The sequence below is a fragment of the Poecilia reticulata genome, chromosome 15 (genome assembly GCF_904066995.2).
Source record: "Poecilia reticulata chromosome 15, P_reticulata-male-v2, whole genome shotgun sequence".
Classification (NCBI taxonomy): Eukaryota; Metazoa; Chordata; class Actinopteri; order Cyprinodontiformes; family Poeciliidae; genus Poecilia; species Poecilia reticulata.
The window spans coordinates 30,051,988-30,114,137 of record NC_088844.1 but is presented as its reverse complement, the minus strand read 5'-3'; the positions used below and the strand labels follow the sequence as shown (position 1 = coordinate 30,114,137).

General features: G+C 43.8%; 2 protein-coding genes and 1 pseudogene across 4 annotated transcripts; all 3 read left to right on the top strand.

Annotated features, from left to right (window-relative positions):
- Positions 1-7,674: 7,674 nt before the first annotated feature.
- Positions 7,675-25,995, top strand: LOC103460772 (NLR family CARD domain-containing protein 3-like; annotated as a pseudogene). Its single transcript, XR_014091277.1, has 6 exons — positions 7,675-7,685; positions 7,918-9,765; positions 16,827-17,000; positions 24,347-24,520; positions 25,202-25,248; positions 25,365-25,995. The product of XR_014091277.1 is annotated as an NLR family CARD domain-containing protein 3-like (transcript).
- Positions 25,925-30,254, top strand: LOC145555170 (CD48 antigen-like). The gene has a single exon (XM_081616577.1). It carries the CDS (start codon positions 29,328-29,330, stop codon positions 30,108-30,110), a length of 783 nt encoding a protein of 260 aa, XP_081472703.1. The 5' UTR covers positions 25,925-29,327; the 3' UTR covers positions 30,111-30,254.
- Positions 30,255-30,773: 519 nt separating this feature from the next.
- Positions 30,774-43,779, top strand: LOC103477364 (TBC1 domain family member 12-like). Of its 2 annotated transcripts, none has more exons than XM_008430440.3 (13): positions 30,774-32,194; positions 36,346-36,475; positions 39,760-39,869; positions 39,945-40,027; positions 40,099-40,216; positions 40,282-40,388; positions 40,470-40,553; positions 40,635-40,729; positions 40,795-40,866; positions 40,966-41,094; positions 41,221-41,330; positions 41,723-41,981; positions 42,051-43,779. In XM_008430440.3, the coding sequence occupies exons 1-13, from the start codon at positions 31,215-31,217 to the stop codon at positions 42,123-42,125; spliced, it is 2,352 nt and encodes a 783-aa protein (XP_008428662.1). In that variant the 5' UTR covers positions 30,774-31,214; the 3' UTR covers positions 42,126-43,779. The 2 variants fall into 2 exon arrangements, with proteins under 2 accessions (XP_008428662.1, XP_008428661.1); XM_008430439.3 differs by having other exon boundaries at positions 30,780-32,194; positions 39,757-39,869.
- Positions 43,780-62,150: the final 18,371 nt, after the last annotated feature.

Here is a 62,150-nt window from a genome sequence, read left to right as displayed (position 1 = left end):
TATTCCTGGTTCCCCTGAAGATCATTTAGTTTTATACTTTTGATTTGAAATGATGAAATCTATCAGATGTTTCAATAATCTGTAATTTCACACAGACACATCTTCCTGCAGACTAAACATTGATTTAATAAACAGAAGAAACTCATTTCATTGTTTATTCCACCTCAGATCAAACAGAAACAGAAACTGTGACATCATTTAAAAATCTTTCATGCAGAACTAAACAGGAACTGAAAGATGTTTTATTTTAAACTTCAGTGATAAAACTATCAAAATAGGCTTTCATAGAAAAGATTAAATGTTTTATTTCACCAAATGTCAGTAGAATTAGAACCAATAAATCAAAACAAATATCTGGACTAAGAATCAAAGGATCATGAAGTTTCATGTCCAGAGTTTTCTTCAGGATCTTGTTTCAGATCCATATTCTATTTATTTTCATGTAATCAGCAACTTTAGGAGGGTCTCAGATGTTTCACTGAAGGTCAAAGGTCATCCTGACTGATGCTTGTTAGATCAGAGTCACTGAAATGACTTTCATGTTTCCTCATACACACAAAGCCAGCGCGCCAGTATCCGTGCCTTTCATACCTGGTGACAGTCACCCCCACATCGTTACACCCAAGTGTCAAAGCTGTTTGCTCCTATAACGTCAGTAATGACTTATATGGCTCTTACAAATTATTATTCATCTGATTATTAATATTGATGTAAATGTTGATCTTATTTGTGTTCCATTTCCTTATTTAGTTTATATAAGGTGTAATGTTGTGGTGCAATGTACACCATGACCTTATTTTCTGTACTTAGTTTATTTATGGGAAGAACACACACATTGCCCTCCTCAAGCCCATCCATATCCACCTGAATTAGAAATCTGTAAGCTGTTTCATTTAGTTTATAAACACAGAGCAGCCTTGAGTCTTCATCACTCTGCCTGCTGTACCCCAGCCTGAAATCCTGTCTTGAACTGAATCCTGGCATAAATGCTGTTCTGGCCGGCACTCCAAGAAATGCTGTTCTTTCCACCTTTTGTGATAAATACAAACGGTGTGAGAAATACAAAAGATAAGCTATCTTATCTACAGGCCTATCAGTTGAAAATTGAGCCTTTTAGTCTGTCTTGTTGGGACTTGTCGTTGGCAGAGGTAACACTGCATTCCTTCGGGCGTGTTCTATCCCGACTGGAATTAGTTCTTCATCTAGTATCTAGAAGAGTTTTCACCTCTCTCCACTGTCTGAAAGGGATTATTGTCAATAAAATGATGCAAACTGCAAAACAGATAAAATACTGGATTTGTCATCTGCCCCCACTCACAAGAATAATCCTCTTAAAAAGCTCTAGTGAGGGGTTTATGGGTCCATTTTTACAGATCCAGCTGAAATGGAAAAAATAAACAAAAAATAAACTTGAGAGCTATGATATTTCTCACAGTTCTTTAGGTAATGCTTTTCATTTTGTGCCTAAAACACATGCTGCTCTGATCATGTTAGGGCCATTTAAGATTCATAGTAAGTACACAAAACGCAGTTAAGTTTGTTTTTGAGGGTGACAAGGAAGGAGGAAGCACACCTGAGACAAAGGGAGAGAAAGAGGAGGAACATCTGGGGCAGATCCGGTCTGTCTTCCTTAATAACATGCATGGGCACATTTCTCCTCTTTGCACTTGTACCTGTCCATGGGAGCCAAATCTGAGTCAAAAGATCAATACAACGTTAAATCGAGACGGAATAAAAGAACATCAATAAACATCTCAAAGTAAGTGAAAATAAAATTAAGTGTTTCAGAAGGATTTGGCAATGTTCAAGTTTGTATTTCAGACAGAGGTGAAATCTTGAAGTCCTGCAGTTTGATAATCTGTACTGAGCAGACCTAATTTATAACTGATTATCTGTGACTCGTAATATAAAAATAGTCTCAGAGTGATCCCTTCCACTAAAATTTGCCCACAGAGTGGGATAGTTACTGCATTAAAGTAACTGTCCCCTTTTTACACTGGGTTACAAAAAATATATTTTTTGAAAGTTGTCTATGTTTTATCAACTGAATCAGGAATATTTAGCACCAATGAATCCAAAACTGAAATCCATTTTTCTCAATCAGGTCAGGTTTTTATTCCAATTTGATAAAGAGAAATCCGATCTTCTGATTAAATTGATGACATTTTTGTGAAATTTTCAGTTCATTTCCATTAATATTTCTCATCCAAAAAAGGTTTTAGGAAGAAAAAAAGTCTTTTAACAGAGTGTATTAGTTAAGTGTTACAAACTTGGATTTCTGTAAATTCAGTGATAAACACTTATAAGGGTAAGTACATGTAAATTGAAAATGAAGTCTTCATTGTGCAAAATTCAATGCATGAATTTCTGTTTCTTCAAAAGCCTCATATGCTCAGCAGCAGGGATATCTCTTCAGAGTCCAACAGTAATCAGCCATCATGTACTAACACGCTTAGTTCAGGAAGACGTATTAAGACTTGTATTAAGTACTTAAACTTGAAAAGACTCACAAAAGATAGACTTGTCTGCTCCAACTTCATTTGAAAGTGAATATTTAATATATTTATGGCTGGTGTATGGAGTCAAATGATCAATACAACGTTAAATCGAGACAGAATAAAAGAACATCAATAAACATCTCAAAGTAAGTGAAAATAAAATTGTTTAAAAATGTTTCAGAAGGATTTGGCAATGTTCAAGTTTGCATTTCAGACAGAGGTGAAATCTTACATTGTACTTACATTGATAAGGGCGAGTACATGTAAATTGAAAATTACATCTTCATTGTGCAAAATTCAATGCATGAATTTCTGTTTCTTCAAAAGCCTCATATGCTCAGCAGCAGGATATCTCTTCAGAGTCCAACAGTAATCAGCCATCATGTACTAACACGCTTAGTTCAGGAAGACGTATTAAGACTTGTATTAAGCATTTAAACTTGAAAAGACTCACAAAAGATAAACTGGCCTGCTCTAACTTCATTTTGAAAGTGAATATTTAATATATTTTATGGCTGGTGTATGGTGCTTACGTTGTGCTCCAGGGCGCTACATTTTGGTTTGTATGTGCTGTGTGGATTGCGTAGAATATGGCTGGCATATTCTGGTGGGTACAGTCGCTTCATCTGAGCTTGTAGTCAATTGTTATGTTGGTGTTCATCGTCAAAAGAAAGAGGAAATGGGAAGTGGAAGAAAAAAGAAGGGGAGAAAACAGAGAATGTAGAGTGATCGGTGGGGTGAGAGAGGTAGTTGAGAGGGTTGAGGAGGGGGGAGGGAAGGTTAGGTTAGGCAGAAAAAAGGGTAAGGTTAGGGTAAAGATAAAGATTTGGTGAGAGATTAAGAGGGGGGGGGAGAAAAAGATGGAAAGCGGGGGAGGAGTGATTCTGTGGGTTGTTGTTTGGATTGTTAGGGTTTTCTGTGTTCAGTTTATTTCCTCTGAGTCTCTGTCTCTGTGTCCTCCCCGTTGATTGCTTCCCTGATGTGTCTCGTTCCCTTGATTACCCCTGTGTGTATTAAGTCCACCTGTTGCCTTTGTCTCTTGTCGGATTGTTGTTGTATGTCCTTTGTCCTACTAGCTCTCTAGTCGCACTGTTTAAGTCCTGGTTAGCCTTAGCTCCCGTATTCAGTCTCCTAGTTAGTTGCTACCGGTTATTAACTGTGTGCTATTGTTCCTGCCGTGCTGCCTGACTGGACTGTTTTTCAGCTACATCCTTCATTAAATTCAACGTCATCATCTTCATCTGGGTCTCCTGCATTTATCCTCACCACCTCTCAACCACCACATATGACACTAAGTAGTGAACACGCAGTTTGCATACGAGTTGAAAAGCTTGTTTTTTTCATTGGCAGTTTGGCCTCAGGCCTTTACGAGACTGTAATTTTGTCTTCTTTATTTGATTAAAACATCAGAAGTTGGAGATGTTTATATCTTCAGTCAGGTTTTAACTGACTTCCTGATATTTACTCCCTAGAGAAATGTCTATTGGTCTACTGGCTCAAAAATCATGGTTATAGTGATCATCTTAAAGGTTTTGTCCAGGATCAGTTAAGGTGTCGGTATGTGAAAGTTCCTCAGTATTACTGTGGATTTACTTTTACTGTGAAATATTTGTTTCCAGGGAAATTAAATCTGACTGGTCTGATTTGATGGTAGACTGGGTCTTAATAAACCTCTTAAATCAACATTGTTTCTGTTGATAAAACTATTAAAACATGTGAATGAATGAGAGAATAGGCTAACTCAGTTTATTTTGTATTACTGCATTTCTGCACCTAAAACTATATATCTTCCTTCATTATACCTTAACTTTTATTTTTGATGTGCTATTCCTTTGATGTACACCTTATTTGTTTTGCATATATTTTCTTCACTGAAGCTTTTAAAAAAGCCTCTTTAGTTTCACTTTGAGCTCAGCGTGTTCAGACAGATCCCGGTGCAGTTCTGAGGAAAACACCGTTTGTACATTGGAGGTTGATGTGACCAATCATTGGCTGATCCATCTGCCAATCACAATCAAGTGCAGCCGATCAAAATAGAATAAAACCACATGAATGAGAGATCTGTTAACATCATGTAATTAAAGAAAAGACCTGAGCGTTTAACAGAGATCTGAATGTATCTCCAGTCTGAGCAGAGCAGATATGGAGATCTAAACTACTCTAGAGATCTGGAGCCGTTCAGTAAAACTTCAACCAGCTTCAAACTTTAATCTGGATCAGAAATCTCAGAGAAACTGGATAACTGATATCAATGTTGAAAGGTTTAGTGCACCTGTTTCCTAGAAACATTCCAGACTTTTCCAGGTTCAACTTTCCGGAGTTCTCAGTCCTCTTTGTTTAAAAACAAACAAAAACACGAAATAGCAGCTGATCTGCTCTAATGATGTAAAGATGATCAGAGCTGATGAATGATGTGTGTTTCCTCTGCAGGTGAAGCTAGAAAGTGTGTGGGAACTGAAGTGAATTCAGCAGCATGGATCAGTGTGAGGACAGAGAGGAGGGAGTCCCTCCCTCTACAACCACTCTGTGTGGGGAAGATGAGAGCCAGAGCAAAGGTCAGAGGTGAGGTCACCATCTCTAAGTGTCCTTTTCACACAGCGTTCACTACATCAGGCCCAAACAGACGTGGTGGTGAGGCTGCTGCTCCTCTTTGCTGCTTCATCCAGACTGAACAGAGCAGCTCAGCCTGGTTCAGTGTTTCTTCCTGACAGCAAGTCGGTGATGCAGGAGCAGCTGAGTGACAGCAGCCTGTTGGTTAGAGCTCTGGGGTCCGGGAGGACACAGATGGAGAGAATCACCAACTACCAACACATTTCCTGATCTGGATGATCAACATGATTCATCATAGAAAGGAGGCTGATCGGACACTCGATGAATCATGTTGACATTGATTTTCTGTTTAAATACGACCCAGAACAACAGAACCAGCTGCTCACTAGATGGAGGTTCTGACTGCATCTCAAGGAAACTAAAAGTTAGGAAAACTGTAACTCGCTGATGGAAATGTCAAATCACTGTGGTGAGTCCGATCAGAACCCCTAAGGAACCAGAGTCGGTTGGTTCAATCTGCACTTGCTGTTCAGTCTTTATTTCGCCGTAATGGTGTGGTTCTACAAGATATAAATAATAATACAACATCAGTGTCTGATGAATAAATGACTGAAATAACACACTTACTTAACTAACTGCACCAATAAGGTTTACACAATCATTCTAATTAAACACGACACAAAATCACGTTGTGTAGCTCAAGTGCGCATGTGAACGAAGCATGCAATCAATTAACGCTAAAACTTAAATATTCAGATACATAAACAATATTCTTAACTTCCTAACATCCCTTACTTGTATTCCACGCACACCCATCGAAGATGGAAAGGTAACAACAAACTGAACGGTAACTCAAACTACACAAATGTGATCGGTAACTCGGCTCCTTCCTTTTCTGCTCTCCCTTTTTTTCATCTGCGTGCTGATCCACAGGTGCTCTATGCTCCGCCTCCTTAAAGGGCCTCAGCACTTAGGCAGCCTTTTTCACAGAAACCATTTGTAATGTAGCAGTATTTCTTACCCATATGAGTCCCATTTTGTACACAGAGTTGTTTTGCATCAAACCTTAATAGACAATTAACATTGTGCCATTATTTAACTGGGAGATTATAACATCTAGGTCCCATTTTCAGCCCGGTTCTGGTCCAGATGGGTCCATGATGGAAATGTTGGCAGGTATGAGAACAGAACCTCAGAGAATTGGTTTTAATCATCGTGTTTCTGTCAGGATCCATCAGAGACTCAAACCAGAACCAGAACCCAGCTGTGTGTCCTTTAAGAGCGACTGATCAAAGGATCATTACATTGACTTTAAATCTCCTGGATCTCCACCATCAGAAAGGTGAGCTGTTTCTAACTGCTGTAACCATGGAAACTGAGTAAGTTTAAAATATTTATAAGTTCCTAATATATGCCATGTTTCTTCTCATAATTCATGATTAAATATAATTTTTGGTCATCAACTTTCAGTGTTTCAGATTCATTCCAATTGTCTGAGTCTATTTAAAAGTAAACATCCAGGATTTTTCCATCTAGGAATATGAAGCCCCACATTGATTGATGTTTCCAACCTTCTGTTGATCATAGTGAGACAAACTCTACTCAGGCAAACAAAGATGATTGAAAACTGGAGATACACTAAATAAACGGAGTCAAAACTGAGAACACTGAGAGTTTATGTTAAGATTTTAGTAAAATGGAGTACATCTGAGTATTTATATACTGAAATAGATGGCAAAACAGAGGTTTCAATATCTGATTTAATGTTTCCCTGAGACCCATTTAACCATTATTCGTGCAGCAATACTGCCCTCTGCTGCACAGTCACTGACACCACTAGTGAACATATATCCAGAATCAACTCACTTTTCTGCAGCTGGGTCTCAGAAGGATCAATTCAAATAGCAAACCCTCTGTTACCCATATTGGTCCTAGTTTCTACTCAATCAACATGGTGCCATTGTTTAAGTGGGAGACAATTACATCTAGGTCCCATTTTCAGCCCGGTTCTGGTCCAGATGGGTCCCTAATTTATAATGTTGGCTGGTATGTAAACAGAACCTCTCCAAATGGGTTTTAATCATCATATTTCTATCAGGATCGATTACAGACTCAAACCAGAACCAGAACCAAGCTGTGTGTCCTTTAAGAGCGACAAGAAAATAGATAATCCTGGCATACACTTAACCATTCAGTATTTGGTGCTGTTTCCAATTTAAGTATATTTACTGTGAAGCCCTTGGTGATTTAACCTATGAAAACTGCTGTATGAATATTTTCTGCCTTCCTAATTGTTCCTGGTTCCTCCACAGAGTGGACCAGCAGAGCTCAGAGGTTCCCAGTGGTCCGTCTGCCCAACAGCATCAAACCCAGCTGGACTCCATATTTATGGTCTGTACATGAACAACTACTTTTCCATGATTCTGTTCAGTCATCTCCATGCTGCACTTTATAGACCAGAGGACTGTCAGTCTCTATAACATGGATCTCATGTTTAGCTCCATAATTTCAGTCTGATGCTTCCTTCATTTATTATTCTGTTCCAGCTGCTGGAGGAAAACATTGTCACTTTTGTGAAGAACGAGCTGAAGAAGATCCAGAAGGTTTTGAGTCCAGATGACCCAGAATGCCCAGAGAGTCAGACAGATGATGAGGAGGAGTTGGAAGGTGAAGATGAAAAGCAGAAGAGGAGCAGCAGAGAGGCAGTGATGAAGATCACAATGAACTTCCTGAGGAGGATGAAGCAGGAGGAGCTGGCTGACCATCTGCAGAGCAGTAAGAGGATTTCTACAAAGATTTAACCTGATGGATAAATCGCACATTCACTGATATTCATAAAATCACAATCAATCTTCAGAAGATGATTTAGTTTCCTTCCTGATTTTACTTTCTGTGTTTATTCAGAGCATCTTGCTGTAGTTTGTCAACATCAACTTAAATCTGGTTTGAAGAAGTACCAGTCTGTGTTTGAGGGAATCGCTAAAGCAGAAAGTCCAACTCTTCTAAATAAAATCTACACCGAGCTCTACGTCACAGAGGGAGGGACTGGAGAGGTCAATGATGAACATGAGGTCATACAGATTGAAACAGCATCCAGGAAACCACACAGGTCAGAAACAACAATCAGACAAGAAGACATCTTTAAAGTCCCACTTGGAAGAGATCAACCAATCAGAACAGTGATGACAAAGGGAGTGGCTGGCATTGGGAAAACTGTCTTAACACAGAAGTTCACTCTGGACTGGGCTGAAGACAAAGCCCACCAGAACATCCACTTCATATTTCCATTCACCTTCAGAGAGCTGAATGTGCTGAAAGAGAAAAAGTTCAGCTTGGTGGAACTAATTCATCACTTCTTTACTGAAACCAAAGAAATCTGCAGCTTTGAACACTTCCAGGTTCTGTTCATCTTTGATGGCTTGGATGAGAGTAGACTTCTGCTGGACTTCCACAACAAGGAGATCCTGACTGATGCTACAGAGTCCAGCTCAGTGGATGTTCTGCTGACAAACCTCATCAGGGGGAAACTGCTTCCCTCTGCTCTCCTCTGGATAACCACACAACCTGCAGCAGCCAATCAGATCCCTCCTCAGTGTGTTGACATGGTGACAGAGGTCAGAGGGTTCAATGACCCCCAGAAGGAGGAGTACTTCAGGAAGAGATTCAGAGATAAGAAAGAGGGCAGCAGGATCATCTCCCACATGAAGACATCACGAAGCCTCCACATCATGTGCCACATCCCAGTCTTCTGCTGGATCACTGCTACAGTTCTGGAGGATGTGTTGGAGACCAGAGAGAAAGGAGAGCTGCCCAGAACCCTGACTGAGATGTACATCCACTTACTGGTGATTCAGACCAAAGTGAAGAAGGTCAAGTATGATGGAGGAGCTGAAACAGATCCACACTGGAGTCCAGAGAGCAGGAAGATGATTGAGTCTCTGGGAAAACTGGCTTTTGATCAGCTGCAGAAAGGAAACCTGATCTTCTATGAATCCGACCTGACAGAGTGTGGCATCGATATCAGAGCAGCCTCGGTGTACTCAGGAGTGTTCACACAGATCTTTAGAGAGGAGAGAGGGCTGTACCAGGACAAGGTGTTCTGCTTCGTCCATCTGAGTGTTCAGGAGTTTCTGGCTGCTCTTCATGTCCATCTGACCTTCATCAACTCTGGAGTCAACCTGATAAAAGAAACACAAAAACAATCTTCTTTTGCCTATGCATTTTTGCGTCATCACATTGTTTTGAACAACTCTGATGTAAATAATCTCCATCATAATGCTGTTGACCAGGCCTTACAGAGTCCAAATGGACACCTGGACTTGTTCCTCCGTTTCCTCCTGGGACTTTCACTGCAGACCAATCAGAGTCTCTTACAAGGTCTGCTGACACAGACAGGAAGTAGCTCACAGATCAATCAAGAAACAATTCAGTACATCAAGAAGAAGATCAGTGAGAATGTGTCTGCAGAGAAAAGCATCAATCTGTTCCACTGTCTGAATGAACTGAATGATCTTTCTCTAGTGGAGGAGATCCAACAGTCTCTGAGTTCAGGAAGTCTCTCCAGAGATAAACTGTCTCCTGCTCAGTGGTCAGCTCTGAGTTTCATCTTAGTGTCATCAGGAGAAGATCTGGATGAGTTTGACCTGAAGAAATACTGTGCTTCAGATGAGGCTCTTCTGAGGCTGCTGCCAGTGGTTAAAGCCTCCAACAAAGCTCTGTAATGGATTGTTACTGCATTCATTGTAAATAGATATCTATTAGAATTTATTGTTATGCAAATTTATAATCTGATTTGGCTATTAAAAACTATAAATAATTGCTCAGGATAATTTTAATAAAACTAGTAATTTAGAATAGAATTACAAATTTGGGGCACTACAGAAAATGTTTATCCAAATATTTCCATCTCTGTTATTTTTTAACATTTACCTGCTAAGAGTAGGTATTAAATTTAAATATTTTTTTCAAGATGATGACATTACACATGCATCGAATAAACACTGGCAATTCTATACAAGAGGTTATCAAAAATAATTAATCATTAAAATACTTTAATCAAAAATCCCGCTAAGCTAGTAACACTAAATTAAGCTTCTAAATTAAAGATGAAAAAATTATGACTTTAGTAAACTAAATGTAGTTTCCTAATATACAAACAAAAACAGAACTAATTAAAGCTGCAAGCAGTCTCGAACAGCCCTCGCTCCGGCCTATTAGCCACCACGGGGGTTCCAGCACCGCCTCCCTCCAGCCACTGCTGACACTTTCGCACGGCTCCCGCACCGGTCCCCCAGGTCAATACGCATCTATGCATTTGGCAGCCCTCCCTGATGACTCACAAAAAATCTGGTGCAGATTGGATGATTTAGCGTGGAGATACAGCTGTTTGTTTAACCTAAGGGGCAGTGGAGTCAAGTTACCATTTAATGCTATTTGGCTCTTTAGGGGTTTACCAGAGTCAATACTAAAAAGTATGGTGCAAATCGGATGATTAGAGACGATCGTAGACATATGGCGAGAATTGCTATTCGCTATTTAGCCACGCCCTCACAGTTCAGTCAGCAGACAACATTCACAGATTTCATCATCATGTCATTTTATGTCAGTAGGCACAGCATTCAACCCATTTGAATCATAAAGTAAGACATCCAGCAGAAAAAAACAGGTGACTTCCTGTTGGAGAGGGGCGGGCTTCGGTGATTTCATCAATTGACCATGTGAATGTGATCAGGGCTTATCCATAATGAGACATGGAAAGTCTGATGCAGCTTTGACCTTGTTTGTAGAAGTTATTTCACTTTCATGTTTTATGGAGAAAAGTCAAAGTTTGACACTTAGCCACGCCCGCATGCATTGATGTACGAGAATTCTTTTGATTAATTTTGACCTTCAATGTCACAAGAGTGGGCTAAGTGTGTTTGAAGTCTGTATCTCAAAAGCTGTAGGAGTAGTTCAATCAGATGTGACGTCTATAAAATAAGAGGAAATGGTGGCTTTGATCTATAATGGCCGACTTCCTGTGGTGTTTGGACCATGCCTTGAAGAGACTTTTTTGTGTATGCCGACAAGATACACATGTGTACCATGTTTCATAAAATATTAATATTTAAAATATTCTAGGGGGCAATAGGCCACGCCCACCAAGTATTGCACTGGATTCCTGTCCGGGGTTGCATCTTGATCAATCCTAGTGAGTTTGGTGCAGCTGGACTCAAAATTGTGGAATTCACAGCCAATGGTGTTACAGGTCACTTGCCACGTCGCCACGCCCACCTGCTGCATCAAAACCAGCTGGGGTTGGAAACCTGTACACTCTACACACCAAGATGTTTTCTGTCTGTGGACACAGTTTTATGTTGATTAGGTCAAAGGGGTCAGATAGCAACCTTTCAGAGTGAAACATGACACTTCCTGTTCTCAGGGGCATTGCTTAAGTGATGTCAAAATTTCACCACTGTGTCTTATAGGGCACCCAATTGTGATCAGTCACTGAAAGTTTGGTGCCTCTCTGAGTTTTTGTGTAGAAGATATAACAGTTCTGAGTTTCATGGCAAGTAGGTGAACTTTGACCCCTGGTATAACCCCTTCAGCATGCACAAAAAGTCCCCATTTGATAACTTTTAATCGGTCATACCTTATGAACTGAAATGAGGCCAATGTAGCTCCCAACAATTTCAGTTTAGTTTCAGACTAAAGTGAGAAAAATTTTATGTATTCTAAACAACCAATTCACAAAGATGAAACATTGTTTTGAGAAAGGAAGGCTTCATTAAATGGATTATAAATTAGTACACTTATGGACAATTGATTTTTAGCATATTGATCAGTCACCATGGTGATGGATCTGATATTGTAGTTTGGTGCACCAAGATGGTGGATTTAGAACAGTGTTTCTCAACCTTTTTCAGCCCAGCATCCCCCAGCCATTATCCAGGTCCCTCACCGCCCCCCACCAAAGAATTTGCAGGCTACTTTGCACTGACCATTATTTTAACATTAATATTACTATCACTATTGTAGATGTTTTGATTTTATGCTTGTTTCTGTATTTATCATCAAAAATAATTTCCCAGAGAACAAAAAAGTTATGGGAATAGAAATTATTTTCACAGGCATCTACGAAAAATGCAACAAACATTCAAGTTAAAATCAGTAGGCCTAACAGCAGCCAATCAGAGTGGAAAAAATATTATTATTCTGTGTCATTTTCTAGTTGTTAAATATTCCACAAAATGACCAGATAAAAGATGTTCAACATGCCAGTTTAAACTTTGAACTATTTGCAAACAACATTAAAACATGGACAGAACTGTAACTACATTAATCATAACTCTTCTTCTCGTCAGTGTTTCTGTTTCTGGTGGTGCAGCTCTGTGCTGCCTTCAGGAGAATGGGACATCAGAGTATCATCCATAAAATTTCACCCACATGGCATTTACTGTGCAAACCAGAGCTTTCAGAGGAAAAACAAAAGTTCCAGGTCCTTTTAATATCAGAAATATGAGACAGAAACATGGATTATATCTTTATATAGATCTGTCTATTGGTTATAGATTAATAGTTTTACTGGACAGAAATTACAAAGAACAAATCTGGTTCTTAATCAAATCCTAATGAGTCAAATTGAAAGTGTCATGGAGTCATCAGCCTCATGACATTAACACTGACATGAAAAATAATATTGAAGAAATAAATATATCAAATCGAATTGAAAACATAAATAAGTTCTTTACTGTTATGGTCTGTAAGATATATTTATTCTCAGTACTAGATATGGTCTCAACAAACCCATAACATTTCAACCTTTATTTTACCTTTTGTCTGGAAATAGTGTCTGTTTATTCTTGCCATACAGTCTCTGTATTAATTATTGCTCTAAAGGTCTTGCCATACCAGTTTATTCCTCTGTATTTACTTTAGTTTCTTAGTTTATTCTTGCATTTTGTTCTTCATTCATTTCCATTTAGTTTCCTTTGATTAGTTTTATCCTCTCTTGGCTTATTGTTATGTCCACTTTAGTTTCTGTCCTGTTGCTAGATTTATTTTATTGTTTATTGACCATCAGTAAACTTCACTCATCACCTGCTACGCCGCCTAATCGTCATGATGTGTTTCATATCATGTGTTGATTTTTCACTGTTCAGCGTCAGATTCTCCGTTTTTATGCCATAATTCACATCTAGTACGTCGTTCCGTTTTATGTCCCGCTTCTCCAGTTTTGCGCAATGTGCTCATCGTTTGTTTTTTTTAACCCCCTAAGGTGCGCAGTGTTTGGGAAATGTATCGATGGGGAAAAGTCAGACTGACATAAACCTTTTAAAACAACGGAAACAATTTTGGTATTCTGATTATTGAAATTTAAAAGTGCTGTGCTGTTCTATCACCTTCGTTTCATACCTGACCACTTACAGCTCCGTGTTAACGCTATAAACTGAATGCTCTCTATCGTGGCATCACCCATGGAGGGATTTCTTTATTTAAATTGGTTCATTTTTCAGAGGGACACAAAGTCAGGGTATCGTGATTTTAGTAATTACGTGTTTTTAAGAGTGATTTTCTGTTGTCCTTCCATGGAAGTGGGCAGCTTTCAAACGGAAATAAAACATTTTTAATATAAGTTGCTGCTTAACATGATCACAGAACTGCCGAAACATATGTACAAAAATACCAGACAAAGTGAATCACAGCAACGTCATCAGCCGGTGAAACGCTGAACTGATGCGGTGAAGCTACCAGTAGGAGCTGCGCTGTGCCAAAAAGCACAAACACTGAATAGAAGAAGAGCTGCCATCGATACAGTTGCAGCCAAGCATGATTTAATGTTACTCAATACAGTTTTACCAAGTTGCTCAAAGTCTAAACTGGCATTGTTGTGCATTTAAGGTGTAAAGTTTACCTTGACCAAACGCCCCCCAGAGGAATCCCAGCGCCACCCTTTAGTAAAAATTTCCGCCAGCGCCCCCTGCCATCCTCTGAACGCCCCCCAGGGGGCGGTACCGCCCACATTGAGAACCGCTAATTTAGAACAATTTCCTCACAAGATGGTATCTTCAATAGACATGTAAAAGCTTGTGTTGGCTTTTTAAAACCATTTCTTCTTATCTATGTACTTTAAATCTCATTAATAACATTAATTGTTTACATGTACCACCATTTCACTATAGCTGAGTGTAACATGAACAGAGGGAAACTATTTTGCAAACAGCTGAATAAGTAATAACTACTACCTTATACTACTACTAATGATCAACTTTTTGCTAAAACATTGTTAGCATGTTTTGACTGTTTTGTATTGCATAGTGGAAAGAGAGGAAAAGAAAACTGAGAAAAAACAAGAAAAGTGACTTTTTTCTGATTTAATGACTCCTAATCAATAACCCTGTATAACCTTTTCATACCACAGGCGCCGAGGGCCCATCTGTACCCAAACAGTTTGAAGGATTAAACTCCTGCAAAACTTCTACAAAACACAGTAAAATAGACAAACAATATTCAAAATGTTTATCTTATGCTAATTTATCCCTGCCCAGACTCGACCTCTTATATGAGTGGTTCTTAAAGACCAGGGAACCTTGGATGCACGAGGGAAGCCCAGCAGCATGGTCAGAGGGATTTGGTTTAAAGTTTACCATTCCTATATTTTGCATTAATTGAACTGTAAAGTATGACTCTAATTGAATAAACTGAATAGAGTTTATTCTTAACTGGATTTTTTTTGTGTAACCACTGTATAAATTGAATCTATTTGTTGTAAATAGCTCTGGTGCTCAGCTAGCAGTGGGGCCATATGTTTTAACTGACATGTGTTAGCTCAGGAGTTGTGGTGTCCTTTCCACTCCAGATTGTTCTCCAGTCCTGGGGTAAAAGTCAGCTGGGTTGATGCATGCAACCAGAGTGGGCAAAGCTGCTCTTCTATTCTCTCTCGCAACAGTAGCAGTTGTCGGTTCAATCAACGGAATGTTAGATGAATCACTGTTATTGGAATCTGTATTTCTACGATTCCCTCTTCAGAACTGGCTATTCAGAATTACGTAATAGCCAAGCTCATTCCTATGGCTGGGATGCAGACACATAGATGCACAGGGAGTCGAATATATACATATTATGAACCCAGGCCTTCTGGTAGAAGCAGGGGCGCTGCCAGGAATCTTGGGCCCCCTGAAAAAAACTTTTATTGGGGCCCCTCCCCCATGCAGCTGCTGTTACAATTTCTTCAGTCTATCTGACCCATCAAAAGCGTCACAATTTCAAAGTCTTGCAACTGCCTTGCTTTCTTTGGTCCAATACTGATAACTAGTACAATATTTACTGCTTATGAATTTAAAATGCAAGAGTAAAATTCAGTATGCATGCAGTCTGCATACAGTATGCAAGGAGGTTGCTTACATTTTTTCTTAGTTTTAGATTACTGAAATGTCTCCTGATGAGCAACAGTCATAGGCAACATGTAAAATATACATGAAGCAATCCAGACTTCTCAAAAATGCTATGTAGTTGCATTTTATTCAAGCTGCAGTACATAACTTTAATAAAAAATATGTTGTCTCCACATTTGTTAAAGCTGTCACGATGACGTGAAAGTTTTTGAGACAGATAATCTGTGAAAGCAATCAATCTCCTTCCTGAACTACTATTGATGGCTAAAGTAATGCATCGTTCTAAACAAACTAACCAATCAGAACCAGTAGGACGTTCTTAGCGCTGTCAATCATCCTCATTCACTCACTGCTAAGAACAGGTCAGGAGGGACGTGGGTTAGAGCTGCTGCTGACTCATCTGTTATTAAGTGGTAAAAGATAGAGGGAACAAGTTAAATATATTAATATCTTTATATTTTTTTCCTTAATTCATTAAATGCTAGTGAAATGGAGGCAAACAGTAGTCTGTAGCTACGGTAACTATGCTAAATGGTTGATAATCTCACACAGTCTACCCACCTCTCTTGGAGAAAAACTGGGTTATAAATTGACACTCTTGCCTTTTTCTCTCTCTCTCTCCCTCTCTCTATTTGTTTGTTTGTTTTGTAAACTTGATTTTCTAGCTTTTCTTAGCAGCATAGTAACTGCCACAATCGTTCGTGTGTTCCACTGTCTGCTGCAAACAATGTCATGGTGAAGCCCTCCAAGCAAGAACAAAGATGCAGATAGGGGGGTTCAGGGCAAATATGGATGTGTGTTTTTTGTTCTGGGAATGGGAACATTACATTTTTACTTTAGAGTTTTAGTGCTAAAAACAATCTTCAAAATACAATATGATTAATTTTGTAATTCACAGGGTCCCAATTTTTTATTTTATTTCTACGAACAATAAATAAAAAAATAATTGTGGAGGGCCCCCTGTTGGTCAGGGCCCCTAGAATTGTCATCACTTTCTCCCCCTGTACCACGCACCTGGGTAGAAGCTAGAAGTCCTTTGATTTGCCAGTGAAGTTGAAGAGGGGGCAATCTCTTGATTTCCATGAGTGGAAAAGAAACCAACTTACTTTGGCGGTTGTCCATGATGCAACAAAACTCTTCCTCTTCCTGCTAAAACTGAAACTGGAGTAAGGCAGTGCATTTTGGAATGCAACATTTCTCCTACCAGCCTCCTTCTTGTCTGCAGTTCAGTTCTTCAAAGCTGGAGGCCCAACAATAGGATGAACCAGTTCTCATCAAAAGGAAACATAAAAATGTAAAATTAGGCGCTTCCGTCAATCTTTCTAAGGAGAATATTGGTGATGAAATGAACATAATGTTTGATGAATTGTTTAAAACTACATTTTCCTCCCTGTCTCCTCAGACTGAGTGGCTGTAACCTGTCAGCGAGAAGCTGTGAACCTCTGTCCTCAGTTCTCAGCTCCCAGTCCTCCAGTCTCAGAGAACTGGACCTGAGTAACAACGACCTGCAGGATTCAGGAGTGAAGCTTCTATCATATGGACTGAAGAGTCCAAACTGCAAGCTGGAAACTCTCAGGTACAAAGTTCCCAATGCTGGAGAAACCAGATTTATGACATTTAGCTGCTACCAGAGATTATTTAAATATTATTTTAAGCGATTTGTCATCTTTTATCTGACCTTTATTTTCAATGAAAGTAAATTCCTCTTGTCATGCAAGCTTAATTTTACTGATTCTTACCTTCACTCAACCTTCATCATGACAACTTGCTTTTTTTTTCTCAGCTTCATATCATGCATGATTTATGTTAATTTTTTTAGTAACAGATTTCTCTCCCCTTCTCCTCAGACTGAGTTATTCTAACCTGTCAGAGAGAAGCTGTGAAGTTCTGTCCTCAGTTCTCAGCTCCCAGTCCTCCAGTCTCAGAGAACTGGATCTGAGTAACAACAACCTGCAGGATTCAGGAGTGAAGCTTCTCTCTGCTGGACTGAAGAGTCCTAACTGCAACCTGGAGACCCTCAGGTACAATGTTTTCAGTGCTGGGGAAACCAGATTTCTATCCATTATCTGCTGCCAAAGATGAAATGTCATTTCTATAATAAATTCTAATAATGATTATAATAGATGTCTGACTTGAACATCTCTCATGTGAAGTCTCAACACACATAAACATAGCAGGTTTTCATTTGCTGCAGATTAACAGAACTAAGGAGAAAGGTGAAAGAGATGAGGCGTTTAGCTATTAATGATGCCAATAGATGGTGTAACTCCAGGAATTTGACAGATCCTAGGTGCACAAGGGAGCATTATCACAGGTCCTTCCTCTCAGCAATTGTTAGACTTAATAACCATAACTGTTCCCAATAAACTCAATAAGTATTTGCATTCTTGCTCTTACTTGCAGTCTTTTTTTTATTGCCTATTGCTGTTTCAACACAAAATATGCACATCTTGTACCTGATTAGACATTGCCCTGCTCAGTTGTTCACTTCTTTAGATATGGTGCTTTAGCGAAAGTTCAAGCTGGAAGACTCCACCCCCTTCGTTCGCCCAACGACGTCATGCTCATCTCCGACCTCAGCGCTGTACCTCACCCGGCGCGTTCAATCAGCAATCAGGCTCTGCGTAAAAGGATCCACATCCAAGCCGTCAGCTGCTTCCCAGCTGCGTTCAATCCGTTCGTCACACGTCTCAGCTTCTCCACAGCCTCGTGATTCCCCGTCCTTCGACCTCGCATCTTGCATTGGCCCTTTCTTTTCCACTCAGACGCCCCTCGGATGCAAGATATTTCTCCTGGCCCCAGCCTCAATCATTTGAAGCAGCTTTTCCCTCCTATCTCTCACCTGTCTGGGGTTTCACTTACTCCACGATCCACCTCCGAAAAAACATAACAAACCCTCTGGTCACCTCGTTAACTTTAACCTTCGGCCAGTGACGCACGACGCATTACCTCCCGCACAGTCTGTGAGACAAGGTAATCAACTGCGGAGCTCTACGTGGAGGTGACAACCTGTCTAAAGAAAGACGACAGAATCAAAGAGGGAAAGCAGCAAAAGGCCGTCTTCCTCCGCCTGCCAAGCTTCTCTCACTTCCGCATGCCGGTATGGTCAGCATCTTTCCGGATTTCCCCCTCTACGCCCGTCTCGGGTTGCCTGGACGCTCCTCAGATGCAAGAGATTCCTCGATGATTTCAAGTAGCGTCTCCCCTTTCTCTCGCCCGAGTGGGATTTCTCCATCTCCCGCTCCCTCACCACCTACTCCACGGTCCACCTCTGGCAAGCGGACACGTGATCCACTGTTTCAACCCGCACCGCCTTTCTTCGCCTCAGCTCCTTCACGCCAGTGCCACGCTATGGATCAGCAATGCCTACGGTTTCCCTCTCCTGCATGGCCGCTATCAGCCCGCTCAGCAACACCTCTGGTTTTCCCTCACTACGCCTGTTTCAGGCCACCAGGGTAAGACGTAGAGTTCTCATGTCTCATTCAAGTCTCGCAATACTTCATAACGCAGATACCTGTCATTGGTTTATCCGAGCACGTTGACCATATATTCATGTGCCACTCGAGTTCAAATGTCCACGGACTTTACCCATACATCCATCCATCCATCCATCCATTTTCTTCCGCTTATCCGGGGTCGGGTCGCGGGGGCAGCAGCTTCAGAAGGGAGGCCCAGACTTCCCTCTCCCCAGCCACTTCTTCCAGCTCCTCCGGGGAATCCCAAGGCGTTCCCAGGCCAGCAGAGAGACGTAATCCTTTTACCCAAACATTGACTAAGTTAAATTATCGTCACTTGTTTCTCTGAGGCGCCTTTAAACATAACATTAGTTCAGTAGGTGACCGCTGTTGCATAAGAGCCGCAAGGCGTATGTTAGAATCCAGATAGTCATGGAGGGATATCTTCTGCATAAATAGCAGACGCACGTGCATTCAACTGCAGAGAGCAGCGCAGCCCATCTTTAACGGGTCGTTTGGTCACCACAGTTATCCAGTCAGCGCACCTGAGCTATATTATAACTCATGCTACCCAGGCCCGGCAGCATTTCTCACAAGACCGGCTTCAGTTAGTTGTGTCCCGGCTGTCTGCAAGCCCCATGTTTTACCTACATGGCCAATTCTTTGATAGTCCTGCACCGACTTGGCACCGGAATTTCCTCCACTTCCCTTATTGTGTCCTCTGCAACCTCGTTTCGCAATTAAAACAGTTTTATGTGCCGTTAACACATCGTAATCTATTTTTCAAACCGCCTACAAACGCAACGTGAGCCCAGAGACATTCACACCATTTCTTGTTAACAAGACGCCCGTGGCTATTGTCGTTGTGTATGTTCAGCTACGTAGATTCATTCTGCCTGTTGAAGATTCTAGGTTGTAATATATTTTTGGAAAATCTCTGGCTCTATCTTCTGCTCACGGATCCCAGGTTCTCCCGGCGGGCCGAAGTGAAACCACACAGAAAACGAGCGTAGACGTCACAGAATTATTGACTTTAATCCAAAAGAAGACATGAAATTACACCTAAAACTGCAGAACAGAGACGTGCATTAATTTACCTGAGACAAATGGAAAGAAGGAAAAAGAAGGCAAAGACGCGCTTAGACGTCTTTGGAGAATTGCAAGAGCCAATCCGAGTAATTACTCCCGTGTACAAGGTTTTATAGTAAAGGCGTATTCTAGTCTTCTATTTCTTCAAATAAGGCGTATCCTTGCTCATCCATCCAGGAGCTGTCGCTGACCCTCTTTAAAGTTAGTTACTCCCTGCACTTTGTTCTCAAGATCAAGCACCAATTGTCACTTTATCTTAAAGCGGAAGCAGAACTTCTCCTCTACTGGCCAGGACTCCTGCTGTTTCACGGCTTTTCACAGTTCGTGTGAAGCTGGAACTTCTGATGATTTCCCACACAAACGGCAGTTCAAAAGATCTTAGCAAACAATCTGCTGGTAACATAAAGGTTAATAGGGCAGAATAAGTTATTAATCTGAAAACTATAATTGGGCTTTCCAATCAAGACATGGCAAGTTTTAAAACTAGCATATTTTAAATTTATTCCTTATGACCGAAACAGCCGATTCAATCAGTTAATCTCGTCTGGAGCAGGGGTTCGCGTCTCGGCTGGCCTTCACATATCAGCGGCTTGAGGCAGGAATTATCATTTACCTAATTGTGGACTTTTGCCCTGTTGCGACGGCGATACATGAGGTAGAAGGGCTTGCCAACGTAACATGAAGTTGGCTAATAATTCCTCTTTGGTTCGGTTGAGCCCGTCCAGCGCTTTTTCTAATTATTAATCAGCTTTAAATTCCTATTGATGAGGGTCTTTCTCCAATCATTGTTCCAAAAAAAAAACATAATTGCTCAGTGTCCATTCACTACTTGTCAAAAGCAACCTTAAATAGAAACTGGTTTAGTCTCAATGTAAAACATGTTTTTAGCATCTGATTTATAGGAACTTTTTCCAGATGCACAATGTATAGCGGTGTTTTATATTTCATTCAGGTAGCATAGTACAGAACAATCCAGAGGATTTAAATGGTCTGGCAGTCACTATTCCAGCAGGTGATCAACAAGTGATTCTTTTCGTAGTTTAAGTTTTAGATTTTTCTTAGTTGTTTCAACTTCAGGATATTCCTGGTCTACTTGCTTCACCGCTATCAACCGATCTGTCCCATATTCTGATGTGTTCAGTTCAAGTCCCATTGGTTGCTTCTCAGTTCTTATCTCAAGATCTCCTGAAATCAGCAGATTATTTCCCAGGTCATCCTGCCACTTTCAGGTTACGCAGTTGGTTCTCTTGCTTACCCTGGTCCCACACTCAAATGTGCTCATTCCAGTCTCACTTCTAGGCCAATAGACATTAGACGCTTACAAGTCATTCTCGTGGGTCTGTCACTACGGCAATCAGCACTTGCAGGTATCCTAAAGCTCACAGCTCCATCTAGAGTCTGAACTCCCAACCACATTGCCAGAGGAGTTCATTCGCATGGCACGTCTCAACACATCAAAGCTTTTTGACGAGTTTAAGATGGCATTTCCTTTCTATTTCCCATTTTAAATTCAGCCTGTCGGGCATGGCCCTTTTTGGGGGGGAACTCCTATAGTTGGTTCAGCTTCACCTTCAACAGCTCGAATTTCCAGCTTTTACAAAATTGTTCCCTGTCCATAACCCGTTTCCTGAGCAGCTATCTCCGCAAGCAATCCCAAGTCGTCGCTCTCATCAGTCGTGTGTTACCATAAAGCTGAACCTTCACCACTCCGTTTCATGACATCAACCGACTTTAATCTATCTGCTCGTTTCACTCCTGATCCTTTTGAGACTATTGTTGATGAGCCGTCTCTCTCCACCTCTGCTCAGTTCAGTTCAGCTATTAGATGGAATCGCTCATTTCATGTTTAATCTCAGGTCTTGCTCTATAATTTTATTTTCTATATGTCCCCTGTTTCTTTTATCCTCATTTCGAATCTTAGTTTCTCTTTATGCTCATCCATAGCTTTAGATTATGTTCAACCAGTGTCCAAGCACTCCCTCGACGTTATGTCAGCACTCCTGTCTTTTTCAGTATTCTCTTCATATGATTATGCATCTCTTCCCTGTGTCCGTAGCTCACTCTGTGCCAGACGAGCACTCCGCATTTCGCTGGTGGTGGTTGGTCTATCTTGTCCAAAGTGTAAACTTATCATGTGATTGTCCCTTCTGTGTCCTCCCATGCTGCTACCTACAGGTTCGTTTTTGTTATTACTCACTCGCATCCTCCAAATTTGAACCCGCAAGTCTACTTCTAGCTTCTTTGTCCCTCAACCAATCAGCTTTCCAGTCCCAACCTTTCGGTTTCCCTGAAGCTATCTCAGTAACCCAGCCTTTAGCAGTCTAACTCATGTCCCAGCGTCACTCAGCCCCAGCGTCGCTCAGCCCCAGCAGCTGGCCCATGACCCAGCGTCGCTCAGCCCAGCAGCTGGCCCATGACCCAGCGTCGCTCAGCCCCAGCAGCTGGCCCATGTCCCAGCGTCGCTCAGCCCCTTCAGCTCGCCCATGTCCCAACATTGCCTGCCCTTCAGCTCGCCCATGTCCCAACATTGCCTGCCCCTCCAGCCGGCCCATGTCCCAGCCTTTCTTTTTGTTGGTCCATGTCTCAGTGTTTTTCCTTTCCCACATACTTTTCAGTGTGGCTCCCTTACTGTGGGCACCTATCCTACAGCCTTCTCCAGATATATTTGTGTCCCCTAGCTTCCCAACTCCTGCCTGGCTCTGTGCCTTCAACTATCCTTCACTCTCTTGCCCGGTATTATTTCGGCTCTTTCCTTAGCAGGCCTTCATTCGCCAGATGAGCATATCATGAAAACCCCTCTATCAATCAAATTTGATTCCTTCTATCAGCTTCTCATCTTCTAGTTTTCTGCACTCCTTCGGCCTACAACCCGTACTTTTCTTTTCTCCACGCATCAAGTCGGCATACAAGTTTTAGGTCTCACTTTTCCTCGGGCCTTGGCCCTGGCCTCAGCCCTTTTTTGGGGGGAGAGCATCCCTAATCAGTTATTGGGATGTTCATCGAGTTCACATCAAATCTCAGCTCAAATCAGCTGCCGGGACCCGAGCGCCAAAGAACTGTTATACATTCCTGTCATTAAATCTTTTTATCCTTTTTCTCCGTCTGAGTCTTTCCAGATTGAACTGGTTATATTCAATTTTTAATAACTGTACAGTGTTATTCTCCCAATACTGTAAATTTTCTCTTGCTAATCAGTCCCTTGTGTTTTTCAGTTTTTATCTCATCTTGACTATCAAATGATTGTCAATTTACCTTAAACTTGCTGCTGCTAAACCTGAACTCAACACATTACAACAATGAAAGATTTTTCTATTCCAGAGGTTCCCAAACTGTGGGTGACATTGCAGGAGGGACCTGGGAACCTTGGATACAAAAAAAAACAAAACATGAACGCTGTATGCGCTGGGTTTTTACCTTAGAATGACCAACTCTCTGTTATTCCTATGTAAATTTGATACAGTAGGGGCTTCCACACTTCCCATATCTGTCTCCTCTGTCACTTTTATCAGCAGTTAAAACTGTTTCATCCGTTGTGGAAACCTGTTTTTCCGAGCCACCTTTAAACGCAACATGACGCTGGGCTCGCGCTGGGTTTACACCTGTACCGCAGTGAAGGAGACCTGCTGCTGTTGTACAGAGCTACACAGGTGTTAGAATCATGGCAGCAAACCAGCAAAACGCAGAGAACTTTTCAGTTTTTCCCCCAAACTAACAGACTGAGTTGAGTAAAGTTGATGGATGCAGGTAAAGTGAGCTAAAAGATGACTATCCATCCATCCATTGTCTTAACACCCTTGTCCCTTAGTGGGGTTGGGAGGGTTGATGGTTCCTCTCCAGTTAACGTTCCGGGAGAGAGGCGGGGTCACCTGGACAGGTCGCCAGTCTGTCGCAGGTAAAAGATGACTAGCTAATATCAATATATCACCTTAAGCTTAACAAGTAGCCTATAGGCTACCTATGTTGTTGTCTATGTCCAGCTACGTACATTCATTTTGCTCCCAAAAAGGTCGACCCCCCTCTCCCAGGGACAGGGAGTCTCTAAGAATCCTCTCTCCCCCCTCCCACACGTCGTTCTACCAGACAGCCATTTGTAATCCATAGGGGGGCCCAGAAAATATTGGGAAACCACTGGGGGGGCCCAGGAGAAAACTTTGGGAACCACTGTTCTGTTCTAATCCATTCTACATGTGACAAAGGCTGTTTTTTATTTATTTATTTATTTATTTATTACCTACAGAACAAAATTAAGTTTTCTTTGTATGAACAAGTTAAGAACTGGTATTGAGGGATTTTATCCTCCTGTAAATATCCAATTCAGTCCTTGGGTTTTCCCCCAGTGTTCTCCTGTTTCTCATGATGTGTTGAATTGTGTCTGCAGCTTGTCAGGCTGTTTGGTCTCAGAGGAAGGCTGTGCTTCTCTGGCCTCAGCTCTGACCTTTAACCCCTCCCATCTGAAAGAGTTGGACCTGAGCTACAATCATCCAGGAGACTCAGGAGTGAAGCTGCTGTCGGCTGGACTGAAGGATCCAAACTGGAGACTGGAAACTCTCAGGTATGGAGGAACTGATGGAGGAGGAAGAGGAGAAATGACAAAGACTCTGAACTGTTGATCTGCTGGTTCTGGTTCTTGATGCTCACAACCCATAACTGCAGCTGCTGGACTCAGGATGCTGCTTCTTCTTCTTGGTCTCATTGTAAATGTGCACAGCGCCACATGGTGGTGTTGATTAGCAAAGGAAGTGCTGAGAGGTTGGAGGTGTTTGTCAGAGGTGTGTGAAGATGGAAGCCTCTCCCTGGTTTCAGTCTGAGCTCAGAGATCAAATCTTTGGTTCTTGTTGAACTCTGTTGGATGTGATGCAGCTTCTCCTTTTTAATGTTCGTATTTCAGGATATCACAGTGAGGCCACAGCAGGTTTTTAGCAGCAGGTTGTTTAGTGTTTCACTCCTTCATCAGAGTGGATGGAGCAGGTATCCAGGTGTTGATCAGAGTTTAGATTGATTGTATTTAAATGATGATTATTAAATCAAGTTGAGCTTCCAGAAATGTTTCCTGATGTCCTTTTAGGCTTCAGTGAGTTTCTTCAGGTTGTTACTGAGGGACTTCCTTTCTCCTCTCTGTTGGAGCTTTTGGAGCCAAATGTTGGACTGTCTCAGTGGAGGACAGTGTGTTACATGTAATGTCCATGTTTGCTGCTGAGAGAGACTGATGGTCTGACCCCCCTCCTCCTTTCAGGGTGGAGCCTGCTGGAGTCCGATGGTTGACACCAGGTCTGAGGAAGTGTAAGTGTGTTTTTCATCTGATTCATGACAACAAAGCAGCTCAAACTGTCACATCACTCATTCAGGAGAAATCAAGGATCAATAAATGATCAATAACTGTTTGTTCTCTCCATCAGATTCCTGTCAACTCACCATCGACACAAACACAGTGAACAGATACCTCAAACTGTCTGAAAACAACAGGAAGGTGACACGTGTGGTGGATCTTCAGTCATATCCTGATCATCCAGACAGATTTGATCATTATCAGAATGTCCTGTCTACAACTGGTCTGACTGGTCGCTGTTACTGGGAGGTTGAGTGGAGTGGAGGAGTTGATATAGGAGTGAGTTACAGAGGAATCAGGAGGAAAGGAAACGATGGAGATTGTAGGTTTGGAGGGAATGATCATTCTTGGAGTCTGAGATGTTATGGTAATCATGGTTACTCTGTGTGGCACAATAACATAAAGCACCCGTATCCTCCTCCTCCGTCTCTCACAGAGTAGCAGTGTATGTGGACTGTCCTGCTGGCATTCTGTCCTTCTACAGCGTCTCCTCTGACTCTCTGATCCATCTTTACACCTTCAACACCACATTCACTGAACCTCTCTATGCTGGGTTTGCAGTTAGGTATGGTTCCTCAGTGTTTCTGTGCTGAGTTGAGTCTAAAGATTTTCTTGTCAGAGAAACTCTCACTGTTGAACAGATAGTTCAGTCTCTACATGTCGGGCTTTTTCACTCAGAAACACATTTTCAGATTCCTTGATTCAGTCTGTTTCTGGTTAGTCTTCTTAAAAATCCAGGGAAACTTCTTCCTCTTCCAGTCCTTAAAAGATGGAAACTGGGATTATTCCAGGATCTTCATGTTGTCAAAGCTTCTCCCTCAGTATCAGAATGTTGTATCTCTGATTGCTTTCCTTTCATACATCTGTCAGATTTCGTTGAAATGGACAGTTTTTCTCAATCTCTGGACATTTTCTGTTTCTGTCAGCTCCTATTTTTCTAAACACGTCTTAGATTTTTTTGATAAACCAGTCTTCTTTCTGAGATATTTTGAAATAAAATATTTTTTCTTTAGTTGAAGAGATTGATGGCCAAGCACAAATCAATGATGAACTTCATTGTAAACCAACCAGTTATGATTCCTCGTATTGAAGGGTTAATATAACTGATCGAGATTCAAAGGGTGGGTTTAGTTTTTGATTTGATTCAACAGGCTGTGGTAACATCACTGCCCTGTTTCAGAAAGCAGGGTTTACAAACTCTGAGTAGAAGGCAGTCACTCTGAATAAACCTTCTTGGCTCTGTGAAACTTAGTGTTTTCAGTTTCAGAAAAATCAAATCAAGTTGACTCAGAATTGAGACAAATCATTTCTGAGTCAAGTTAGTAAAATACATTCAAGTCACAAGTGAGGGCTCTTATCTAAACATCTCCATTATTAAATAAAATTTACCTAAAACTAAGCCTTTTGTGCTTGATAATAAAAGAACAGAAACAGAATAACATTAATTGAGAATACCTGCCAGTGATTGAACCCCATATGCTACATGACGAGTGGAGCCACGCAGCACTCTAAGGAGAACCTCTTGTCAATGTGAGTTGTAGATTCTCAACCACCTCATAGGCACCTCTGCTGTATATTAACAGTTTAGGTGCTGCAGTAGTAAACCTGACAGGATCCATCCATCCATCCATTTCTTACACCCTTGTCCCTCAGAGGGGTCTGGAGGTTCTGGTCCCTCTCCAGCTAACGTTCTGGGCGAGAGGCGGGGTCACCTGGACAGGTCGCCAGCCTGTCGCAGGGCAACACAGAGACACACAGAAACAACCATGCGCACATACACTCACACACACCTTGGGACAATTTAGAGAGGCCAATTAACCTGACAGTCATGTTTTTGGACTGTGGGAGGAAACCGGAGAACCCGGAGAAAACCCACCATGCACAGGGAGAACATGGAGACTCCATGCAGAAAGACCGGGAATCGAACCCAGAACCTTCTTGCTGCAAGGCAACAGCTCTACCAACTGCTCCACTGTTGGCATTAAAACAAAGTGGACCACAAAGAATGTTCTCGTTGTGTCATGAGTAATGTGGGGGCTAAAATTTAATTGAGATAAATTGATTGTGGCGAAAGACGGTAATAGTCCAAAATGCTATAATAATGAAACGTCTAATTACGATGCGATCACCCTCTTCTGATGGAGATTTCTGCAGAGTATTTGCTCTCCAACATCGACAGGCTCCCCCAGAAAAGGACACCATTTCTGACACGTTCCTTGTGCCAGCCAGGTCTCACCTAAAAAGTGGGACAAACTCAGGATTTGCTTAACAATTATCATGCTGCACGACAGGGTTGGTTGACAGAGTAAGTTGAAGGGTAACAATTATCTGGCTTCCTGAAACCAAAAACCCAAGATATACTCATATACCTACCCCAGAACTTACTCAGGATTTTCACTTATCCTACTTTCTGAAACGAGGCCCTGGTGTCTGGAGTTGGTTATCTCTACAGGATTCTGGGTTTAATAAATGCTTGTGTCTGGTTTCAACTCATAATAACTAACACTGACCAAAATATATGTTGTGTACTGATGATTTTGATGGTGGCACTGGTGAAAATGTAATACTTCTCACTGGTTTCCAAAATGTTTACTGTATGATTTTATTATCCTCTCTGAAAAAGTGAGTAAATTATATGTATTTTCACCATTAAATTACTAATATTTGACTTTTAGTTGAATATTTTTTTACAGTGAAGAGTAAATTTTACTTTTACAAGTCAGACCTTGTAACCCATACTTGGTTGTTTCTAGCAACTAAAGTGGGACCTGAAAGTATCAAATTATTAAATAAAAATTGTGAAGCCCATAGTGAGGTTCAGCCAATCAGAGAGCATGCTCATGCCATGTGATCAGACCCAGGGCTCAAACAGTAAAACCTAAACCATGTCTGCCTGAGAAAATGTTGAATCTCCTTTAGCGATTTAAATGAATGCATTTGGATCTGAGTCACATGAGGCAGCAGAAAAGTTCTGACTTGGTGTTTTTTTCCTTGATTTTTTTCAATGAGTTATTTAGTTGAACTCATGTGAATGTTTAAAGCTGAAGCTCTGCAGTGGGATTGTGGGTTAAATACGCAGTCAGGACTTTATGCTCAGCAGGAAGTCTAAAAACAACCTTCTGTGGTTGAAGTGATGAAGTCCAATCTGCTGCTGCTGTTAAAACACCTCCAGGATAATATGACAGATAAAAACTGTTGCCAGGAAGAACATGAAGACTTTTTATGCTTATTTCTGCTACATCAGGGGCGAGTAGAGTACAACAAAATTTACTCAATAGCTTCAATACATTTTTACTCAAATAAAAGTAAAAAGTAGCCATCTGAATAACTAAAGTATTTGATAAAAAAGCTACTCAAGTCAAATCATATTTAATATTTAAAATTATGTCATCATAATCATACTGACAAAAATGTAAAGTTATGTGCAAATTCTCATGTTTTAGACGAACAAAAATCAGCATGAATACATTTATAACGTTCAGGGAGAAGAAAGTTTTCCAAATTAGTTATTCTGAATAAAATGTATTCAATTAATACATATGTTAATGTGTGCACAGGGTGAAATACTTCCATTGATGTAAACAGGTTACTGTATATTCACCTGATCTCCAAATAGAAAATAACAGAACAACAAAGATTGTGTACAAACAGGAGGTCTCACTTAAACATAAACTGTGAGTTTGAGACTGAATCTGGAACATTTTGCTTAAAATGTGTTTGGTTTTTATTCAGTGAAGTTACTTGCAGTTAGTTGAGTATCCATTCATTTTATTCAATTGAGAGTAGTGACACTTCATAAAATAGTATGGAAGTAAAAATAAAAAAGTAAAGTGTCATAAAAATACTCCTAAAAGTAACATTTCTTTCAAAGGTTACTCAAGTAAATGTGAGTAGTTCCTACCAGCTCTCTGTAGTCATCAGAAAGGTAAAGTTCTCTATCAGAAACCGGAACAGGAAGCTTGGAGGGGATGTGGCTCTAAGCCGCTGTTGGTCCTTTCAGGGTGTTTCTGTCATCATTTCTACAGTTGAGAACATGGAGGTTCGATCTGCTGCTGTGCTGCTGCTGATGGCGCTGCAGGCTGCGGCTCAGGAGCTTCAATACTTTGAGATCGGCGGGACTCTGAAGCTCAACCCAAATCCCTCTGAGGCCATCAGCAGCATCACCTGGAAGCATAAGGGGAACATTGTAGCTGAATACATCAACGATGCGGTTCCTATGCAATATCTGGGTGACTTAAAAGGCCGAGCAAACGTGAACCTGACCACCGGAGTGTTGACCGTCATGAACATGGGAAAATCTGACAACGGGCTGTTCACGGTGGAGATCAACAACAGAGTCCTTCCTGTCAGCTTTAACGCTGTGGAGCTCAAGCCTGTCCCTAAACCTGCAGTGGTTCTGAAAAATCCGACAACATGCTTCAAGAACTTGGACTCATGCAACCTGACCTGCAATGGGGACACCAGAGACTCTGGACCCGTTCAGTACTTCTGGAAGCTGGGAGAAGATGGAGCCTGGAAGGAATCAGGACAGGACTGGATGTTCACCAAGATTCAGATGTCATCGGTTGAAAAGATCATCTGCAAAATTCAGAACCCGATCAGTGAGAGGGAGAGCGGACCTCTGCAGAACCCCCTCTTCCCTCCACGCTGCAGCTTCATCTCTGAGGTTCTGGGTGTTGTGATGAGATCTGTGGCTCTCCTGGTTCTGTTCAGTCTCGTTGTTTGGTTCTTTGGCAGAACCGGAGCACCATGTGTAGGTGCAGAACCAGAGAGGATAACCAAGCTTAGATTTACTTCAGGAATGTTGGAGCTTTAGAGGAGAGAAACTTGGATAATTCATATAATGAGTAAATAAATAATTGTATGACGCCGTTTGTATTCTGGAGAAATGTTTCTTATCAGTCTCCTCATTTTGTACTCATGATGCATATTATTAAAAACAAGAAGCTTGTGGGTTTTGTTTCCTGTCTGATGTGTGTTCTTTAGATTTTACAAAAGCGACTTTCTAATTATGTTAACAGAATCATTTTCTGCCCTGTGACAGGCTGGCAACCTGTCCAGGGTGACCCCGCCTCTCGCCCGGCACGCCAGCTGGAGAGGAACCAGCAACCCTCCCGACCCCACTGAGGGACAAGGTGTAAGAAAATGGATGGATGGATGGATGGATGGAGAATCATTTTCTGTTTTCTTCAAAGTTCTGCATTTTCATAAATCTTATTGGTGGACTTTTGAGACAGCAGATCTAAATCTTGAGAACGACCTGTGTTTTAGGTTTACTTTATGGTTCAATAAATTAGAACATTACTGACAAGTTTATTTATTCAGAAACTCCATCACCAAGTGATACACATTAACTAGACAGAGAATGATTACACCTTTATTTCTTTTTTGTGATAATTTTCTGCTAACAGGCAATGAAAACATGACATTTAAAATAAAATATCACGTCAGACAATTGAACCATCAGGTCTTCAGTTCGTACTTCTGTTGTAGTTCCATAAAGTGGCCAGCAGAGGGAGGCAGTCCCACACCGTGACCAGCAGAGGGAGGCAGTTACACAGAGTGAACAGCGGGTGTCGCTGTGAGCTTATTTGGGTCAGATTGACGTCATTGTTGGGGAATGTTAAAGATGGCGCTGGGCGGTCAGAGGAATGTTGCCGCAGCAACAAGCTGAAGGGATTTAATTAATCGTCCAGCCGGCACCGAGTTCCTCTTCCATCCACGGTCCGAATACTTCAGGTTCTGAACCCAAACATGAGCCCGGTAGACCCGGTCAGAGCCCGGTAACCCTGTGCTGTACCTCCGGATAAAATGGTAACCGGATCCTTGGAGAACAACAGAAGCTGCTGCGGAGTTCGGCCCACCGAGCCGGAGGATCTTACGGCCGGGGCCGAGGCGTCTGTAGCGGACTGAGGGGGTCATGGAAACACCGAAGGAGAACGGAGGCTCGGTTTCTGTGGATCTGAACGAAAACGAAGATGAGCCGGTGGGTGTGGAGGGGAAACCGGGTCCCAGGACACTGAAGGAGCGCAGCCTGACGCTGCTGACCGGTGTCAGCGGGGGTCAGGCGGCGGGCTGGACCCGGAATCCGGTGGATCTAAACGGGAGGAACGCAGCCAGAGACCCGGAGATCATGCTGGTAGCTGCGGAGGACGGGTACCTGTCCGGCCCGGTGGTGTTGGGCGGTGTGAACGGGTTTTCCCTGGAAGCAGAGGAGCGGGGAGAAGCAGGAGGTCCGGCCGCTTCCTGTCCAGCTGCGCTCCAGGAGGAAGGAGACTCTTCTCCCCCCCAGGACCAGCGCTCATGTCCGGGGAGGCCGAACTGGACCTCCGCGGGTGTTAACATGTCCAACGGGGTAGCTGACAGTCCTGAGGCGGCGGTCCGGTGTCTGGGTCAGAGACTGGGTCAGTGTGAGCTGGGCTGTGAGGAGGTCAAAGTAGCTAACGGTGGTTTGCACATGATGAGCCCCGGTTCTGAGTGGCCCGGTTCCGATTACTTCCCTGTAAACAGACACTCTGACCCAGGGTTCAGGCGGAACCGCTGCCCCAGCTGGGGCGACCCCAGATCCGGCCCATTATCCACCCCGGAACCGAGCCCCGGCCCCGCGTCGCCCTGCCCGTCCAGCCCGCTGTCGGAGCCCAACACCCGGCAGGAGGACGAGGAGCCGCTCGGTGACCCGGATGTTCCCGCAAGGCCGCAGAGTCTGAGGACTAACCCCGCAGCCAGCGTGTCCCGCAGCTGTGACGCCACCCCGCTGTCCCCTGACGAGGACGGGGGGTTCAACTTTGACCCCGAGGCGGGTCGGAGGCAGAGCGCCCCGGACAAGCTGAGCGAGGAGACCGGGGGTTCGGAGCTCAAAGTGATGCCCAAAAGGTTCGGCATCGCTGATTTCTTCACCAGGTAAGGGTTCGGGTTGACCTTTAACCCCTCCAGAAACCAGGTCCAGTTCCACCTGGACGAGGTTTCACTTCCAAGCAGCACTAAAGGTCATTGCTAACAGAGAGCCAAGCGTTTTCATGGAAAGTTCAGTGGAAGGAAAACGTATGGTCAAAAAAGATGCAAAACAAAACTTCCCCTTCAAAGGGTAGACTAGTGAGAACATTTAGATCCACTATGTTCAGATGGATCCTAAACATGGGCTTCCACAGTCTGATCTGGGCTGAGGAGAACCAGAACCAGAACTGGATCACTACTCAGAGGTCCAAAGTCATACAGTCTTCATTTCAGAGTTCCTGAATCTGCAGGACCAGAATTCCTGTTACTTCACCACTATCAGTGAAGATCTGGGTCACCAGGTCGTCTGCTGGTTCTGATCCACTGGGTTTTCAGAAGTCAGCATGAGAAGCACCAGAACCAACGATGCAGACGACCTGAAGGCAGCTAACGGAGCAATCTGATGTTCCAGAACCTCAGCAGAACCACACCATGCTGCATTGATACAGGAATTCATACAAAAGGAGCCCAGACCCGGTTCTGTTTGCAGAACCTGACTCACGGTTCTGGACTGAAATCATCAGATCCACCTGGATAAAGTCCAGGATTAAGCATTAAGCGGACCTTTTCCAGTCATTTTGGCCACTCAGAGCGCTTCACACTAGAGTCACATTCACCCATTCACACTCACACATTCACCCATTCACACTCACACATTCACACACATTCACGCAGGTCGGTAGGCAGCTTGGTGCCAAGGGGGAATCGAACCTACGACCTTCCGATCTCTTCCCACAGAGCCACAGTCGCCCCACCAAGCTAAAACCCAAACGCTGCTGAGTGTTAGTCGGATCAGAACCAGAATCTGATCAGAAAATTTATTGTTGATTTGAACCAGAACTTTGTGATTTGATCCAGACCATCCAACTGAGCAGAACCGTCCGCTCTGCTCCAGGTCCGATCACGTTCTCTGCCTCAGCAGCTCACAGTCATGGGATCATGAAGACCAGAACCGACCCGACCCGTTTGTTTCTTTCAGCTTCAGCACGTCAAGGTTCTGTCCAGACAGAGGGGGCGGTTCTGGTCGTCATCTGGGTTCTGTCTGGAGTTCAGTCCTGACTTTTTTGCTCATGATTAAATCAAAAACATCGAGAAAGCTGCAGAACTTTAGTTCACTCTCTTGGTTCTGGTACCACTTTGAGAAATAAATCATTTTATTGACGTTTTATTTTCATGTTGATTCGTCCAGAACCAGAACAAGCCTCATTCATTCAGAGTTCGGAGCAGCTGGTAGCTCCAGAACCTGATGGTTCTGCAGACCTGGACCGGCAGGTGTGGAGTTAAATCTCCATCTGCCGGAGCGGTGCTGCTGGTTTGGACCCGGGCCAGAGCAGCTGCCTGGAATTTCACACAGAGCCGCAGGAAATCCAGGCAGACAGAGGAATGAAGGCTCAGGGAGTCCAGGAGCTCCGGTTCTGATCCGACTAACACTCAGCAGCGTCTGGGTTTTAGGTTGGTGGAGCCGGTTCTGTTGGTGTCCAGTTGAACCAGTTCTGGTTCTGAGTGGGACCAGCTGTCCTTCCACTCAGTAACAGCTGACTCAGTGAGTTCAACTTCCTGTTTCTGACCCGGTTCTGTTTCACTTGTTGCATCACAGCCACATGTGGAACAATGGAGAGGAAGACTTGGTTCTGTTTGGGCCCGGTTCAGCCCGGTTGGCGCTGCGCCGGCCTCACTCTGAAACAGACGCTGCTGGAGTCTAGTTAAAGTACAGCAGGGTTCACATTTACATCACTGAAGCAACGGTTGGTTTCTGTCAGGCTCTGCTTTCACTTCTCTTAATGTAGGGGTGTCAAAGTGAGGGTCGGGGGCCATTTGTGGCCCTTGGATTAGTTTTGTGTGGCCCCAGAACGCAATGTAAGAATGGCACTGAATGTCATAATAAGCTGCATCACAAACATCGAGCGAGATTTTACTCAAAAACAGACGTGGTCGTGTTTTTCCATTATATTTAACTAAATACAGCAAAGTTTGTAGAAGAAAATTCTTATTTTCTTTTCTGACAATAAACTAAAAACATTTCATAGACTTTAAAAAAATGGAAAAATAATTAGCTCAAAAAGTTAAATGATTGTAAAAGTTAACAGACATAAAGTATTATATCTTTTATTTATTGTTGTGCAGGTAAAATAATTCACAATAATAATTTTGTGTTTTTAATTGGGGGGGAAAAAAGGAAACATTTTTTCTCCTGAATATTTTCAACATGGGGATTTTGGCCCTCGGCGTAAGGGCCACTGTCTTAAAGCTTCCTCCTAGCATAGCAGTGAAGGGAAGCAGCTAAAAATCTCATATATGCTAATGCTAACTGATCAGTTCTGGTTCCGTTTTCAGTTGTAATGATGACGATGTTCTGGATCCATTGGAGGCAAAGAGTCTTTGTTTACATCTTGAGCTAATGCTAACTCTTTGTTAGCACACCTGAATCGGCTCAGAAGCGGTTCAAACCGACCGCAGGTCATATGAATTCTTGAAAATCACCAACTGATGTTGGATGAATCAATATCAGCTGAAATCCTGAGTAGAAAACTTCTGGGCTCTTTCTGTTTCCTGAAGTTGTTTCTCCAGAACGATCTCACTAATTGGTTCGTTAGGGTCACATGACTCCCTCAGTTCAGCCTTTGGGTCGTCGTCTCCTGGAAACCCCAACAGATTCACACCGACTCCAACAGGCTGGGGTCACATCTAAAGGTCAAGATGGTTCAGGTCCACCTGGGGTGAAGAGCTGTAGGTGTTGGAAAGACGGAACCAGAAACAGCTGATCAGTGTAAATGACGTGTCGCTCTGAGTTGTTGTTCCCTGATGGAAACGTCTGGTGAGCAGAAACCGTTTCCACGGCGACGTTAAGAGTCGTCGTTCATAAATCCTCCTGGTTTCTCCTCTTCATGCCTCCTCCTGTCAGCTGACCTGGACTTTTCCACTGAAGAGAATGTAAAAGTGTTGATCTCACGGCTTTTTCTCCCGTTTTTCCACCAACGTCGGTGCAGAAACTGCTGCCGCGGCACAAATACGTCCCCGTTTGTAACCGCAGCCGTTGCTTAACTTTTCTTTAAGGAACTGAAACGGTTTTCTGTAGTTTTGTTTAGTCTGACATCAACAGTGATGCCTGTTCTGCTCACGAAGCGACCGACTTAAACAGATTCACATGTTGAATATAGAGAAGTGGCATTTCTAATTCTAGCAGCTTTTAATTGTTTTAAAAGTTTTATCATCGTTCTGAAGAAGGTTCTGTGTAAAACTTTCAGAAATTGAAACAAAGATCCAGAAACAAACTTGTAGATCTCAGATCATTTTGAGATATTTTCTCATTTTTGTTCTGCTGTTCATCAGTTCAACGCTTTAATTTGCTAAAATCTCCTCCGACTTTTGTTTTCCATTAAAACGGCTGCTTGTGAACTGCAGGATGACTCAGTTGGCATATTAAAAACACGGCAACATTTTAATGTTACTTTGTTTAAAAGACAACATTTAACAAGAAAAAAATGACAGATTTTAAAAAACTAATTCTACAAAATAAGTTGAGGCTTAAATTAAAGTCCTAACCTGATCTTCAGTCTCTTGCTCCAAACAGGCTAGCTAAATGCTAACCTAGCATTACTGTTATCAAGCTAATGATGACATGATGATAGATAATTTCTTTGGTTAATTAGGAAACAAGCTGCTGTTAAGTGGAGAAATTGAAAGATTAACAGAATTTGTTGTAAAACTTTTTTTAAAAGTTTTTTTTAGGCGAATTTCAGTCGATCTCGATCAATAAAGTTAGCTTGTTGACATCCTACAGCGTCAAAAACAGATGTTGGTTTTGGATATTTTGTTGCTGGAATAGAATAATGTTAGAAATACAAAGTACTGGTGAATATTTAGGTCACATTTAATGGAGCCAGATGGTTATAGATGGTATTTCAGTTAAAAACAACAGATTACCAGGTCTTTGCTGTAATGGTTTGATGTTTCCTGTGGGGCTGATTGACTCGGAGATCAAATCACTGGAAACATAATTAACTTGATGTAATTGTTCAAATTAAATCAACTTTTAACAGTTTCCTTCTTTCCTTCAGGAGCCTGTTTTCTAGAAAACCCAAAGAGTCCAGGGCAACGTCCCACAATGCAACAGGATGGCGACTGTTCAACAAGTCAGAGACCAGAGAGGAGGACGAGAGCGGAGAGGCGGCCATGACACCTCAGCAGGTTCGTATGGACTCTAACGAACTCGTCTGATTTAAATGTCTGAAATCTAATCTGTTCATCTCATAAACACTTTTATTCATGTTTCCATCCCTTCTCCCAGCGTTGAATCAGGTTTCCTGTTATTTAGTCTTTCTTTATGCAAACCCACCTTCAGGTGTCACACAGAGCAGACGCTGAGCAGACGCTGAGCAGACCCTGAGCAGAGCAGACGCTGAGCAGAGCAGACGCTGAGCAGACGCTGAGCAGAGCAGACGCTGAGCAGAGCAGACGCTGAGCAGACGCTGAGCAGAGCAGACGCTGAGCAGAGCAGACGCTGAGCAGAGCAGACGCTGAGCAGACGCTGAGCAGACGCTGAGCAGACGCTGAGCAGACGCTGAGCAGACGCTGAGCAGACGCTGAGCAGAGCAGACGCTGAGCAGAACAGATGCTGAGCAGACGCTCAGCAGACGCTCAGCAGACGCTCAGCAGACGCAGAGCAGACGCTGAGCAGAGCAGACGCTGAGCAGAGCAGATGCTGAGCAGACGCTGAGCAGAGCAGACGCTGAGCAGACGCTGAGCAGACGCTGAGCAGAGCAGATGCTGAGCAGATGCTGAGCAGAGCAGATGCTGAGCAGACGCTCAGCAGACGCTGAGCAGACGCTCAGCAGACGCAGAGCAGACGCTGAGCAGAGCAGACGCTGAGCAGACGCTCAGCAGACGCTGAGCAGAGCAGATGCTGAGCAGATGCTGAGCAGATGCTGAGCAGACGCTGAGCAGACGCTGAGCAGAGCAGACTCTGAGCAGAGCAGACGCTCAGCAGACGCTGAGCAGACGCTGAGCAGACGCTCAGCAGACGCTGAGCAGACGCTGAGCAGACGCTGAGCAGAGCAGACGCTGAGCAGAGCAGACGCTCAGCAGACGCTCAGCAGACGCTGAGCAGACGCTGAGCAGACGCTGAGCAGAGCAGACGCTGAGCAGAGCAGACGCTGAGCAGACGCAGACTCATCCGTCCAGGTTTCCTCCTGGTGACGGATCAAACCTCGGCCTGATCCGTTGGCTTTCAGTTGCCTTGGTGAAAGGATGTCAGCAGATGTTGTTTTAAAATCTTTCCTGCACCACAAAACGGGAAATTAGCTTCACTGAAGCCACTTATCCAATCCCACAGCATGATACTGCCTCAACAAAACCAAACCAGGGGAGAAACTTAGCTTGGGACATCGTCACACTGCAAAAATACAAAATCTATCCAAATATTTGGTGCAGTTTGTGGTACAAATGTCTGATTACACTTTAAAAATACAAAACTAACTTTCAGCAGCATGTAGATATTTGTTTAAATCAATAATTCCTTAATATTGATGAAAAAGTTTAGTTATAAGGGAAATAACCTGCCAGGGGAACAAGACATTTTTACCATATTATAAGTTAAAATTTCACTTATAACTTAAGTTTTCATTATTAACGCTAAAATATAATATCCTTTATTTATCTTGAGGGGAAATTGCTTATTAGTTGACAGGCTCCTCCATCCATGGTGCTAATTATTAATAACACATATAACCATAAGCTATAAAATTAATAGAATATATATAATGGAGTGATGTAAGTAATTAATTAATTTAGTAAAATAAGTAGAAAAAGCGAAAAAGGAATTATTGACTTAAAATGAGCTCCTATATTGTGCTGAAAAATTACTTTTAGATAATTTTTTTCTTATTTCAAATGTTTCCAGATATTTTCACTAGAAACCTTCTCAGAAATCCTTGTTTTGATTTTGTGTTTTTGCAGTGCGGTACCAATGTTTGGTCCAGGTGCAGCAGTAAATCCACAGCTGGATTCTATTAGCACTGGAACAAAAACACCAAACCAGTTTCCCATAGAAACCAGTTTGCTGCTGGTTCTTCATCCGGACCACCTGTTGTCCGGTCCGGTCCGGTCCGCTCTGGTTCTCGCCTGTTTTCACGGCTCAACTGGGTCTGTAAATGGGTTTCATGGGGGTGTTGGTGGTTGCTAAGCGACCGGCACACGGAGGCGGCTGTAGATGAGGCTGATGGTAACAACAACGCTCCACCCTCTCTCTCTCCCTGCTGGGTTGGTGTTTAGGGGCGATCAGCAGCAACATGGCCGCTCCCTCGCAGCGCTGCGCCCGCCGCGACTCTTCCTGCTGCTCAGACCGTCTGGCAGCTGCTGCTGTTTCCGCTCAGGTCACATGACTCAGGGGAAGCAGACGCCACATGTGGCTTGGCTGAGAGGGGCTGACACGTCAGGAGGAAGAGGAGGAGGAGGAGGAGGAAGATGGCGGCGATCCCGGTCGCCACGGCGATCCCAGATGTGGCGGCCGACAGATGTTTTCTCCTCCAGGGAAGAAACAGAAACATCTGAGACTCTCTGAGTTTGGTTGGTGGGAATTTAATGAGAGGGAACCGACGACTGGACCCAAAGCTCGGCCGGGTTCTGCTGAGTAGAACCGGGTCAGAACCAACCAGACTCTGATCATGGAGAATAATGGAGGTGTAGATTCTGACACGTTGCCACAAATATTTAGACACGATGTCCAACAAAAAAGGACAAAATGAAGGAAAAATGGAAAAGAGAAAAAGGAGAAAATAAAGACAAAGGAGAAAAAGTAGAATAGGAACAAAAGGAAAAATGAAAAAAGCAGGAAGCAAAAGAAAAAGGGAGGAATTTAATAAAGAAAATAGGAGAAAAAGAGAGAAAAAATTAAAAGGAAAAAAAGAAGAATATCAATAAAGGAAAGAGAGAAGGAAAAAGGAGAAAGTGGAAAAAAGACAAGATGAAGAAACAAATTATTAAAACAATTAAAAAACAGAAAAAAAGGATAGAAAAGAGAAAAAAAGCAGTAAAATAGAGGAGGGGGATAAGGAAAATAGGTGATATTGATTATTTATTGGAAGCAGGTGAGACGGTTCAGCTTCTAATCACTTGTTGCAGAAAAAGGAAACAAAGTTTTCAGGCGTTAAACTGTGTGGAAGGACGATCTCTCCTTTATTTCCTGGGACTCCTGATCTGGACCGGGTCTGGGTTCTGCTGGTCAGATGAACAGCCAGTCGGTCTGATCCTGTCCTGCTCTGTCTCCCCCTGCTGGCCGGAGGTGGAAGCGTCGTTATGAAAGGGTTCTGTTGTTGGTGTGCAGCTGTCCTCGTCTCAATCAGTCCTCCATTGTTCCGCTACAGACACGTCCATTCATCAGGAGCTGGACGTGTCCTCATCAGCATGCAGGGACGCTCTGGTGTCTCCGTCCAGAACCGTTTGGGTTTCAGCTCCTGTCTCTCTGTCCTCAGCAGGAGGACGAGGACTCGCCGTGTCCACAGCGCCCCCTGGCGGCAGGGAGGAGGAAGAACCTGGAGTTTGAGCCTCTGTCCACCACCGCTCTGATTCTGGAGGACCGGCCGTCGTGAGTCCTGCCAGAACCGTCCCGGGTTGCCATGACGACGGTCCGGCTGGCTGACTGTCCTCTGTCTGTCCCCAGGAACCTGCCGGCCAAGTCCCTGGAGGAGACGCAGAGACACAAGCTGGAGTACGATGAGATGGTGGCTGGAGCCAAGAGGAGAGGTGAGCTCCCTGACCTCTGACCCCCAGGACTCTCTGGTGCAGCTTCCTGACCTCTGACCTCTTGTCTCCAGAGATGAAGGACGCCCAGAAGAAGAAGCGCCAGATGAAGGAGAGACACCGGCAGGAGGACAGCATCTCCAACGCCATGGTGGTCTGGAACACCGAGATCCTGCCGCACTGGGACGCCATGTAGGTACTCCGGGGTCAGGGGTCAGCAGGATCAGGGGTCAGTAGCTCACCCTGTGTGTGTTCAGGAAGGGGACGAGGCGGGTCCGGGACCTCTGGTGGCAGGGCCTCCCTCCTGGAGTCCGAGGACGAGTCTGGAGCCTGGCCATCGGCAACGAGCTCAACATCACAGCAGGTACCGACCCGGCTCTGGGTTTGGATCTGGGTCTGGGTCTGGTTCTGGGTTTCTAAGGCCCGGTTCTGGTTGTCTCTGTAGAACTGTATGAGATCTTCCTGTCCAGAGCCAAGGAGAAGTGGAGGAGCTACAGCGAGACGAGCTCGGTCAACGACAACGAGAGCGGTACCGGTCCTGGTTCTGAAGGTTCTGTTCTGACCCGGGTCGGCGGGCCGGCTCATCCCGGTTTGTTCTGTTTCTCTGCAGACGGAGGAGCGTCTCTGGCGGACCGGGAGTCCAGTCTGGACCTCATCAAGCTGGACATCTCCAGAACCTTCCCGTCTCTCTTCATCTTCCAGAAGGTACCGGACCTGCAGCGGCGCCGCCGGGCCCGGTTCGCTCTGACCCGTTTGTGTTCTGTCCGCAGGGCGGGCCGTACCACGACCTGCTGCACAGCGTGCTGGGAGCCTACACCTGCTACCGACCCGACATCGGCTACGTGAGTCCGCCCTCCGGAACCGGCCCGGATCGGTTCTGACGGGCTCCACGGCCGGTCTGTGTGTCCCGACCCGGTCCGACCCGGTTCTGTGTGTCGCAGGTCCAGGGCATGTCGTTCATCGCCGCCGTGTTGATCCTGAACCTGGAGGAAGCCGAAGCCTTCATCACCTTCGCCAACCTGCTCAACAAGCCGTGTCAGATGGCGTTTTTCAGGGTGGACCACGAGCTGGTGAGGAGACGGTTACCATGGAGACCAGCAGAGCATCACCAGAGCAACACCAGAGCAACACCAGAGCAACACCAGAACCCCAGCAGAACCTCGCTGACCCGTCTGTCTCTCTGTCTGTCTCTCCAGATGCTGAAGTATTTCACCGCCTTTGAGATTTTCTTTGAGGAGAATCTTCCTCGACTCTTCAGCCACTTCCAGACCAACAGCTTGACCCCTGACCTCTACCTGATCGACTGGTGAGGGCTTTGATTTTCAATAAATATGCATATATATATATATATATGCAGTTATTTGCTTTTTCAAATAAAAAAATATATAAAATGTTATTTTTTAAAACTTTTTAATACATATTTTTCAAAAAAGTTTTGAAATATTTTCAACCTTTTAAAAACATTTTAAAACTTTTTTCAATGTAGTTTTTAAACATATTTTTTTAAATATATTTTCCAACTTTTTTCTCCCTAAAAATCTTTTCTTTCAAAAACTGTTTTTGAGAAAAAGTATATTTTTCCAAAACAACAGAAGATTTAAAATGACATATTTTTGAAATAAAAATAAAAATCCTTTATAAAAGATTTTGAAAATAATAAAATTGCTCATTAGTATTTTTAATAATTGGTCCGTCCAGGATCTTCACGCTGTACAGTAAGTCTCTCCCGCTGGACGTGGCGTGCCGGGTCTGGGACGTGTTCTGCCGGGACGGCGAGGAGAGCCTGTTCCGGACCGGCCTGGGGATCCTGCGCCTCTTCCAGGACGTCCTGCTGCAGATGGACTTCATCCACATCGCCCAGTTCCTCACGCGTCTCCCCGACGACCTGCAGCCGCACACGCTGTTCGCCGCCATGGCCAACACGCACATGATCAGCCGGAACCGCCGCTGGGCCCAGGTCCGCTCCGACTCCCGCAGAATCACTCCGGAGCCACTTCCTGTGTAACTTCCTGCTTCCTGTCTGCAGGTGTTCTCCGCTGTGATGAAGGACGGGAACGGCAGGGAGGCGGAGAAGTCCGGCAGCCCGGCTCTGAGGAGCTAACGCCGCCCCAACATGGAGCCGAGAGACGGCTGGACTTCCTGGTGCTCCCTCTGCTGGCCGGGAGGGGAACCGCTCCAGAACCTCTCCGGTCCAGTTCCTCTGCACTTCCTGCTCCAGGTTTCTGGATCAGCTGAAGCAGTATTTATCCCAGATGAAGGATTCGGACGTGTCAGAATGTGCTGCATGCTTCCTCTGGACCCAGATTTCCTCTCAGCACTTTATTCCTGCAGAACCTAGCGGAACCGACCCGACGGGCCGCTCTGGTTCTGTTTGACCCGCCTGCTGGTCGCCTTCCAGGAGTAAAACTGTGAGCTCCTCCTGCACCAGCACCCAGAGGTCAGCAGCAGGGTTGACCTGAGATCATGTGACTCGGCAACGATGAAGAAGCAGAAATACTGAGGAAGAGCGACAGGAACCTGAAGTTACACCTTTTAATCATAAATATCTTCTAATGTCGTTAAAAACCCAAACGGACCCGACCCAGGAGCTCTGATGGGTTTCAGATGCTGAAAAATCTGATTTATTTCCTGTTCATTAAACGCATCACCAGCAGCACATTGATGCTGGTTCCCAACATTCCCACCGAGTCCAAACACTCCTACCTCTGCTGGTCCTGGTCCTGGTTCTGGTCCTGGTTCTGGTTTTCAGTCTGTTTCTGGTTCTGGTCCTGGTTCTGGTTTTCAGTCTGTTTCTGGTTCTGGTCCTGGTTCTGTTTCTGGTTCTGGTCAGGTTTCTGGTCCTGGTCTTGGTTCTGGTTCTGGTCGGTACTGTGGTTCCTCTCCGGTCCGTTTCCTCCATGGTTCCTTTTCGCTCTCTGAACCCAAACATCAGTCGGATCCGACCCGACCCGACGCTGCAGCCTGAGGTTCTACTGGGAACAGGGTGGACCCGATCGGACCAGCAGAACCGCCGGGTCCGACTGTGAGGAACGTTAGAATCCAAGGTGAAGATCCGAACCGGTTCCTGTTCACATTAAAACACATCCTCACATGTTGACCTTTGACCTTTTCACACCTGGAGCATCAGAGGAAAAGTCTATGTTTCCAGGAACATGTCGGTGGTTCTGGTTCTGGTTCTGTTTGGAGGTAAAGAACCCAGAACCTGGTTGTTCAACACTAGAAGCTTCAGGCAGGAAGTGGTTCTTTCAAAATAAAACTCGACCAAAGTGAAAATCTTTACGTATCAGAATCTGGATCGACCCGCTTCGTGCTGGTTCCGGATGAAGCTTTGGGTCCAACACTAACCCGACCGGACGGACCTCCGGTGCCGGCCGCAGACGCTCCGACGTTAAAGTATTAAACTGCTTCCTGATCCTGTAAATTATTAAATTAACTAAAACGGATTAAAAACTACAAAGATTTTCTACCAGTTTGGAAAATAACCGATCCGGACCTGGATTAGTTCTGGTTCTGGTTCCAACCGGATCCGCTTTCTCTCCCACGTCGACTTCAAGCTAAACTTATTCCGTCAACATGTTTTATTATTTAAACTTTTCGGCTGTTTTATATTTTACTGTTTGTTCATTTAGCTTCTCTGTTCCACTTCAGTGTTTTTTCCCATAATGCCTTACAGTTGATGTAAATAAACTGTAAAAATGTTCTTTTTCATATGACGCCACTAGTCTGATGTGTAAATAAATATCTAAGCAAACTGACTGGACTGGCCTCTATCAGCCAAAACATTATGACCACCAACGTTCCCACATGGGTTCATTACACCTTCATTAAATAGATGGTGGAAAAGTAAAAATCGCTTTGCTCTCTCTGGTTTAGTGAATGTAAATGTTGCCCAACTAAAACATGAATTAAATTGTTTATTTATACAACACAAAAACAGTTCAGTAATTAATTATTCAAAGTAGTTTAAACGGTTTATATCAAAGGAAACCCAGCAGTGCTAACTCCTCCTGGACCAGCAGGGGGCGACATCTGACAATGGCTTGTGGCTTTACATCAATCCGTCATAACGAGAATGCATGTGGTGACAGTAGAGAGTAAAAACCGGATCGAACCAGCCCCGTTTTCACCCAAACCCAAAGGAACTTGGCTTCAGTTCTTTTATTTTTCATCTTTTCTTTTCCTCCTCAGTCATGATCATTTTACTCCAGTAGCTCCTCATTTTTTGCTCTCGTGTTTTCTGCTGCGTTCACAAACACTAATTGTCTTTTGTCTTTATGTTTGTTTCCAAAGTTAGATTTGCATAATTTGAAAAGTGCAGCAGTTTGCTTGGCACCAAACACCAGCTGGGTGCAGTACGCAGCTGCTGCCACAAGGTGGAGCCAGAGGACCTGCTTCAACACTCCTCTTCCTCACTGTTCTGCTTCCCTGCTGCTAATCTATGAATGAATGAAATGGTTCAGAGCAGGAACTGGGGAATGTTTCGCTCCCCTTTCTTTTATTTTTACTCGGTTCTTGTTTTCCAGCCCACTGAACAAAAACATCTTCGTTCTCAGGTTGTCGTGTTTCATTGTGAGAAACTACAGAAGTCGTCACGTCTCGGTTTGAGTTCTTCTGATCTAATTAAGACAAACTCGTCACTGGAGAGCTGAGCTGCTAACCTCAGCCGGCTGCAGATCTCTCTCTCCACGCTGATTCAAACGGCGTGTGAAGGCCCCCGCGGCGGCAGGTCCCCTCGCCCGGGGGCCACAGGTATTTCCGAGGCCTGTGGAGGACGAGGAGCGGGGCCGGCAGGGGGCCTGGAAGCTATTTGGCAGCAGTCTGAGGTCTTTCCTGAAGAGGTGGGGCCGGAGAGGAAGAAGGAGCCCAGCGGGGCCCCTGAGGGCCTCTGAGATGCCCCAGAAGGTCAGGGCAAAGCAGAGCTGCATGGCACAGAGCGGATGAGGGTGAGAAAGCAGAACAGACCGAGCGGAGGGGAAACCTGACGGATGTTTTCACACCGCTTAATGAACTCGGCTCAGGTTTGTGATGGATCTGCTCATCAACGCCTTGTTGTTTACAAGTCGCTTCCCAAGTCACATCTCAAGTCTCAGCAGCTCAGGTTGGAAGTCGTTTAGGGACAAGTGTTTGATGATCAAGTCTGTTTCAGATCCTGGTATTTACCTGCAAAGACTGAAGTCTGAAGGCTTTGAAAGGAAAGGCCAAGTGAAGTTTCAAGTCTTAAAGACTAGCCGTAAACAAGTCGTATTTTGCACAAACTCAAGTCTGCTGATTTTTAGGAGTTATTCTAAGTCAGGTCTCAAATATTTTGCCACAAGTCCAAGTCAAACACAAGACATTTCAAGACATGTCAAGTCATGTGTCAAGTCTTTGAGAGGCAAATCCAAGTCAAATGTTTCACCTACAGTCAAGTCTCAAATCCTTAGATTGTTAATCCAAGTAATCGAGTCTTTGGTGATAAAGTCCAAGTAAACTCAGAAGTGATGTCTAATTCAAGCTTTATTCAAATCAAGCTTTGGGTTTTTATCCCAAATCCAAGTCAAGACCTTCAGAGTCCGGAGATTCTGGTCGCAGGTGTGCAGAAACGAAACGTGGCGGCGGTCATCACTGAATTTGTCTGTTGATCGACTTGCTCTAACTTTCCCCTGACCTGTGGTCTGATGCTGATCAGGTCTCATCCCGGTGTGAGGAAGAGATGAAACCAGAGAATCTGATGTGATGCTTTTCTGCATCAGCTGACAGAACCGTCTCAGCTGCTGTTGCACCGTTACGGTCAGAGAAAGTTTAGGTGAGGATGAAACAGAGGATCTGAAGAACAGAGAACCAGGAGGAGGTGTAGACTCGGCTGGTCAACGTTTCCTGTCCTGTGGGACGTCTGGGAGCTTATCGATGACTGGATCACTCATCTCTCCTACTCTTCTTTCACTTCAGTCTCTCCTTTTCCTTTTGCACTCATCACTCTTTCCTGACTGTTTCCTTTCAGTCCATCTTAAATCTCTGCAGACGTCCAGAGTTCAAACTCTAATTCAGGCAGTAATGGATGATTCATCAACCTGAGATCATTTCATTTGAAATATTTCCAGTTTCCTCAAATCTGCTTCATTTCTTTTGTTAATTTTCCATCCATTCTTAGACTATCACTTATTTAAAAAACATTTCTAACGTGATAGTCAAGGTGATAATATGTTCCTACAGCGTCATCCACCAGGAGCCTGATTATCAACTGTTCTCTTCATTATTCGCCGTTTGTGTTTTTACTGGATGAAAAAAAGATCAGCTTAGAGAAACTAGAGCCTGAAATGATTCATTATCTGTAAATGAAGATGATGAAAGTCGTGAGTTTATCTCAGTACCTTTGTTTTGCACTTAGATACCAAGTTATACTGACATAATTATTATTATAATAATTATTAAGCTTTTTACGCTCACAGTTCTAATTAAGTGTAAAGAAGCTTAAAAGGAAATAAATATTATGTATTTGTTTTGTTCAGGTTCCTTCTCATTTATTGGGCCTGTTATGTGTAAAAGCAGTAAATCTGCAGCAGCGTTGAGGAAAACTCAGCGTTCATCTGAGAACATTAAGCTACAGGGAAATTATTTTAAGAAAATACTGTTTTTAACAGAATTTACGATGCAGCAAATATTTCTGCAAACAAAGAAAAGCTGAAGCATTTCTTAAAATGAATACTTATTAAATTTGTTCAGTTCCTCTGAGTCATCCATGACTCATGACTCTGAACCTGGATTTAGCCTGGAGGTTTATTGGGTTCTTGGAGGTCTTGGGGTTGAGCAGGTTTGGTTTTCTTGGACTATAACTGAACCTGTGAACTTTGATCAAATTTGCATTTTAACAACAAAAATCTGGTATGAATCAAATGATGACGGTTTAGAAAAGCACAGTGGAGGATCAGTGATCCTACGAACACAAAGTGGTGGTGAAGTGGATGAAGGTGATCTCTGGTTTTCTAATTCCAGCTTCCTGAGTCAAACTTTCTGAAACCTCCACTGGTTCCAGGTGTTTTCATCTCCTGCAGCTTTGAACGTCTTTAAACTGACGGTTTAGTTTAACTCAGTCAGATTAGATGGAGAACATCGACGGACATCAGCTTCCAAGTCTTTCCACCGACTCTTAGATTTAAATGCATGCTGGTGCAGCGCTTCACTTTAGATGTAGTGGAAGTATTCTTTACGATTAGTGATTAAACGTTAGCGTGGAGGACTTTTTAATGACTTATTTATGGTATAACCCTAACCTCATCAGTTAGCTAACATGGATCTCACAGTTATAAGTCCTTAAAGATACCAGCCTTTGAAACGAAAACATATTCTGATTCTTTATTAAATCATCGGTCTAACATTGACATTAAAAGCCAACAATCATGGAGCAAAGAGGACGATCCAGTTTGATCAAATGAGGGATTTTTACATGATTCAATTCATCATCATAACAAAAACTTGATGTTTATGTGCCATTGGGTTTGGATGCCGTTTTAAATTAAATTCGATCTCTCTGGAGGTGATGTTTCTTCTCTTTCCAAGGCTCTTCTGTTTCTCAAAGGAAACCATTTGGGCTGCAGACGGAGGTGAAAAGGTCTGAGAGGGGTTACACCTGCAGAGGAGCTTCCTGCGGCGGCAGGAACTCAAGCCGGTTTCCCATTAGGTCAGTGGCCCCCGAGGGCCGATCCTCTTTAGCTCTCCTTTCACTCCTCGTAGAGCGGAAACCGGCGGGTCGGACGGAGGGAAAGCTGCGGCGCCGAGTTGCAATTAGACGCTCCATTATATAAAGGCATATTCAGATAACAGGGGCACCAATGAGGTCAGTACGTGCCTTTTGTTGTGGGAATAATGAGTTTTTTAATAAAACAAAAAAATGCCCCCTTCGTTATTGTAATGACCTAATGAGTGTGCCAGTGGCGCGGGGCCATGTTGGTGGGAAAGTCCCGCGGTCGGAGCATCTCTCTGTCCTCTCGCTGCACCTGCATCCCCCCGGAGCCGCGCCGTGATTTCTGGACCTCCAGTGTTTGTGTTCAGGCTCAGAACCAAACGAGTGTTTAATTACCATAAAATGCTGCGGGCATGTAGCCCTACGACACAATGAATGGCAACATAGAGCTCATTGAGGTTATCAACAAGGGGCCCAGTGGTCAATTGGGTCATTGATTTGGATTGTTTGACAGACCTGGAGCCAAGGCCGCAGGAACAAGCAAAGTTCAAAAATCCCCCTCAGTTGAATCGAGAAGTTTGTCACAGAATCTGTTGGAAGGGGCTGTCAGCAGCGATTAGGGGGCATGAAAGGGCTCAGCGATCAAACGGGCTCCGGCCCAGCGCTGCACATTTAATTACAATTTGCATGTCTTTGTTCCTGACCCCTCAGCAGGCATGATCTGATTACAAGGGTGAACAGTTAGCACCGAGGGAAACTCGCGGCATATTTCTCTAACTAAACTCCGGCGTGTTTGAAGGTGGACTTTCAGGGTCGGAGGTAAACTTCGCACATCGCCAGAGCCGTTGCCTTCCTCCTGGTTCTCTGCTTCGTCCCCAACTCCCACTGCATTCTGGGAGTTCACTGAGCTGGGGGGAACGTAGGGTGCCCACCGGCTCATTAACTGGGAGGCACAGCGCCCTTTGACCCCTATGATGCAGGGTGACGGGGCAGACGAGACGAGGCGATTGGCTGGCAGCTTCAGCGGTTGATTGTGCCACCAGTGGTGTTCCAGAGTGGAAAAGGGCAGCGAGGAGCAAAACGCCGTTAACCCAACTTTTCCTTCACGACTCGCTTCTCTACACCTTCATGAAACCACTGATCACTTTCAGATAAATTATCTGTAAAATCATAATTTTACAGATGCATAACATAAACTAATGGTTTATTAGTTCATTTTATGGTTTATGTTTTACCAAAAAGTCAGAAAATATGTGTTTAATAATAATTTGTATTCAATGTTTATAATTTAAACCATAAAAGGAACATTTATATTTTTGGAAAATGAAAGTTTTCCTTTGTAAAATGTAATAAAGTTGTGTTTTGGTGAAGATTAATGGAAGATTAGCCCAAAACGCTGAAATATAACATAACATAACAGCCTATGGATGAAGCAGTTTTATGTGAAACTTTTGAACATATAAAGTTGATACCAGAAGTTTTTATCCACCAAATAAAACTTTACACACGTTGTTTCTCTAAATCACACAAAAAAAAAGTTCTAGTCAATTTTTCTGACATTTGACAAATAGAAATAATTTTGATAATTACAACTAATCCAAAAATATAGAGAAGAAGAAGTTTGGTCTGATTTAACTTTGTATTAATAGTTTGTTTAGTTTAGTTATTTATGCTTAATATAATATATACCAGTGTGACACAAAGTGGTTTATAGACATTTAATCTCTAAACTCTGACAATAAATGATCAAAAATAATCAAAGACATAAAATGATAATTGTTGGTAAGTAAATAAATCGACTAAAATCTATTGTGTAATTATAACTAGATCAGGATTAAACTTCTCCAATATTGAAAAGGCATAAATATGCAACACAAAATATATAATTTTAAATTATATATTTAAATATAATTTAAAATTATATTTTTAAATTATATTTTAAATTATATTTAAAATTATATTTTAAATATAATTTAAAATATAATTTTAAATTATATTTTAATTTTAAATTAATTGGTAAATATAATTTAATTGGTAATTAAATTCACCAATTTACAGGATCAGGACTAAATTATTCTCTGATATTGTAAAGTCAGAAATTTGTAAGAAAAATATTCCTACATTTTTCAACATCAAACATTTGCAAAAAAATTAAATTAAAAAATAAAACTTACAATTTGGATCCAAATTGTAAGTTTTATCCTGAGCCTGGATAAAAATTACACTTTGTGTTTAATAAATTTATGCATTAAACATAAAAGTATGACATTTTTTCTTGCATTTTTACAACTTTTCATGGAAAAATATATAAGAATATTTTTTTAAATATGTGAAATTAATCTGGAAATTTTTGTGGTGAAAAGTTTATTAGTAGTTTATTGTTTTACCCCCATATTCCCTGGACACACACACACGCACACACACACACACACACACACACACACACACACACACACACACCCCCCACACACACACACACACACACGCACACACACACACACACACACACACACACACACACACACACACACACACACACACACACACACACACACACACACACACCACTCTGCTTCCTCCACTTCATCTGCTTTCTTCACTCAGCTGGTTTATAAGATCAACATGGAAAATGTTGAAATATTATTATTACTAATATTATTATTAAAAAGAAAAAGATTTTTCAGAATTTTCTGAACTTTCCTTGAAAAAAAATCTGAAATTATTGTAAATCAAAGTTATGTGTTTTATTGAAAGAATGCAAAAAAAAAAGATTTTTTTTAAAAAATGGAAAAGTTAAAGTTTTTAAATTTGGTTATTAAAACAAATGCAGGTTTATTCCTACAATGTTTGCATTAAACTTACACAAAGGTCAATATTTAAAGAACTATTATTTTGTTAAATCTGCTCATAAGGTGGGAGTTTATGGGCCTTTTTTTTATTGTTTACATCGTTTTCCATCCCACAGAAAAAAAAGATTCATCCTCACTTTTGGTCAATTTTATGGCTTTTATTTTAAATTCTAAAAAGAGAAATAAAATGGTGATTATTTAAAAATAATGACTTTCCTATAGTACATATTTGTCTAACATTTTAAGTTTCAGAAAGTCATGTGACATTTGCAGCTCTGAGTGAGTTTTATTTAGCTGGAGTAAAGGTCGCGACCCCTGCTGCGGTCTGCTGGTTCTGGTCGTCTTGAGACCCACTCCTGTCCAGTCAGGTGACATTTAGAGTTTCTCCAGAACCGGGTCGGTATCAGCGTGGGGATGAACGAGTGCCGCGCTCTGATTGGCTGAGGAAAAACCTCCCTGTTGCTCCTGTCTGCAGTTAGAAAAGCAGAAGATCCAACCAGTTGAGGGAAAGTTGTGATCTGTTTGTTGCCGTGGAAACCGTTTCCATCTCATCAGTTCTGCTGGTTTCTGCCTGAGGCCTGAAAAGGAGACAGAGGGTCATGGGAAGCGCTTGTCATTTTCCAAGTGACACAGACTGACGTCGGAGTAACGTAATCTGAAATGATATGATTTCACCCTCGGACGTCGGCCCACCGAAGCAGAAAAACGGGCTCCGTGTGCTTCCGTACTCCCTGAACTCCGGAATAATGACCCTTCCTTGTTCATTAGTGTCTACTCGGTCAATCAGAAACACATCAGAAATGAGTTTAGCATTCAGGCGCAGGACAATTGACCTTGTTTGTGCCCTTCCTCACCAGCAAGCTGTCACAAGGCTTCACCCAAATTGAGGCAATTAGGGGCGATGTGTCTCCCCCATTAGGCTGGGTCTCCTCAGCGCGTCCTAATGACGGCAGCGGGACATGGTCTAATCAGAGCCCACGTCCGCTTTGAGCTGACTCTGCAACCACAGACCTTCACAGGCAGAGGATTGTTGAGCAGGAGCAACCAGAGGCCCAGATCAGAGGAAACACGCCGAGCTCAGCTTGATTCTGCCGCAGGAGTCGGCTGCACACAGCAGGGGGGAAAAAAGATTTTCTTTGGAGATTTTCCAGTAATTTGACAGGAGCTGAGGCTTAAAACCTATGGAGCATCATCCACACCTATTACTGGAGGGGGAGGAAGTCAGAAGGAAACTTTGGTCTGGAAACCAGAGGCTAGAAAACAATTAAAACTCTGATTGGTTAATTGGTCAATCTACAGGATTTGACAGCTGAACCTTCTGCTGAAAGACCCAATTATGACCAGGTGATAATTCAAATGTCCTGGTATTTCAAAGAGTCGATGATGCCGGAACTAAAAGGTTCACATGACCTTTAGAAGAGAACCAGGCCCGCAGGATCACTGATCCTCCACTGTGCTTTTCTAAACCGTCATCATTTGATTCATACCAGATTTTTGTTGTTAAAATGCAAATTTGATCAAAGTTCACAGGTTCAGTTATAGTCCAAGAAAACCAAACCTGCTCAACCCCAAGACCTCCAAGAGCCCAATAAACCTCCAGGCTAAATCCAGGTTCTGAGTCATGGATGACTCAGAGGAACTGAACAAATTTAATAAGTATACATTTTAAGAAATGCTTCAGCTTTTCTTTGCAGAAATATTTGCTGCATTGTAAATTCTGTTAAAAACAGTATTTTCTTAAAATGATTTTGTTTCCCTGTAGCTTAATGTTCTCAGATGAACGCTGAGTTTTCCTCAACGCTGCTGCAGATTTACTGCTTTTACACATAACAGGCCCAATAAATGAGAAGGAACCTGAACAAAACAAATACATAATATTTATTTCCTTTTAAGCTTCTTTACACTTAATTAGAACTGTGAGCGTAAACAGCTTAATAATTATTATAATAATAATTATGTCAGTATAACTTGGTATCTAAGTGCAAAACAAAGGTACTGAGATAAACTCACTACTTTCATCATCTTCATTTACAGATAATGAATCGTTTCAGGCTCTAGTTTCTCTAAGCTGATCTTCTTTTCATCCAGTAAAAACACAAACGGCGAATAATGAAGAGAACAGTTGATAATCAGGCTCCTGGTGGATGACGCTGTAGGAACATATTATTTTTCTGGCCCTGGAAGAGTTTCAGTCAGAACATAACCTCGAGACCTCGATCCGCCGGCCAACCAGAGGAACACTCTGAAAACATTCCCGTCCAGTTGACCTCTCTCTGTCCCCGTTCAGCTGCTGCATCCCATAATGCACCTCAGTCCGTCCTGATCTCTGAGGCCTGAGTTATGTAAGCTCTCTGGATCAGCTCTATGGCCATAGATTCATCACCAAACGGTGACGAATGGAGGGCTTTCATCTTTAATGTTCTTTATTTGAGTTTAAGTGGAATAATGTGTAAACATGTCGGTGCTTCATGCTGTTCCCACCAAACAGCCTGGATCTGGATGCTAAACCACAGATTCATCAGAGCAGCCTGGTTCCTCCAGCCGTTTATTGTCCAGATCACCAAGATTCTTGGTGATCTTCTGCTTCATGGTTCCACCTGTTCTTCCTTCAGGGATGGCGTCCTGTCGGTTCTAGACAACGATTGGAAATCATCTCCAATCATCTCTCAACGTACGACTGGTTAATGCTAACAAGACTTTTGGACTTTTCTGTTCTCTGCAGATCAAAAACAGTTAACATTTGCATTTCCATCCAATGTCTCAGGATTCTGATGCTGAGTGGAGGCTGACTCTGCTCTCTGCACTGGACGCTGCAATTAGAAGTACCAACTCCAGGCCTCGAGGGCCGGCCTCCTGCAACTTTTAGATGTGTCTCAACTTCAACACACCTGAGTCAAATAATGAGGTCGTTAGCAGGACTCTGGAGAACCTGCCTGCACTGAGGAGGTGATTCAGCTGTTGGATTCAAGTGTGTTGGACCAGGGAGACGTCTAAGAGCTGCAGGACACCGGCGCTCCAGGACCAGGATTGCCCACCCCTGACTTAAGCCAAAGTGTTGAAATCAGGGAACGTTTCTCCAACTGAAGTGATCAGAATCTGGTGAGACTCTGTGAACGAGGAGTTTCATGACCGGGAGGAAGTGCTCAGGTTCTGCTGGACCAGACGCAAGTCCAGATCAGAGCTGAAGTCAGATGAGAATCTGTTTTGATTGATTTGGTTAAAGCTAAAGCAGAGATAAATTAATCAGCTTCCCTGAGGCCTCGGTCCACCGGCCAACCAGAGGAACACTCTGGTCACATTCCCGTCCAGTTCACCTCCCCCTGTCCGTCCTAATGAGCGGGTCCAGGCGGAGCTGGACGGGACAGCGAGGTTCCTCTGAGAAGATGGCCTCAGTGTTTTTCATATGACGGTTCCTGCCTGCTCTCGATGCGGCACTCTGCCCAGTGTGAACACGACCAGGACCGGAGTGCAACACGGCCGACGGCGGCCGGACCGGCCCGGGTCCTGAAGGGGAAAAGGACTTTCCATGTAATGGTCAAAGATCTCAAATCGTACTGGCAGTAACTTGACATGAGTCCAAAAACATCTGGGCAGGTCTGTCTGAGGCAAAGAGCTGAGATATTTGATTACTGACACAGACAGACAACCGGGTTCAGAGAAGAACCGAATGTGAAACACCTGCAGGAAACCAGCAGATGGGGACCAGGTGTGTCAGATGAGAGGGCTGGACAGGCGAGAAGGAAGCTGACCGGAAATCTGAGGGAATCATCACAAGTGTACGCCGATGCTGAACTGCCTCGATTTCCAGGATAAGTCTGATTCTGGTTCCTTTGTTCCTCCCATCTGAGGGGAACCATTCGGGTTTTCTGCATAAGTGTTGAAACATCTTAAGAACTTGGACTGACCTGCGATTCTTGAACAGATGATCTTGGGATAGAGCGAACTAGAAATGGGACAGAAACATTTTTCCAGCTTGTGTAAATTGTTCAGCTGATGTTGGATGTTCTCATTGTTCCGAGTGTTGGTCAGTCCAGTGAGTTCTTCTTCTTTGGTGGCTTCTTGGTGGCCCTGGTACCTGCAGCCAACATGGAAAAATCAGATGAATGACAGAGGATCAAAGCGAGTCAGAAAACCAGCTGGTGTACGAGTGGCGGTGAGGTTCTCCCTCTGTGAATGAAATAAAAGCTGGTCTTGTTTGGCAGTGAAAAAAGGCTAATAGGGCTGACCCGCCGCTCACCCCGCAGCAGAAGAAACAGAATGGGAAAGAAACACAGAGGGAGGAGGAGTGTATTCTTCTTGTGCACGAACGGGAAGGGTGAACGAGGGAACAGGGCAGCACTGGGTGGCAGATTAGTCCACGTTGTGCGTCTCCGAACAATGAATGGATGGACGGGTCGGTTGATGGAGCCGCTGATGGGAACAACATGATGCAGATTGATGAGGAGAACAGAGAGACTCATGAAGTTTCTCAAATAAAAACTACTTGAGCTTTTATTTCAGTTTGGCCAAACCTGCAGAAGTGGTTCAGAATCTGAGCAAAGACACTTTTACATCCAAATCACAGAGTCAGAGGACAGATCCGTGGGAAAGGGAAGCATGCCTCCATCTTGATGCTGATTTGGTCCCATTTAGGGTTTTAAAGGTTCTGACAGGAAAAGAACCAGAGAACGTCTAAGACCTGCGACCAGATCCGTCCTGGTGGATCCAAATCCTGATCTGCAGACGGATTCAGGACTCACTGACCACCTCCACAGGCCAGCTGGGATCATTTCATCTGAAACGTTTCTGGTCCAACCCTGAAAATGTAGCACCTTCTATGGAAACTCCATGAATATGAGCTGCAGGTCAGGAATACTTTCTATGAGTGAGGACAAAAGAAACGACACCAAAGTCAATGTCACCAGCAGCTGCATCTGTAGCTGCATTCACCATAAAACGGCACAAATTGGAATTAAGAAAATAATTTTGCTTAATGGAAACCTGGCAGTTTGTAAAAGTCGTTCTTCAATAAATGACATGTTTTTTTAGTTCGACTGAAATTGGTTTAGTTTAAATATCTGCAAAAGTAACACTTTTTTAATCACACGAGTTGTGATCAACAACCAGACGCTGAAGAAGAAGACAGGAAGTGGATGAACAAACTGATTCACATGTGATTTTAATTGCTTTTCTTATGCAATGGAAACACAGCAACTGTGTTTTTTCTTCATTAGTGGAATATCGACAAAGTTTCAAACATCAGCAGGAGAAAGTTTCTCCATGTGAAGCTGAGGATGGAGACCAGGTTTCCTTCCAGACGGTTCTGATCCGACTTCAGACCCACAGACGTCCTGCAGCTGTTGTGTGTTTGTTGTAATTCTCGTTAACTCATCACGTCCCTGATTGGAGCCTGAGACACTTTAACGCGTTGAGCTGCTGGATGTCAAAGCAGGAAGTGAAATGCTGCTGATGATCACTGATGTGTTGTTGTGGAAACAAGCTGCAGCTCATCACGAAGCACCAAACTCCTCACCGCTGTCATCGCTCTGAGACAGAGGGACAGACGGAGTCCTGCAGACGGAGCGGAGACACAGCAGGAGAGACAAACAGAGAATCAGGGCTGCTGCAACCAAAGAGGAAAAAAAGATTATTTTGTTCTTTGAGAATTTTATAAATCTTTGGTGAAATAGTTGAAATGATTGCTTGTGTTTTCCTTTCCTAAGCCGCAGTCTGGATCTTTATGGACAAACCTGAGCATCCTAAAAAAACAAAGTGTTTCTGCTGTCCAAAGCTGTTCCACCATCAGGAACACGGACCGTTCTGGATCAACCTGTCAGGGATCATTGTGAGATTCATCCTCGTTATGCAGCAAACTGGAGCAGGAACTGTTGGATCAGAGCAATAAAGTGAACAAATGCACAGAAAACTGAGACAAAACTAATTTAGATTTTGAAATTTCTCCAAATATACCAAAAACTGGAGCTAAAAACGTAAAAAAAAAAAAATAGAGTAAATTAAATTAAAAGCAGTGAGTGGTTTCAGCTCTGATGTCCAAACAGCTTCTGGAGGATTGACCTGCTGTGGTTCACTTTCAAACCAACCTGTTCCCCTCCTGGCCTGTGGGGGCGCTGCACCAAGAACCACTGAAGGAAACGACACAGAAACCTCTGAAGACACTGAGAGCAACTTCCTTCTTCACCAGATGGAAACTGAAATGGAAAGTTTAGCCACTGTAGGATTTCTCTCTCGTCTTTGGTGAAAAGAAACAACAACAACACGCGTCATTTCTCCCGCTAGCGCTAAGCTCCAGCTTTTGTTTTCATTGTATTTACCCAGAATGCCCTGCGCTGTAGTCCACTTCCTGCTTTTCCTCCGGTCCACTTGGTGTTCACATATGGCTTCAAACAGCACCAGAGTTCACTTCAACCCAGCCGAACTAGAGTTCACTCATTGGTCCAGGAGAGTTTTACACATTCACACTTCATGAAATGAACCGGACTTTCTAGGCAAACGGACTGGATTTGGATTAAAGCGGACTGAACTGGGCTGGTGGGGCTTCAAACTTCACTTCATCTCCTAAAACCATCAGTTTGTCCTGTTAAAGGTCTAAATGCCGTCAGATAAACCACATAAAGGTGAAAATCACTGAACTCACATGCAGCCAGTTGGTGGCTACCAGCAAGGCTTACTGGTGCGGAACAGAGGACCAGTAAGGAGGTCTGAGATGCTAACTGGTAGACTGTGGCAGGACGGAGGGGCCTGGATCTGTGTGTGTGTGTGTGTGTGTGTGTGTGTGTGTGTGTGTGTGTGTGTGTGTGTGTGTGTGTGTGTGTGTGTGTGTGTGTTGTCAGGCAGCGCTGCGTGGGCCTTGACCTCTCACACACTTCATGAGTTCATTAATGAAGCTCAGAGGTTCTGACCCGAGACCAGCTCCTGGTTTCACTCTGATCCGCGTTGAGGAAGCAGGTTGGCTGCTGCCGTCATCACAGGTTTAACTTTGGTTTGGACCCGAAGACCAGAACCGTTCAGATCCAGCAGGGTTTTAGTTGTGGTACCAGCAGAAACATTCGTTTCCACAGAACCGTCACTGAAGCTGGACGTTGGACCGATTTACTGAACCGATTCAGTTCACATTCAACCTCCTGCTCCAGAAATACTCCAAATCCTGTTGCTCCAAATCAGGCTGAAGCTGTGGGACCCAAACCAAAAGCATTTTGGATTTTGGTTTAGGGTTCTGTAAAATAATCTCGTTTTATAACTGTTTTTAAAAAAAATAGTTATTTACACATTTGTTAAAACTCTCACAATGTCTTGAGTTTTAGAAAGAGAATCTGTGAAAAGATCGATTTCCTCCCTGAGCTTCTGCTGCCATTTGATGAAATGCACCACTCCCGACCAAAAACAACCAATCAGAGCCAGGAGGCGGGGCTTACAGCTGTCAATGACCCTCATGTACTCGCTGCTAAATGTGCCAAGGGTAGAGAAACAACTTACCGTTACAGGAAACCCATTTATCCACCGTCATCCATGGCCATGGTAGCTAGCCTTAGCATTCATGGCTGCCTCGGCTAGCTGCAGTGCAGCAGGGGGAAATCAGAGAGTGATTGACAGCGATAAGACCCTCCTCCTGGCTCTGATTGGTCCTTTCTAGTTAGAGGAGGCAGGGAAGCTTCATTTTTTCCACAGATTTTCTCTCATAAACTGTCTCAACATGTGACAACATGTAAAAACTTTATTTTTCATCAAAGCTACATATGGCATCGTTAAGGCGGCTTTCAGGTGAGCCCCACCTGGTGGTGTGTGGCCCTCAGGTGGCCCTCAGGTGAGTACATATGGCATCGTTAAGGCGGCTTTCAGGTGAGCCCCACCTGGTGGTGTGTGGCCCTCAGGTGGCCCTCAGGTGAGCCCCACCTGGTGGTGTGTGGCCCTCAGGTGAGCCCCAGCTGGTGGTGTGTGGCCCTCAGGTGAGCCCCAGCTGGTGGTGTGTGGCCCTCAGGTGCGCCCCAGCTGGTGGTGTGTGGCCCTCAGGTGGCCCTCAGGTGCGCCCCAGCTGGTGGTGTGTGGCCCTCAGGTGGCCCTCAGGTGCGCCCCACCTGGTGGTGTGTGGCCCTCAGGTGAGCCCCAGCTGGTGGTGTGTGGCCCTCAGGTGCGCCCCAGCTGGTGGTGTGTGGCCCTCAGGTGGCCCTCAGGTGCGCCCCAGCTGGTGGTGTGTGGCCCTCAGGTGGCCCTCAGGTGAGCCCCAGCTGGTGGTGTGTGGCCCTCAGGTGAGCCCCAGCTGGTGGTGTGTGGCCCTCAGGTGGCCCTCAGGTGCGCCCCACCTGGTGGTGTGAGGCCCTCAGGTGAGCCCCACCTGGTGGTGTGTGGCCCTCAGGTGGCGCTCCGGTCGGAGCGCTTCCTCATTCCGCCGTGGTTCCGGGTCAGCAGCCTCCTGTCTCCTGGTGACAGCTTTTGTCAGCTTAGCATGAATGTTTTGTATTAAAAAGGACTTAGCAGCATGCCGAGTCTTTCAGTCTGCAGAGCCATGGACACCAGCGCCGCCCCCCGACCTTTGACCTCCAGGAACACCAGGATGAAGCCGTCTGCATGTGGAGGGAAAACTTTAGATGTTCCTGCACTGATAAAATGTAATTTTCTACATTGCATAGTGAAAAGAGAGGACAGATTTGCTCAGTGTGAACAGAAAGAGTTAAACCAGTCAGGACGGAAGCATTGATCTAATCTGGTATTGATCTGATCTGATCGGACTGAACGATGCTGCACGAAGTCCTGACAGGACAGGAATGTTCCCCGGTGAAGGAATGAGCTCCAGGCCGTCTGCGGCGAACGCCACAGATACGAGGAATAAATCTGCTTCCACCACTTGTTGCTCAATAACTTCATAATGACTGATGGCGGCTGCAGATATTAAACAATACCTTTACCTTCACGGAGCCTGAGGCAGATTAGCACAGAGAATCTGGAAAGAATGACACCAGAGATTAACGATGATCAGGAGACACAGAGCAACCTCACACTCTGAGGACGATTCAGAGAGAGCAGCTAAACTAACAGGTCGTTTCTGGACTGAGGGAGAACGAATGATCTCCGTTCATAAAGACGGGATGTGAACCCAGAACCTGGTTCTGTTTCACCATCTGATGGACACAAACCGTTTTCAAGAATAAAATAAAGCAGTGAATAATATTTCCAGGGTTTATTAGAAACAAGCAAAAAGCTCAGAAAGTTGAAACAGGATCTGAAGCTTTGATTCACTTTAACAGCTCAAATCAAACGATTTTGTTTTTAACTCATTTTATTTGCTTATTTAATTGAGTCAAATCTCTTAGTGGCTTGTTTTGTCGCTGTGTTTGTAATTTTTTGTTTGTTTTATAGAAACTGATCTCTTGGATCTAAAATAAAAGTCTGATAAATCTAAATTTTCCTATTTCCAGATTTTCCCCCCAAATCTTCCAAAGAAAATGCAGTTTGAAAAACGGATGGACTCTGGCAGGACGGAGGGGCCTGGATCTGTGTGTGTGTGTGTGTGTGTGTGTGTGTGTGTGTGTGTGTGTGCGTGTGCGTGTGTGTGTGTGCGTGTGTGTGTGTGTGTGTGTGTGTGCGTGTGTGTGTGTGTGTGTGTGTGTGTGTGTGTGCGTGTGTGTGTGTGTGTGTGTGTGTGTGTGCGTGTGCGTGTGCGTGTGTGTGTGTGCGTGTGTGTGTGTGTGTGTGTGCGTGTGTGCGTGTGCGTGTGTGTGTGTGTGTGTGTGTGTGTGCGTGTGTGCGTGCGTGTGCGTGTGCGTGTGTGTGTGTGTGTGTGTGTGTGTGTGTGTGTGTGTGTGTGCGTGTGTGCGTGCGTGTGTGCGTGTGCGTGTGTGTGTGTGTGTGTGTGTGTGTGTGTGTGTGTGCGTGTGTGTGTGCGCGTGTGTGTGTGTGTGTGTGATGTTGGTCAGTGTTTGCATGAGCCATTTTTCCTCGGCTCTGATTGGCTGAACTGCAGATGCTAGTTTCTGCTGTAGCGCTAAGACGGTTTCCACTCCTCGTGTTTCATCATGTTGAGGTTTATTTGGTGTCTGAACTGTTGAAATGTGCAGTTTGAATGTTTCTTTGGAGGTTTTTCCAACAGCTGGTTGGAAACGTGGGAACCTGTGTGACGTTCCTCATGGTGTCCATCAGAACCGAACCTTGGATCAGGACTGCAGGCCGCTGAGCCCAGCAGCCGTCGTTTCCTCTTCCTCAACCCTGAAATCTGTGCAGAAAGACGTTTTCCACAGTTTTTTAGCTTCACAGTAAAGTTTGATGTCTGACTGGAAGATGAGTTCAGGCAGGAAGAAGCAGCTGTACGGTTCCTGTGAGGCGTTTCGTCTCAGAAACCGTCAGAATCCTCCGTGTTGTTTCTGCTTCGCTCTGAAAGCTTTTTGTCGCCACATCAGATCTGCGGACGCATGTTTGTGTCGGCGCTGATCTGTCAGCGGCGGACTTCTGTCCCCGGACTCCTCGGGGATTTGATCCCAGGTCTGTTGACTGACCAGCAGGTCTCAGGCTTAAATCCTGCCGTGACCTCTGACCCCGACACTAATTGCATCTCGCCCTAGTGCTGACGGCTAGAACGCACCCCGGGGTGAGCAGAGAGAGTCGCCTTGAACCTTTAAGCCCGGACGGAGGGACGGAGGTGTTTCCTGGAGGATTGGGCTTTAATCCCACAGATAAATAAAGATGTCAGGAGCTGCAGGGGCGGCGGCACCGTGGGGGGCCAGGGGCTTAACTCCCTCACTTTTCATGAAGTTTTTCCCAAAAACTGAATTTCTGTGACCTGTCTGTGTGCAGTGAAACTGATGTTAGCTCATTTATCTCTAAACAAACAGTAATTTGTGTTGCTGAGCTTTTATATCTCACATTTCATCACTAAATTCCCGTCTGAAACGAACTCTGCTTCGACGTTATACAGGAATAAAATCATAATAATACGAGCCATAATATTCTGAAATTAAAGTCAGTATTACAAAAATAAAGTAATATGGGAACGAAGTCATAATCTGACTTTATTCTTGTAATTTTTATCTTTTAAACCTTTTTAGCGTAGCTATAATAAACACTCCAGGACTTAAGAAAAACACAATATGCACAAATATGTTCACTTTTCACATTTCAGCTCCGACGTCTACATGCTGGAGCCACTCTGTGACGTGATCTCGTCCCAGTAAACCACAGCTGGTGTGGAACTGGGAACGCTGGTGGAGCTGGAGCAGAGAAGAGCCACATGGGCCTGCAGGGCGTGACAGCAACAAGCTGTAACCGAGGCTCATTAGGAAACAATCCCAGGTGTAGGTGTCTGTTTTGACAGCGATAAAAGCTTTTCAGGTTTCTGTGGCTCAGAAACGTCCAAAACCAACACAGACAGGCAGCGAGCAGCACCGAGGGGGGGAGACGGATCAGGGCCTGAATCAATACGGATGGTTCCGATGACAGACGGATAAAAACAGGAGCGGCGTGGTGATGAGGTCACGACCTCACAGAACCCGACCCGTTTGGTAAATCAGCTCCGACATTTCATCAGGACCTCTCTGCTCTGTGTGACTGCTATATGTCACTAACTACCTGAACAGGTGAGCAGACGAAGAGCAACAAGGAGACGTTTGGTGACGGATGTTTGAGATGTGAT

Coding starts and splice junctions, on each gene's coding strand:
- LOC145555170 (XM_081616577.1), top strand. CDS start 29,328: ATGGAGGTTCGATCTGCTGCTGTGCTGCTGCTGATGGCGCTGCAGGCT.
- LOC103477364 (XM_008430439.3), top strand. CDS start 31,215: ATGGAAACACCGAAGGAGAACGGAGGCTCGGTTTCTGTGGATCTGAAC. Junction 39,870..39,944: donor ATTCTGGAGGACCGGCCGTC/GTGAGTCCTGCC, acceptor GTCTGTCCCCAG/GAACCTGCCGGCCAAGTCCC. Junction 40,867..40,965: donor ACCGACCCGACATCGGCTAC/GTGAGTCCGCCC, acceptor TGTGTGTCGCAG/GTCCAGGGCATGTCGTTCAT.